Source organism: Cannabis sativa, chromosome 4 (assembly GCF_029168945.1).
Source record: "Cannabis sativa cultivar Pink pepper isolate KNU-18-1 chromosome 4, ASM2916894v1, whole genome shotgun sequence".
Lineage (NCBI taxonomy): Eukaryota > Viridiplantae > Streptophyta > Magnoliopsida > Rosales > Cannabaceae > Cannabis > Cannabis sativa.
The window spans coordinates 8,682,623-8,754,711 of record NC_083604.1 but is presented as its reverse complement, the minus strand read 5'-3'; the positions used below and the strand labels follow the sequence as shown (position 1 = coordinate 8,754,711).

At 32.6% G+C, this 72,089-nt stretch overlaps 2 protein-coding genes and 1 non-coding gene across 5 annotated transcripts; all 3 read left to right on the top strand.

Moving 5' to 3' along the window:
* The first annotated feature begins 17,760 nt into the window (after nt 1-17,760).
* Nucleotides 17,761-22,844, top strand: LOC133036645 (U-box domain-containing protein 6-like). 3 transcript variants are annotated; one of them, XM_061113239.1, is made up of 6 exons: nt 17,761-18,160; nt 19,191-19,255; nt 19,399-19,584; nt 19,779-19,886; nt 20,207-21,381; nt 21,834-22,844. In XM_061113239.1, exons 2-6 carry the CDS (start codon nt 19,205-19,207, stop codon nt 22,636-22,638), a joined length of 2,325 nt encoding a protein of 774 aa, XP_060969222.1. In that variant the 5' UTR covers nt 17,761-18,160; nt 19,191-19,204; the 3' UTR covers nt 22,639-22,844. The 3 variants fall into 3 exon arrangements, with proteins under 3 accessions (XP_060969222.1, XP_060969220.1, XP_060969221.1); XM_061113237.1 differs by having other exon boundaries at nt 17,763-18,160; nt 19,161-19,255; XM_061113238.1 differs by lacking the exon at nt 17,761-18,160 and adding an exon at nt 18,182-18,955 and having other exon boundaries at nt 19,161-19,255.
* A 22,695-nt stretch (nt 22,845-45,539) lies between these two features.
* TRNAK-CUU (transfer RNA lysine (anticodon CUU)) lies at nt 45,540-45,612 on the top strand. The gene has a single exon. It is a non-coding gene; the product is annotated as a tRNA-Lys (tRNA).
* A 12,656-nt stretch (nt 45,613-58,268) lies between these two features.
* Nucleotides 58,269-60,243, top strand: LOC133036643 (geraniol 8-hydroxylase-like). Its single transcript, XM_061113234.1, has 2 exons — nt 58,269-59,318; nt 59,394-60,243. The coding sequence occupies exons 1-2, from the start codon at nt 58,332-58,334 to the stop codon at nt 60,000-60,002; spliced, it is 1,596 nt and encodes a 531-aa protein (XP_060969217.1). The 5' UTR covers nt 58,269-58,331; the 3' UTR covers nt 60,003-60,243.
* Nucleotides 60,244-72,089: the final 11,846 nt, after the last annotated feature.

Sequence of the window (72,089 nt, the reverse complement as noted above, 5' to 3'; positions counted from 1 at the left end):
GTGAAATAACTATTAAGAAAGGTGGGTTAATAGTTGTGAAGAATAAAAAACAACGAAATTTGTACAAATTAGTCAAGAAGACTAATTTAGGTGGAGCTATGAAGGTGGAGTCAAGCCACAAAAGGCATTCAATTAGAGTGAAGGAATGCGCCAAGGTAGAGAAGACTCCAATTTAAGTTAAATGGTGTTTGAAGAAAGAAGGCATCAGTAAAAGATTGAAGAATGTGAAGACAAGTGCTCAAGTGAAGTTCAATGAGAGCATGAACTCGATGCATATATACTCTTATTGATGGTTTGAGTTGTGAGTTTAGAGAATTTGAGTTAAGATGGAGATTGTTAGATTTTGACTCAAATTAATTTATTTAACTATATTTGTTAAGTTACAATTTATTTTTGGCTAATTATTAATTGTATGAAAAGGAAAATCTTGGTGGCCAAGTTTTGAAAAGTTTTCTAAAGAAAGCTTTGGAGTGTTTTGGTCCCCAAATTATCTTGGTGCCCAAGATTATTTTTCCTATAAATATGTGTTTTGTATAAGAGAGAAAAGAAGACTGTGTGTGAGAAAAAGTGTGAGCTTTGAAAAGAAAAATGAGTGTGGGTTTTTAGTGTGTGGAAAGTGAGAAAGAAACAAATGGTGTATTGGATTTTGGGTGAAGAGATTCAAATAGAGAGTATATGTAATTTTTGGGTGATAAGTGAAATATATCTCTCTTTGTGGGTTTGTTAGTCTTACCAAACCGAGTAAAATTTGTTTGTTTTGTTTCTTTATTATTTTGTTGCCCTTGAAGTTTATTATTTTTCCCAACACACCATACATCAGCTTCTTTATATTTTTCTCTATACCATTTAAATAATATATTTATAATACGCAAAATAATAAAATATTATATATTACATAATATTCATTTATTTTTTACACTTACAAATAAACAAAAGACATTATAAAACCTATAAACCTACATTTAGCTAAGCACTATTAATGAGATAAACTTTGAGCTATTTTAGCTCGTCTATTGGATATGATTTTTTTATTATTATTATTTTTTTTACTCTTAGCTATAATTTTATATTTGTAGCTATTTTAGGAAAATTATACAATGCACCCTCTTGATAGGTATGCACCGATACATCCTTATCTATTTTGGTATCTAAAATAATTTTTTAATCAAATTTTTACATTAGCTATTGTATGTGCTCTTAGCTATAATTTTTTATTATTATTTTTATAATATTGCTTAGGAATTTTTCATAAATACGTGGCACTTTTGAAAGGTGACATATGATAACGAGCCCCTCAAAACAGGACGTGTTATATTAACCCACATCCGGACCGTGAATGTTTGGTAGGAGCTTCAGGAGATTACTCATCTCCGGATGGGCCCTCCAGAAGGATGGAAGTTTTGCTCTTCCTCTCTGCAGGTAAAACTCGACTCGAAAAGGGGATAAGGAGTATAGTGTACGGCCCGAGGCAAAGGTACTATGCATACAGTTAATACAGTATGGGGAAGAACATCCTACACATTACTCTAAAAAGACATGCTCAAGGGTTTGAACCCATATTTCCCTAATTTCACTAAACCCGATACATCATTTGACGGCTACATTATGATCTATCAAGTCAGCAGTAAAGGAAAAGTCTTGTCTCACTAAACACCTATGATAAACATAGACACACCCTTAATATATAAGGAATGATGCCCTATCCCCAAGATTCGGGGGATTTGTGTAAAGAATAATTCAGACATACTTCAACAATGGAGGTTGGTTCCCCTTTATTATGTGCCTATAAATACTCAAATGATGTATGGAAGAGGAATTCTTTTTTTTTTTTGGATCTCTGTAAGAAAATACTCACCAATAAAAGTGACTTATGGACTAAGGCTCATTAATGCCTCAACCACGTAAAAATTTTCTTCTTTAATTTCCACTAATTACTTCAAATGGATTTTATTAATAGTTGTCGAAAATCTTGATCAACATTTTGGTACTTTATTGAGAGCTGGGGGAAGCTTTCTCAAAGAGAAATATAATAATCAATACAATCATGGTTTTAACAAGAAATACTTCACGCCCACCATCCCAACCTGGCAACCAAAAGGGTCCAGTAGAAGAGGATATGGCTTCTCAAGTGGATGTTGAAGGAAAAGGAGATACAAATGACACCGAATATATGTGCGAAGAAAACTATATAGAGCTAGTGGCATTAAGACAATGTGCTACTGAACAAGAGGCTGAGTTAGCAGAGTAGAAAGAGCAACACAAAAGAATGCAAAAGGTATTGACTGCTATGAAAAAGGCGATGTAAATTGCAGGTATCCATGTACACCCAACTGCTATACCCTATGTGCATGAGAAAGTAGGAAAAGGACCTTTTCAACTTGTACGGAGCCAAAAATAGAAGGACAAGGAGCCTAGCCCCATCAGGTACCCTTTTGAGAGACCACCCCCAGAAAGAACCCTACGACAATACCTGAACAGAACAAAATAGCCAGTGATCCACAGAAGGTTTGTTTTGATCTTCCGAAAGGAAAGGATCTGCACGGGATAAATTTCCTAAAGAAAAAGCTAGCCCCCAAGACCGGGGAGATCAAAGAAGTGTTTTTGTGCATCAAAAACCAAGAGGAAAGAGAGGGTTTGCGAGGGAAGATCCTTTGGTCAACTTATGAGAAAAACTTAATGCAAAGCATGAAGACCGGCGGGCACGCCTTGATCAAAAGAAGAACACTCCATTATTAGAGAGCATCCTAAATGAGGGAATTCTAGCTAAACTCTCTATCCTCCGAAAGGACATAGCAGGGGTCTCCCGAAGGCCAAAATGAGACAACTTAGAGTATGATTGCGAGGATCGAGAGCCTTGTGCTAGAAACATACTTGAAGCAGAGCTCCCAAAAAATTTCAAGAAGTTTGAAATGACCTTATACATGGAGACACTGATCCAATCATTTATCGAGGTTCAACAAAGTCATGACAGTATTAAGGGTCAGTAATGATGCTAAGTGCATGTGCTTCCCGCTAACATTGGGGGATCCGTGGGGGAATGGTTCAAGAAGTTAGAACCAGGATACATGGATTGATGGAGCAAGTTACAAACAAACTTTAGGAGACAGTTCGTTGCAAACAAGAAGATCAACCTTGAAGTTAGTGCCATGATTAACATTAAACAATTATCCTTAGAGACCCTAAAAAAATTTATCAAGATGTTTAAAGAAGAAGCCTCCAAAATAAAAAAAGTGGGTGATGGCCAACAATTGGCCCTGTTACAAGCTGCTATCCAGATGGGAACTCCCTTTTGGAATGAGCTCCAATAAGAAGGTGCGGCCAACCTTTAAGATTTTCAAAAGAGAGCTCAGAAGTATACTAATTTAGAAGAAGCCCAAATAATGACTTTTGGAGGGTATTACCTTATCGAAGGCCCTAGGTATGCTTTTTGGATGCAAATTCCCAAAAGGGTACTTCCTGCCACCCCTCAAGCCAGTGGGATGCTCAGTGTGTAGTTACAAACACCGCCAAAATATTCTTAAAATCTCACCGTGGCACCAGCCCATTCTAATTATGGGTTGCAAATTAATGGCCCTGCTCCAAAAGCATGCTCACAGTTAGCCGCCTAGTTTGCTTCACTTGCAAAAACTGCAACTACAGCTCCCCAAACCTCCTAGAGTAAACGGTCATCTAAGGGAAGCACCCAAAGTGAGAACAAGAAAGCGAAAAGGGCATTCGAATGCAACCCTCAGTATACCCAGTACATTGAATTGGTGGATATTCAGGAACATGTGTACTTGGCTACAAGACAAAACGTTCACTACCGGAGGCCACCTCCTTTATTTTGAGATAGTTTCTGAAGAGATCCCAATAAAAGATGCGAGTATCATAATGATATTGGGCACACAACCAGTGAATGCAAAAATTTAAAGGATGAAATTAAGAGCCTAATATGGTTGGACCACTTGTACGAGTGCATAAGAAATCTCCTGCCACATATGAAAGAAGGATAAGTCAGGGTTCAAGCACCTCCTGGAGGAGTGGTTCAGGCTTTAGATGCTCAGGTACCTCTGGGAGCACTTCCACCCAATCAAGGGATACAATCTAGATAGCCACCCTGGCCAAATGGGAGGGTGACCATGATCTCTAGAGGGTGCCATATAGAGGGTTCAACCCACAATGAGATGAAATGCTACGCAAGAGCCCTTGATCATGATGAGGAAGTCTTGGAAGTAAACCAAATACCAGTGCAAAAGCCTCGCCTCATGGATCAACCTAGAACATTCACAGAAAGAGGATGCCCAGACAGTGAACTTCCCACATCATGACCCATTAGTGATTGAAACTCCTTTTGCCAACAAGATAGTTGCTCGAATCTTAGTAGACAATGAGAGTTTGGTGAATATTCTATTTAAAGAGGCCTTCCTCGCCATCGCCCTCACAAACCAAAATTTGTCTCAGAGCAGTTCCCAACTCACTAGATTCAACAAAAATTCTCTCACCCCCTTGGGAAAGATATGACTCTCGATGACTTTATGCCCGAACACCCCTAAGAAATTAGAATTTTCCTATGCAAAGCATCGGGTGCTAATTGCACCATAAATAAAAATAAATGGTACAAGAGGCGAAGCAAAAAAAATGGGGCCGAGGGAAGGGAAAATGGCACGGTTGGTAACCCCTAAGCAGGATGGGCATGGTTGAAAAAAAAGGATTGTCAACAAACTCTCAAAACGACAATCAACCAGTGTGGATATCTTATTTGAAAAAAAAATATCACCACCAAAATATAATATTATACATATGGTAAACGACTTACAAATGGGAGAAGCTTGATCGGTTGTAGATGTTGGTACCCAGCGATGGTAAAACTAAGCTTGACACCGTTAGAGAAAAAGCAACAGAAAATCTGGAATGCCTAAAATTTTTGCTGGTTTGGAGTTTTAAGAAGCATGGAAATGAAAATTTGAAAAAGGAAGAGATGAAAGACATATATAGACCCACCTGGGTGATTTGAGTCGTCGCTCATCCAACGGTCTCACTTCAAACTTGCATAAACCCCCATGATCCAATGGCTAGGGTGAGATTGTCAGAGGTATGATGGTAGACAAATAGTTACACTACTTAAGCCCCAATCTGACACCCTACAATAAGTGGGAGCATCAAAATCAAGTAAAAGGAAAATTGAATTGGTTTCACCAAAATTGAGAAAAATATTGAATAGCATTAAAAGACTGTCGTGCGTGTTGTCTACAGGAGCGTGTTGTCAGCACTTCGAGAGATAAGTTGCAAGCCCCATTTCACAAAAATGCAAATTTGGACTTAGGGAGTAAATGTTGCTTAGGATTTTTTTTTTCTAAATACGTGGAACTTCTGGAAGGTGACATATGGCAACAGGATGTGTTACATCAACCTACATCCGGAGCGTGAATATTTGGCAGGAGCTTCGAGAGATTAGTTATCTCTAGATGGGCCCTCCAGAAGGATGGCAATTTGTCTCTTCCTCTTTGCGAGTGAAACTCGACCCAGAGAGGGGATAAGGAGTATAGCGTACGGCCCGAGGCTAAGGTACTGTGCATACATTTAATACGATATGTGGAAGAACATCCTACATATTACTCTGAAAAGATGTGCTCGAGGGTTTGAACCCATAATTCTCTGATTTCACAAGACCCCATACATCATTTGATGACTACATTATGATTTATCAAGTCAGCAATAAAGGAAAAATCTTATCTCACAAAATACCTATGATAAACATAGACACACCCTCACCATATAAGGGATGATGCCCTATCCCCCAGATTCTGGAGATTTGTGTAAATAATAATTCAAATAGACTACAACAATGGAAGTTAATTTTCCCTCCATTATGAGCCTATAAATTACTCAAATGATGTATGCGAGAATTTTTTTTTTTTGACTCTTTGTAAGAAAATACTCACTAATAAAAATGACTCGTGTACTAAGGTTCATTAATACCCCAACCATACAAAAATTCTCTTCTTTAATTTCCACTAATTACTTCAAACAGTTTTAATTAATAGTTATCGAAAATTTTAGTCAACATATAATATATTTTGTTTATTTATAAGTGTAAAAATAAATAAGTAATATGTAATATTTTATTATTTTATGTATTATAAATATATTATTTAAATGATATAGACAAAATATAAATAAGTTGATGTTTGGTGTAATGTAAATGTGTGAGATAAACTTTTGTGAGGTATTTTAATGGATGAGGAGTGCTACCGTCAATTTTCTATTACATATTCTTAGTCAACTTCTGTGCTAGAAAATATATGGCAGTTTATTTTTTTTTTTATGAAAATATTCGTTATATTTACAACATCATTTTCCTAAATTTTGAAAATTTTCAAACGGTTTACATTGTCGAAAATATGTTTAAATTTTCTTGAATAATTATAATAAACTGAAATATCAAGAACTATTTTTTCAGTACTGTAATTTATTTTGAATTTTAAAAAATTTATAATAACAATAATTTAGCTCTAACACATATGTTATGAAAAAAAATATTCTAAAATATGATTTTGAATGTAAAATTCAATTAAAAAGATTGTAGGGTAAATTGCGGCATAAATACCTAATGTTTCCGATTTTACACACTTAAATACCTAATGTTTATTTTTGGTGGTAAAAATATCTAATGTTACAATTCTCTAACACCGTTACTACCACTTCCGTTAACTCATAAATATGGACACGTGAAGGGTTCAGATGCATTATTTTTATTTTATTTTAAAACTTAATATTCTTAACATAAAAAACTAAATGCTACTTATTTAAAAAAAATGTGTTCCCATCAATAGTTTTCACATGATATTGGCACTTCAATTCGATTATCATGTTTCATATACTGCACTAGTTCACTCAGCTATGATAATTTAGTATTGCATATCTCTTATTTTTTTTAAAAAAAAACAAGTAATAGTTAATTTTTTATATTAAGAATATCAAATTTTAAAATAAAATAAATAAATGTAATGCATTTGGGCCCTCCACGTGTCTATATTTATGAGTTAATAACGGAAGTGGTAGTAACGGTGTAAGAGAATTGTAACATTAAGTATTTTTGCTACCAAAAATAAGTATTAAGTATTTAAGTGTATAAAATCGAAAATATTAGATATTTATACAGCAATTTACTCAAGATTGTAATATGATGTTGTAATTAGTTCTCCTTAAATAAATAAGTGAGTGGTCTAAATGATAAAATAATTTAAACAAATTAACTCTTACAAAAATATCTTTCCACGCGGGAAGTTAGCGCGTGTATCTTCACGCTGTTACGTAAACGCCTTGTATAAATAAATAAATTAAAAAGTTGAAATGCGCGTGAGATAAGAGAAAGGTAATAGATATTTTGATGTCATGTATGATTGGGGAAAACTAGAGATGAATCCGTGAATTACGGATCCAGGTGGGGCCAGCTGGGAGTTTTTAATAGTAAGAGTTTTTGGGTCTGTTAAAATCGGTGGTGAAAAACACGCCCACGTGGCCGACTGTTCATCTCCCTATTTTTATTATATTATTTATTTTTCTCTAATTATTATTATTTTTTCCAAAAATAGTTATTAATATTATTAATATTCGGCTGGTTCCTCTTTTCGTACTCTTCCTCAGACATCCACTGTCAATAAAATCATCTTTTATTTTAACTGACCAATTTGCCCCCATCAATTCTCTATTTTATTATGATTCACATTAAAAATTAAATTCTCAATTATTATCATTATTTATTTTATTGAAAAAACATTAAAACAATAAAAATAATGTATCTAATAATAATAAAGAGTATATCAGGTTGCCCTCTACACACTACCCAATCTAAAATTCAAAAAATAAATAAAAATGACAAGAAGACTTGCCTTTGACAATAAGACTTTTTATTTTTGTTCTTCACATTTATGTCATAAATCTTATTTATATATATTTCAAGCCACTAAAAATATAAAAACTTTTTGCACAATTTTTTCCCTGCTCTGGAATGTTCTAGGGTCCTTTCTGGTTTTTCCAGTTTCACTCCCAGTCTCTCTTCCAGTTCACTTCCACTTCCCAACCGTCGTTTTTCCCTTTCTCTTTCTCTAATTAATGCATCCTCATCATACTCTGCATTTCATCATTGTTGCTTCTTAAATGCAGCCCCCGTTTTTCCTCTACCGAGGCTACCATTAATGAATACTCAGAAAATCTTTGGTTCTCCTTCTCTTCCCCATCCTTTCACGCATTCAATAACCGTCTGTTTCTTCAGATGGAGGCGAATCATTGCCCTATGGCTGGGCAGGCGAGGATCTAGACCTCCAGCAGTTCGAATGGCGCACACACCTCCTCATCTTCCAGGCTCTACTTTCCTCAGGTATATCTTTCTTCCTTTTTTCTATTTAAAGACCTGCTTTTTGTCTTCTGATCATCCTCCGTCTGTACTTTTTACCATTTTTGCTCTCTTAAATTTCTTGCTTTTGTACCTACCCATGGCTCACCTACCCACTTCCCAGTCCACTCAGCTAACCCCAGAAGAAGCCCTTGTCCACGACTTTGACCATGTCTCTCTTCATCCAGAACCCCAAACCCATTCCTATTGCTTGGTAGTTAAAATCTTATCCCCCAAAACCTTGAAAATCGATTGGATTCAGAAGGCTATGAATGAAGCCTGGGTTGCCCGATGCCCCTTTACGTTCTCTGAATACCATTCTGGGCTTTTCCTAGTCCAGTTTGGCTGTGAAGGTGATCGTCGAAGGGTCATGGAAGGCCAGCCATGGCACTTTGATCGATCTCTCATGATCTTCGCCATCCCCGATGGCTTTGACACCATCCTCCCCTCCCAACTGCGTTACATCCCGCTCTGGGTTCAGGTTCATTTCATCCCTTTTGGGTCCAGATCCTATGGTCTGGCTCAATTTGTTGCCGATGCCATTGGTGACCTCATTGAGGTCCATCTCATTTCTCTTTATGACTCTGTCACCCCCTTCATGCGAGTTCGTGTTCTTCTGGACACTACTAAGCCCCTCCACCGTGGAATGAATGTTCGTTTTAGGAAACTTTCCCTTACCAAATGGCTCAAATTCCTTTACGAGGGAATTCAGAACTATTGCTATCATTGTGGCAAACTTGACCACACTTTCAACAAGTGTGACAAGTTTCTTCATCACTGTGACCATAACCCTTTTCCCCCTAGTTTAAGCTACAAGGACGTCCTTAGAGCCCCTGCCAAATCCATCTATAAGAAGAGTATCTTTGAATTGTCCAACTCCATTCCCTTTGAGGAACAACCATCCCTAACCAACCTCGATCACCATAACTCCCAGGACCAAACTAATAGTTTTCTTGTGACCACCGTTCCCACCACCTCCCCTGCCACTGTTGCATCCTCTACTTTCATTCATCGCACTACTGATCCCTACCCCAACGTTACTCACCCCCACCAGCCTCAAACGGTCAATCCCACTCTCCACTGCACCCTTCCAACTCTGCCCATCATGACCACCACCACCCTTCCAACCACTTCCAAAGGCAAGGCACCTATGTACCCACAACCATCCCAGGTTTCTCTGAACAGCCCACCTCTCTCCAGTCTTAACATCAATGATCCCCCTACTGCCCCATCCTCCACCAGGAAACGATCTTTTGCTCGTCAGACCTGTCAAGTTGGCTCCTCGGTCCGCAGCATGCTGAAACGGGCCCGAGCCTCTCATGCCGACTTTGCTGTTGTCCCATCTATGTCCGATAACGAGGAAACGGCGGGTGTTGCTCAGCAACCCCGCCGAGAAAAATGAATTTCATCAGTTGGAATGCTCGTGGATTAGGGAGTTCCCGAGCATTCCAAAATTTCTCCCTCCTCGTGAAGCAGCACCAGCCACAGCTTCTTTTTGTCATGGAAACAAAGCTGCCAGATTCCTCCTCTTTTGTTGCAAGGGCTAATACTTTTTTTGATAATGTTTTCCAAGTTCCTAGATCGGGTTTAGGAGGGGGTTTGCTTTTGTTTTGGAAGGAGAATGTTTTTGTTAATATTTTGTCACATTCCCTCCATCATATTGACTGTATAATTACTATAAACAATACTACTTTTCATTTATCTTGCTATTATGGATCTCCCTATGTTGTTGATAAACATGTTTCCTGGACTTTGTTGCACCGTTTATTTGATATTGCCCCTCTTTTACCGTGGCTCATCATCGGGGATTTTAACGATTATCTTGGTTTTAATGATCGTAACACCCGCGGTTTACCACCCTCACATGCCATGCATTCTTTTCAAAATTTTGTTGGTAAATACTCACTTTTCCCGCTAGTTTTCTCTGGTAGCCGTTTTACTTGGAAGCACGGTACCACCCTGGAACGATTGGATTGGGCCATTATTAATCAGAAATGGGCTGATCTTTATCCTATGGCCTCTCTCCAACATCTTGGTTTTTTCGGTTCTGATCATAGAGCGCTTAAAGTAATGCTCGATGGCAACCCTGTTACGTTTGCCCGCAATTCCACTTTTCGTTTTGATAACCACTGGTTACTTGAACCGGACTTTCCTAAGCTCTTAAGAGAAAGTTGGTGTACGGACTTAAGTCCTTCTGCTACCAATAACCCCATCGTCACTTTTCTGTCCAAACAGAATAACTGTTCTGCTTCTTTGTCCTCTTGGGGTAAAAATAAAAATCAATTCTCAGATCGTATCAAAACAATCCAATCGGACATAGAGCGTCTCATGGTGGGTCCTACTGTTTCCCCTTATGACGCTAAAAATGCCAATGATCTTCAGAAAAGTCTTGATACCCTTTTAGTCAAAGAAGAAATCTTTTGGAAGCAACGCTCCAGAGTTAATTGGTTAAAAGCGGGGGACAAGAACACTAAATATTTCCATAACCGGGCCTCCGCGCGAAAACGTACCAACTTCATTAAATTTTTAACTCTGGATGACAATTCTCAAGTAACCTCCCTCAACGATATTACCACCACTTTTGTCCACTTCTATACCAAGCTCTTCACGTCCCAAGGTACTAATTTGGAGGCTATGACTCTTGCTACGCAAGGTCTCTCCAAACGCCTTACCCCCACTCAATCAACATTCCTCTCATCTCCTTACACCTTGGAGGAAGTCAAAACTGCCCTTTTCCAGCTGGCGGGTGACAAAGCCCCGGGTCCTGATGGTTTTAATCCTAGTTTTTTCCAAAAAAACTGGGACTCCTCTGGCAAGGACCTCTGCCATGCTGCTTTACATGCTCTTGCTACCAATGCTGACCTGAGACAGGTCAATGAAACTATTTTGGTCCTCATTCCCAAAATTAAAAATGCTTCTCGAGTTAAGGATTTCCGTCCCATCAGCCTCTGCTCCACTCTCTACAAGGTAGTTTCTAAAACCATTGCAAATCGCCTCAAAACTACTCTCTCCGACTTAATTTCCCATAACCAGGGTGCTTTTCTCTCTGATCGCATTATTTTTGATAACATCATTATTGCCAACGAAGTCATTCACGCGATCAATAATCGTAAGCATGGAAAAGTGGGATGGGCTGCTCTGAAGCTTGATATGGAAAAAGCTTTTGACAAAGTGGAATGGGCCTATATTGACCACATCCTTCACCATTTTGGCTTCCCCGACCCTTTCATCTCTCTCATTCTCAATTGCCTCTCCTCTGTTTCTTTCCGTCTCCGCATTAACAACTGTCTCTCTCACCAAATTCTTCCTTCTCGTGGAATTCGTCAGGGCGACCCTCTCTCTCCCTATCTCTTCCTCCTTGTTGCTGAAGGTCTTTCTGGGACCATAAACGCTAAAGCCCACTCCAACGCTTTCCACGGGATTTCCATCTCCCGCTCCGCTCCTACTATATCCCACCTCCTTTTTGCTGACGACAGTCTTCTTTTCACGAAGGTCACTCCTTCCACGGCCATGGATATCAAGGATATTCTTAACCTTTATAATCTTGCTACTGGCCAATCTGTCAACTTCCACAAATCCTCCATCCTTTTCTCTCCCAATACCTCCTCAGTCGACTGTCGTTCCTTCCGGGACACTCTTCACCTTGATGACAAACCTTTCATAGACAAATATTTGGGTGTCCCTCAATGTTTCTCTAGGTCTAAAACCTCCTCTTTCCTGTTCCTTCTCCAAAAAGCTAGTTCCAAGCTTTCAGTCTGGAACCAAACTCTCTTCTCCAGAGCGGGAAAAGAAGTCCTTTTAAAAGCAGTCATTCAAGCCATTCCTTCATATGCCATGTCCTGCTTCCGTCTTCCGGTGTCTCTTTGTAAGCATTACAGCCAGTTAATGTCTAAATTTTGGTGGGGGTCCCTGGGCCAAAACCATAAGATACATTGGAAAAAGTGGGACCATCTTTGCACCTCCAAATTTTACGGGGGTTTGGGTTTCAGAAATATTGTTCATCACAATCAAGCCATGCTGGCCAAGCAAGCATGGCGCATTCTCACCAACCCTGACTCCCTTGTTGCCCAGATCCTTAAGGCCAAATATTTTAAACGCAACGATTTTTTGCTCGCGGCTACTGGCCACACTCCTTCTTTCTGTTGGAGAAGTATCCTTTGGGGTCGGGATCTTCTGACCAAAGGCCTTATTTGGAAAATTGGGGATGGTAACCTAGTCAATACCTCTGAATCCAATTGGCTTCCCTCTCATGGCAAAGCTATACTAAAACCTGGCCTTTCACCTCCTTCCCAAAATGTTTCTTTTTTTATCACTGAAGACCGACATTGGGACCTTTCAAAGCTCAGACGTTTCTTTGATGAGGAGATGTGTAACGCCATTCTTGCTGTTCCCATTGATCCTCACAACAATGATAGCCTCATCTGGAACCATCACCCTTCGGGGGTTTTCACCGTTAATTCTGCCTACCACTTGGCCAACTCAAATCTTTCCTCTCCTGGTCCTTCAAACCCTGCTACATACAAGCGTTGGTGGACCACTGTCTGGTCCTCCAATATCCCACCCAAAATCAAACATTTTGTTTGGAAAGCCTTCCATCATATCCTTCCCTCTAATCTTAACCTTTTCAATCGTAAGTCCACTACCTCCCCCTTTTGCTCCCTTTGCCTTTCTCATCATGACTCCAACACTCACTCTCTTCTTGAATGTTCCAGGGCAGGTAAAATTTGGAAACACTCCTCTTTTTATCAATTTTATATCAAAAACAAACATTGTGATATTAAAGAGTTTATGTTAAGAGGTTTTGAAAGTTTTGATAAAGATCAACTTTGCTCATTTTTGGGTTTAATTTGGGCCATTTGGAATAACAGAAACAGAGCCATTTTTAATCCTAATCATGTCACTGATTTCTGTGTGGAGAGCTATGTCAGTAATTATTTGCAGGAATACAGGGATGCACAAGATCGGATATCCACATCAACTCACATCTCACATCATCCTTCACCGCGAGTTCAAGTTCCCGATGACACATATCGGCTTTCTGTGGATGCTGCCCTTTCTCAATCAACTAACCAACATGGGTACGGGGCGGTAGTAACTGACTCCAAAGGAACAGTCATTGCAACTTTCACGGCTCCTTCGCACACAGCTCTTGCCCCTATTTTTGCCGAAGCCGAAGCCCTCCATCGAGCTCTCCTTTGGTGTCAAGCAGTCCGCTTCCCAATTGCTGTCATCACTTCTGACTGCCAAACTTTAGTACATCGTATCCAGACATTTTCTCCAGATCGTTCAGCGCTCTCGGGTCTACTTGCCCTCATAGTCTCCTCTTTGTCGTCTTTTCCAGGTGCGGTCCTCCACCACATCCCCAGATCTACGAACGTCGCAGCTCATGACCTCGCCAGATCAGCCCTTGGAACAGACAAAGAGATAATTCGGAACCTTTTCAGTTCCCCTCCTTGAAGATCTTCGCCTTCTCCAGCTCTCGGTTTAGATCTTCTTTTTCAAAAAAAAAAAAAAAGCCACTAAAAATATAAAAATAATTATGCTTCATATATATTAAATGTTTAAAGAATGTTTGAGAAGCAAAATATTACCATATTATATTTTTAACTTAAGTATTGAAATTAATATGTCCATCTTGAGTCAATCCAATTATATAACCAAAATTTTAAAACATTTTTTACATTTATATTAAATAAAAACCACAACTCATCTAATTTTTTAATATAAATATTTTTCTTCTACTATTTATAAAAAAAAAATTAAAATGATTATAGTTTGCTTTGACAAATTGGCCAGTTATTAAATTTGATTTTTGATTAATTTGATTTGACAATCCATCCAATTTAATCTAAATTGATTATATATATTTGCTATGAATAAAAGATTAATAAGGTTGATTTAAATCCTATATTATGGCATTTACGTTTGATTTTAAAGAAATATTTACTTTTTTACTTTTTATAATAGTTCTAATGTGAATTATTGAAGAAACGTGTACCCTAATATTTGACTTTTTGAATAATGGTCTACCACATTAGAAGTAAAAAAAAAAGTCAAAACTGATGTCACAACTATCAATTTTCAAACTTAAAAAAGACATAAAGAGAATCCAATCTATATAATTGTTTTTCTAATTTCATTATTAAAAAAAAATAGAAAAGAAAAAGAAAGCATTATAGATCATTTTGTATCTAGTCGGCCAAGGAAAAAAACAAAACAAAAGCTAAGTAAGAAGGCAATGACATAATAAAGTAAACTCCATCATTTGAAAATCTAAAAGAATGATGTGATAGCTAATATACACATCTTACCTTACTTATAATTAAAGTGGCAACTAACAAAAATAAATTAAATACAATTGTTATTTTTATAGTAAAAAAATAAAATAAAATAGCTTTAAGATAATAATTTATTAGTAAATTGGTGGTAATCCTCTAAAGATTATCAATTTACCATTTGGGTTGGTCTCACAAAAAATAGAAATTAGACTACTATTGATGTTCAAACTCAAATATATATATATGTGTCATTTATTATGAAAAGAAAAACTCAAATATGGGATGGAATTCAATTTGATATATTTATAATGATTAGAAAAGGTGTACCAATTTTGTTTATGATACTTATATTTAGGTCAAATTTTCTCTTTTGATCCTAATATACTCAGATATTACGTGTCACTTTGTTAGTGAAAGAAAAAGATTTTTCTTTATATTGAAAAGCTAGCTCACCAACTTTTATTATACTATGTAATTACTTATATGTCTCTATTTAAGTGAGAGTTATTCATTATTAAAAAAAGGAATTATTTGTTAGTTAAAGGAATTATTTTTTTTTATATGTTTCTTTATTTTAGAAAGAAGACTAGAGTCTTCACTCTTCACACATAACTAATTAAACCATTATTAATTCTATAATTAATTGCTTAATGTGTTAGTGGCTATTGTTAATTGTTCAAAGTGGCTAATTTTATTGTAAAATAATATAAAATCTTTAGCTAAAGAATGTATGAGATGACACCCATTTATATTTTATTCCAATTTAACAATTTAAAATGGCTAATAAAATTATCGTTGAAGATCTTGTGTTTTTTGGTAGAGCTGTTGTAAAAGAATTTGAAACCAATTACATAATTCTTTGAATATATTTAATTGCATAGTGGATAACACATAATTAGTGTTTATGCCTAATGAGTCACACTCCTAGATGGATTAGAACAAGTTTCTAAATAGTTTTTATTTAATTAGAAGAAATTAACTTATAGTTAGTTGGCTTATCTTGTTGGGATCACATCAACGTAACACATATTCATATAATAACATATAATATAACATTATGTTATAATTTTTTTTATTTAAATATGATTTGATCTATAATAAATATATATTTATTCCATATCTATACCTAACCGCGTGATTGTGCTGTATAAATTAAAGTAATTTGCGGTCAAACTCCTTAAATTTTAAAGTTTGGCACGATTAATTCCTAAGCTGAAATAATTAGGGTTAAATTCCTAAACTTCGACTATCGTTTTGCTTTGTACTCCTTCCGTCCACTTTAGTATGTTAAGTGTCAAAGTAGACTGCCAATGTATATACAAGTGTAGACGTGCCGAAATTTTATTTTGGTTCACCTAATATTAATATTTAAATATTATAAAAATTATTTTAGAACTTAAATTCAAAATTAAAAAAAAAAAAGAAAAAAATTAAAATATTTTTTCCTCTTATTTTTTTCCTTCTTCTTCTTCTTTCTTTTTCCTTACCCAAAAACCTTCTTCTTCCCACCACCACCATCATAACACAACCACTGAAACCACCACCCACTATCACTTCAAATTTTCAACCTTCTTCTTCTTCTTCAATCTATCAACACCACCATCTACAACCACCGAAACCACCACCACCATTGCCGAAACATTTTCTCAGATCACAAACCCCAAAAAATTAAAAAAAAAATAAAAATCCACAAACCCTGGAAATTGATTTCAGATTTAAAATCACAAATATCACAAACAAAAATAGAAAATTGATCGAGAAAAAAATAAATAAACATCAGGCTTGGCGTTGGGATTCATGAGGGGGAATGTACCTTTGGGTTCTATGAGTTCTCAGGTTATGTTGCTTAAGGTGGCGGTGGTGGTGAAGCTGTGATAGCGAGAGCATCGAGAGGGAGAAAGGGAAGTTGGGTTCGAGATTTCGAGGTTTTAGGTTTAGAGAAAAGGGATTGAAGGTCCACCTGAGATTTTTGATTTTTTAAATTCTAAAATAATTTTTATAATATTTATATTATTAATATTAGGTTGATTAAAAAAAATTGGCTACATGTATACTTGTGTACATTGTGACAACTCACTTTAGTACTTAACAGACCAAATAAGATGGAATGAGTATAAAGAACGATTGTGAAGGTTAAATAGTTTAGTCCTAATTATATCAGTTTAGGAGGTTGATCGTGCCAAACTTTAAAATTTAGAGAGTTTGACTGCAAATTACCTTATAAATATTATAATTTTAACATTTTAAAATTTTATATATTTGTTTACAATTTTATATATTTAAAACAAAGACAAAATTAAAAATAAAAAAAATTATCTTTATAATTTTATATATATATATAAAAAAAATCAACGCCTTTGTAAAAATAAATAGCCAATTAAACTTTTTAATGAATTATAAGTTATAATTTTAGTTTTTAGAAATATATCTCAAATACTAAATATATTATAATTTTTTAATTTTATTTAGTGGAAGTGTGGTGGAGTGGACTAGTGGGAAGAATAAGTTCAAGAACAAAAGAAGCCATTTTTTTTTAAAAAATAATTATTATATAAATAATAAAGTTTGTTCATACATCTAATTTTTAAAATTTAAAACTAACTAAAAACTGTTAATTGAAAGCTAAAATTATAAGTTTGTTCCAATTTTATACTTTTTCAAAAATAAAACGAAGAATAAATAATAAAATAACAAAATTCATGTTGAAAATTTTATAAAAAATGAAGACATTTTAAAAATAAATAGCCAATCATGTTGATTTTATTTTTTAAAGATATACTTCAAATATAAAATCAATTATCATTGTTTAATTTTATTTTCTTATTATTATAGTGGAATGAAAGTGTGGTGGACTAGTGGGAAGTAGTTCAAGAACAAAAGAAGCCATAATTATTTTAAAAATAATAATTATTATAAGAATAAAAAAGTTTGTTCAAGTAAGGTTAATATTGTAATTTCAGAACCATTAATGACAGATCTGCTAACCGACAAGTTTGGGTCGGCAACTGTCGGCCGGTGAACCGGGGAGACATTAACGGCGAAAATTCCACCCCTGATTACAAAAAAAAACTTATTTATTTATTTTTAAATTTAAAATAAATACCTTTTTTTTAATACTATTTTTAAATAAATAAATAATTTTATATACATTATATTACAACCCAACTCTCACAGACAGACAGTTAATATTTTAATTTTTAATTTCCTTTTAGCCCCTCAAATAATCTCGATTTTTTCAACTATTTTCCTTTAACCTTTTACTATCTCATCGGAGAAAGAGTGAAAACCCCAACGAAGAAAAAAGCGAAGGAAAAATCGCCTTCTTCATTCTCTCTCTTCGTTTTCCGAGAAATTGGCTTATTCAGTTTGAGCTTTGAAGTTTGGTAACTGTAATGAAATTGGAATGTACAGATCATTGTAGAAGCGCTAGGTTTTCATTGTGTTCTTGGGGATCTGTTTTCTAAATGTTGATTTTATGAAGCCTCCTTGGATTTCTTCGTTTGTTCTGGTACGTTTTTTGTTTCAAACCCTAGTTCTCGTTCTCCCATTTCTTCTTCTTCTTCTTCGTGTGTGACTGTTTGTTCAGATGTGTCTATGCAACTGGACTGTGTTTGAGCTGAGTATTGTTTTTATGGGAAGAATGTTTGGTTTGTTTTGTTTTCGGTTTTTTTTCGAAATTTGTTTCCCGGTTAAGTTCGATTTGGCACCGTGTCCTAATCGTGTATGGGAAGAATTTGGCGCGTTTTTTTGGTTGGAAGTTGCCATTTTTAGGGTCATTTTATTCGTTTTTCTGTTTCAATATTTGGAGTTTTGAACTTCTAGAGGTGATAGTTATCTTTGAGATGGCCTTTTAGGAAATTTTTGGAACGCCCAAATCAGCTTCTGTTTTTCTTTTCCCTTCCCATTACCAGTTTAAATAAATGCTTAGTCTGATTATTATGATATTATAAATATTTTTCTCCGTCTTCTTAAACATTTTAATTTCAATTTCTTGAGGATTGTTTACCATCTGGAATCTGGATCAACTGTGCAGTGTCGTCTTTGAAGTTTTTATCCTTCTACGAGAATTATTTTCTTAAATATTCCAGCTTTTCATTTGATTGCTGGGAAAATGTTAAGAGAAATGACTTATTGTTTTCGGCTAAGTTTAATTTTAACAAAATTGCTCCGCCACTGAATTGAGCGTGAAGTAACTTGTTGATCCAGTGAAGCGCCCTTTGAATTTTTGATCCCTAAACTGTAATCATTGCAATTTGAAAATGGGTTCAACTCATCATTTTGCTATAAGTAACTAGTTAAGAGGGTATGCCCCTTCTATTCTTTCAGTTCTTTACATTATTAACAAGAGCGTTTTGTAAGGATTTGAACTTTGGATTGATCAGGTTGAATACCAATCTGGTTTATGCCATTTAAAATTCGTGTTACCTGTTGAACTTTTGACTTTAAGGAGCTTACGGGGCTCCTTTTTGTCTCCTGTCAATATAATTTTGTTTTGTCTTTTAATGCAGACGTTCTAAACTTGTACGACACTTTTTCAGTAGGAGCTCAAAAAATGGATATGAATGATGTTGATGAAAATATGTTTGCTGCTAGTGATGCTAAGGTATGAAAATTTGCACATATTCAAATCTTTTGTACGATTTGAAATATTGGCACAACAGTATTTCTTGCACTTCGCTTTTGGTTTGTTGACTGTGTTGTGTGCGTGTGAGAATATGTGTTAATGTATCTTTATGCTGCTTGTAGTTACATGCAGAAATGTGCAGGACCCTTTCCTCAATTTATTGCAAAATATTGCCAATTTTCCCTTCATTAGAAGCTTCTCGGCCTAGAAGCAAATCCGGGATTCAAGCTCTATGTTCATTACATGTAGCACTCGAGAAGGCCAAGAATGTTCTTCAACATTGTTCTGAGTGTAGTAAACTTTACTTGGTAGGCTTCCTTTTCTGTATTCTATACATGGTCTTTTGCTTGTACCTTTAGATGGTAAATCCTTGCATTCAGATAACAATTTAGTAACAATCTCTGGATGGTTAATCCTTACATTCAGAGTTAAAACTAGTTTCTGATGATTTTTCTATTTTTATTCTAGAATGCACAACAGCTGAATATCTCTTACCATGCAGGCTATAACAGGAGATTCTGTGCTTACAAAATTGGAGAAGGCAAGATGTGCTCTTGAAGATAGTCTTAGGCGTGTTGAAGACATTGTTCCACAATCTATTGGTTGTCAGGTCAGGTTTATTTTATTTAGGTGAATTGTCATATGAATGGTTGATTTTGTGCAATAGATGTTCTAGTAAACATTATGCATTTTTATCAAGTAGTATATGAAACATAGCTTGAAAGAATTTGAGATTCTACTGCAGAAATGTGCGTTGGATGCCCAAAATCTTTTGTTAATGATTCCACTTCTTCTTTCTCAATCCCTATTATTTTATTAACCAACCCTTGATGGAAGCTTTTCAATTATGTTTTCCTACTCTACCCTTCCCATCACCTATATATTCGAGGCTTTGACTTTCACTGACGCATTGATGCAATTTTGTTTCAGATTCAAGAAATTGTTGGTGAACTTGAGGGTACTACATTCTCGCTTGATCCCTTGGAGAAACAAGTAGGTGATGATATAATTGCATTGCTTCAGCAGGGGAGAAAATTTGACAACTGTAATGACAGTAATGAGTTGGAATCATTTCATCAGGCTGCTACTAAACTTGGCATTACCTCTTCCAGGGCAGCTCTTACAGAGAGAAGAGCTTTGAAAAAACTAATAGAAAGAGCTCGTGCCGAGGAAGATAAACGGAAAGAGTCTATTGTGGCTTTTCTTTTACATCTCATGAGAAAATACTCCAAGTTGTTTAGAAGTGAATTCTCAGATGACAATGATTCTCAGGGTTCTGCCCCATGTTCTCCCACGGTCCAGGGTTCTATGGATATTATGGGGCCTGGGGGAAATGGTCACGTCTTTGATCGACAGCTATCAAAACTTAGCTCTTTCAACTTCAAGCCAAACAATAGGAGATCGGGACAGATGCCTCTTCCACCGGAAGAATTGAGGTGTCCGATATCTTTGCAGCTTATGTATGATCCAGTAATCATTGCTTCTGGTCAAACATATGAAAGGATTTGCATTGAAAAATGGTTTAGTGATGGGCACAATACCTGCCCAAAGACTCAACAAAAGCTTTCTCATCTTTCTTTAACTCCCAATTACTGTGTCAAGGGTCTTGTTGCTAGTTGGTGTGATCATAATGGAGTGTGTGTTCCTGATGGTCCTCCAGAGTCTCTTGATCTTAACTATTGGAGGTTAGCACTGTCTGAGGCTGAGACCACTAATTCAAAGTCTATGGGTAGTGTCAACTCTTGCAAGTTTAAGGGGGTTAAGGTGGTTCCTTTGGAAGAAAGTGGTACTTTAGTTGAGGCTGATGGAAATGGAACTGAGAATGTTTGTCCACTGGAGGAAGAGTCTGAGCTCAATGTGCTTGAAAGTTATCAGGACTTTTTGACTGTCTTGAATGACGGAGAAGACATGAGGATAAAGTGCAAAGTGGTGGAGAAATTGAGGTTCTTGCTGAAGGATGATGAAGAAGCTAGGATATATATGGGAGCTAATGGGTTTGTTGAAGCACTCATGCAGTTTCTTAACATAGCTGTGCGGGTAGGAAATGATGTTGCTCAGGAAAGTGGAGCAATGGCACTTTTCAACCTCGCTGTCAACAATAACAGGTGAGTTATTTTCTAATGGTCCAGCCTCCTGGTTCCAAAGGCTCCAAATTGACTAAGTAGTGAAATATTGTCCTACAGGACTAATGAGTGATTCTCTTAGTTATTTTACACCCTTGCCAACTTTAAAACAAGAGGTACTAGGTTTGCAAACGCCTATCTAGTTCATGCCCCAGCCAATAATATTTGAAATTGAATATACTTGTGTTACAATTTGTATATAATTAAATAGGTGCCTATGAGTTTCAATACCTTGCCCGTATCTCCGCTTACACTTAGTTTTCAACCTTTTTTTATTATTATTATTATGTTAAATTCCTCATGTGGAAAAAGACTAGGAGACAAAAATATCTTTCATTTTTCAATGCCCGTATTGCATTTATTATTTATATGAACTACTGAGATATTCATTTCAATCACTCCATTAATTTTTATTTTTATTTTTCTTATGGCAGAAACAAGGAAATGATGCTAGGTGGTGGTATAATTCCATTACTGGAGGAAATGATCTCCTCTACCAATTCTCATGGTTTTGCCACAGCACTTTATTTGAATCTTTCATGCCTTGAAGAAGCCAAAGCTATCATTGGATCATCTCAGGCTGTTCCGTTTTTAACCCAACTTCTTCAAGCTAATACTGATGTTCAGTGCAAGCTTGATGCCCTCCATGCCCTGTACAACCTCTCTAGTATGCCCTCCAATATTCCAAATCTACTTTCATCTGGCATTATCAGTAATCTTGAATTCCTTGCAGCCTCTGGTGACAGCACATGGACAGAAAAGTGCTTGGCAGTTTTATTAAATTTGGCTTCAAGTCAATCAGGACAAGATGAAATGGTGTCGGCGCCAGGCCTTATCAGTGTACTTGCAACGATGTTGGATGCTGGTGAACCCAGTGAGCAAGAACAAGCTGTATGCTGTTTGTTACTTTTATGTAATGGGAATGATAAATGCTGTCAAATGGTCTTACAAGAAGGTGTGATACCAGGACTTGTTTCGATTTCAGTCAATGGGACCACGAGAGGGAAAGAGAAGGCACAAAAACTTCTCATGTTGTTTCGTGAACAACGACAGCGAGACCAAGTTCAATCATCTCCAGAGGAGGAGGAGGAGGATGATTTGCCTTCTGAATGTAGTGAGATGTCTATGCCGCCTGCTCCCGAATCCAAGCCTTATTGTAAATCCATTTCCAGAAGAAAGATGGGCAAAGCTTTCAGCTTTCTATGGAAGACCAAGAGCTACTCTGTCTCCCAGTGTTAAACCTCACGGTGCTGTAAATTGTAGTTGTATCAACTTCTTTCTTTTGTCCTCTTCTTATGGGCGTTACTATTTTTTGCTTTTCAAAGAGAAGAATGTACAGGCCCCTGTAATTTATGAGTTTTTGTTTCTTTATGTCATTTTCTTTTCAGGTAGGAATACATGTATTATTATGAATGTCATAATTAAAGCTTTAGATTACATGTGTATTTTGCTTTCCATTACTAGTAGCCATTAGATTGTAAAATATGTTTTTAACACTAAAATTACATTCTGTTCTGGGTACCAAATTATTCAAAAAAGGATACATCAAGTAATACACATCTCAAAGTAAAAGCTGTTTAAAAACACTTGCTAAACTGGTCCTAATTCATCTCAAAGTGGACCTTTTCTTCCTCTTACTGGTAGCCATGCTCATCTTCTTTTGTTTTCCTTTTACTTGTTCACCAAGCTTCATCATCTTCTTCTTCTGGAGAGTTTCAATGAGTCTAGGTAGAACTGTATTCGGGTCATTGCTTATCATAATCTCCTCTGCAACCTCAGCAGGGGTCACCTCAACCTCCTTGATCAACTCCTCAACTTTTCCAAATAAATGGTGATTTTTCATTCGAAGATAGTTAAAAGCAAGAGTCTTAAACTCAGATGGTGTGCAGTAAGACATGTTGATATATTCATGTCCATTCGGCCTGGTCTCAACAATGCAGGGTCAAGTTTGGCCTTGTAATTAGTTGTAAACACTATTATTCTCTCTCATCTCCACAGCTTGACCATAACCCATCAATGAAATTAAGCAGCCCAGATAGAGTCAGCTGTCAAATTTCAGATATGATTCAATTATTAAAAATCATTACCAAGTAGTCATATATGAATATGATACAGTGTAGAATGGAAGAAAGAGACAAGAATATAAGATCTCTTATCTCACCTGGCTGTCATTTTGACCATAACTACCTTGATTACATCCCCTGTTTTCCAACTGAACACTGCAATCAATATCTTCAATCACAAGTATAGATTTATTCTCAGTCGAAACCAACAATCTCCTAAGATCAGAGTTTCTATTCAAATGGGTCAGCTCCAAATCATAGATATTAAACTTGAGGTAATTAACCATGGCAGCTATCAAGCTAGATTTTCTAGGTTAAGTTGCCAGAATTAATGGCGGATTTCCACCTTGTTGGGTTTCATTTCGGTTGTCTTCCTTAGTTGATCGTTCGAAGCTTCCGAAGGTGTGTTTTCTGATTCGTGCGGCTGAAGCTTTAGAAGAAGAGGTATAATTATAATTTTGAGGAAATTATACTCTATAACCACTCTATTGCACCTGTTTTAATTTTTACCTTCCTTTTAATATTCTTTGATTTTCTGAGTTTTGTTCCCGTTATAGCCTTAGGTTAGTAAAAAGAAATAAAATTCAATCACATCTCTAAATAACACGATAACCTCTGTCACCTTCTTTCTTTTTTGAACAATTGACGATTCTGGCCCAGTCTTCCGTCTTTTGTGGGCGCACATTTTCACGTTCATCCCTCAGTCGGCGGCTCAACCCAATCCTCCATGTATGGTCGATAAGGTACCCGAAGAAGAGTTTCGCCATATTAGTTATAAAAGTAAAGCAAGGTACTTATTGGAAGGATGTGGTAATGGATAAGCATAAATGTAATGTGATGATGATTGGAATGACAAAGATAAGAAAATTCATTTGGATAGTAGGAATTATATTTTTCTTAATGCTTGAATTTGCTTGCTTTATTTTTTATTGTAGTTATGATTATAGCGATTGTGGTTGTAATCGGTGGTAGAGTAATTGGAGGAACGCTGGCAATGGTAGACTCGTGGTGGAGCTTGCGTGAGTTTAATTTCTATGGAGGAGTCGGAGTCGCCTGCAATTCCATTAATCAAAGTCGTGGGGTATATTAGACAGTTCAATTATAAAAAAGGGTATATTTTAATTAAATTTATTTTGCAGCTATTTTTAGTGAATGTAAAATAAAAATTGGTAATTATCAACTTATCCCTATAATTTTTTATTTGTAGACTGTATAAATATTTAATGTGCCGACTCACTGGATTTTGATAATATTTTTATCTTTATTATATATACATAAAAATGCCCTATATAAGCACATATAATATTTTCAAATTTTTAAGCTTGACAGTTTTACCATGTTATATATATATAACGTTTTATTTTCAAAAATTTTAAAAAAATAGTATACAATATACCGTATAAAAAAATAGTAAAAAAGTAATTTTTTCCTTACTACAGTAAAATTAAAATAAAATAGGACAAAACAGTATGGTGTGTAAGTTCCTCTGTTGTGCACTAAAGCACCAACAAGAACACAATGCAAGAATAAATTGGCTTAGAATGATAAGCCAGAAAATGTATCAAACCAGATTAATAAAAGACAGCAAGAAATAACGAGGTTCAGTCACAAGTTTTGGATAAAACTTGGACCTAATCCCAGGGTAGAAACAACTCTATAGGCTGTGATTACTTTATTGATTAATGACAAAGATTACAACTTACATCAATGGAGAATCAAGTGCACAAAACAGAACTAATGGTGATTCTGTTGGAATTTATTTTACCAGGATCTTGGATCTACTCACAAGTATGTTTATTAACATCCTAAATAAGAACTTTCTAAAACGATAAATTAAACACATATAAAGTTAAGAAACCTTACATTGGGTGCAGCGGAATATAATGACTCCTTCCGTTCAGATATCTAGCCCTTGATTCCTTTCTGTAGCAGAGCATTATCAATATCTGAACCTGGATCTCTTTCTCTGAATCTTTGATGCTGAAACTCCTTTTGCTGAATGTCTTTCTTCACGATCTTCCTCACTATGATTGAGGTATCACTTGCTGTGTGTGGGCACTACTCATACACTAAGAATTTCGAAATCTCAATGAGGAAGAGAAAGAGAGTGGATTCGGCCAAAGATAGGGAGAGAGAAGGCTCAGGTTTTTCTGAATCAGAAGTCAGAAGAAAAGTCTAGAAATTTTAGTGTAATTTTCCTGAAGCCTTCACTATCTATTTCTAGCATTCCACTAGGGTTAGGTTTGAATTATTTGGCATTAAAATAATGAAAATATCAGTTTAAATTTCCTACAAAAGTGGCAGGCCCTATACTAGTGGATTTGGGCCTCACTTTTTGCAATTTTGCAGTTTTATCTTTTCTGCATCTGATTTTCTCAAAAACGCCAATTTTCAAATTCAACCATTTAAATGCCAATTCTAACTATTTAATAACTATAAATAATTATTAAATAATATTGTCATTTATCATATTTATTAATTGAACCATACAAAGTATCATAATTAACAAATATGCTCCTAAAACTCTTTCTTTACAATTTTGCCCTTACTTAGTGAAAAATTCACAAATAGACATAGTCTAATTTGAGAATTATAATTGATTAATCAAAACCAATTATATGAGTCTTACAAGCAATATTATCTCAACTAGTGCGGGGACCATGGGTCTATATAACCGAGCTTCCAATAAGTAGATCAAGAATTTAGCACTAAAATTCACTAACTTATTAATTCTTCGTTGAATCCACGCATAGAACTTAGAATTGCACTCTCAGTATATAGAATGCTCTATATGTTCCACCATATAGACACATCATTAGTTATCCATTGTTATAATCCTAATGTGATCACTGATCCTCTATATGAATGATCTACACTGTAAAGGGATTAAATTACCGTTACACCCTACAATGTATTTATTCCTTAAAACACTTGACCTCGTATAAATGATATTTCAGCTTATGTGAAATGAGTACTCCACCATTTATGTTCGTTTGGTCAAGCTCGAAGGAGATCATCCTTTGCTTACTATTCGCCAGATAGAAGCTATAGATTCCATGTTTATGCTAGCGCTCCCACTCAATTGCACTACCGTGTTCCCAAAATGTACGTATCACCCTGACCTAAAAGTAGGCTTAACTAACAAATCAAAGAACACGAATAGCCTTTCAAGATTGAGCCTAATCATAACAGGATTAAGAACATTTGATCTAGGATCAACTAGGCGATATTGACTTGAATAGATATTACGGTAAGTTTAATAAATCTAAGTCAAAGTTCAATATCGGTCCCTTCCGATGCATACTCCATGCATCCAACCTGAGCTTCACTTTAACCAATATTCTAGAAAGAACATAGCATTTCTCCAAATGCAAGTAAACTCTGTTGTAGATTATCATATCAGTAAAACCCTATGTCTGATAAATCTAAGAAACTTTATTCACATAGTCATGTTTACTTTCCAATGTGTTGACGGCACAATAAACAGGATCAAGTATGTGAAAAGGGTTTCAGATGAATTTATACATTATGTACATATAATCATGAAATAAATCATGTGAACCATGCAACATTAAATGTTATTTCTGATCTATATTAATAAGTAAATCTGATTATATTGAAATGAGTTTTATTTAGGGCATAAAACCCAACAAACTCCCACTTGCACTAATATAAAACAAAAAGTGCGTTTCAAATAATCTCAACACCTCGATATACAAATCAAGTGTAGTAGTAGTAAACTCCTCGTAATAGGATCTGAAAGGTTGAATTAACCACAACCTTTTCTCCACCATTACTCTTCCTTTAATCACAAAATCATTGATAATGTGAAATTCCTCTCTATATGTCTACTCTCTTGGGATACTGGATTCTATATCTTTGGCAACTACTTTTGGTTAATCAGGAAATTAACACTAGTAGTTTAAGGCAATTTGGAATGATGCCAAAAATGTATAGAACTTTCCTTAGACTGAATAAGTACCTTTCCTGTAACTTTAACATTCAGTCCCTTCCTGGTAGATCTAGAGACTTCAGACAGGTTTTTACACTTCTCCAAAATCACTATTCCACCCCTAGAGTAACCACCATCTTATCAGAAAGATTTTCTAGCACTAAGGCAAATTTCAAAATCTGATATGGTGTAGTCTAAGAGTTTTAAACACACCCTTATAGACTAACATATAGTTCCTCTTCTTAATTTTAAGATTTACTTGATTGTCTTCCAATGTTCTTCTCCTGGATTAGTCTGATACCTACTCATTACTCCCACTCAACAGCAGGTGTCTGGTCTAAGGCATACAAAAGCATATCTAACATCTCTCACTGTTGATTTAAGAAATTCTTTCATGACTTTATCTTTTTTGGAATAGTTGACACTTTTCCTTAGATAAATAAAATCTATGTCTAAGAAGTTGTGAAGCTTCTATAGATTGCCATTAGAAAGAAAATGCTTTAGCATCTTACTAAAGTAAGTTGCTTGCATTAGAGTAAGTAATTACCAGGTATACCACAAGCCATAGGTTTAGATAAACTCAAACCTATAATACTAGGAACAGGAAGTTTTGTTAAGTCCATTGAATGGACTTATAAACGAAAATTTCCTTTTATGTCCTTGTAATAGAAAACTTTAGGTTATTCCATGTGAATGGATTAAACCATAGTTCCATTGGCTTTCTTCTTAGTTTCTTATCTTGACAATCCATTACTTGTTTAAACTCACAATGGATTTTAATCACTAGTGTCTCCCAAGTCATAAGAAGGTGAGTTCCTAGAAACTCTCCCACTACGACAAGGTAACGTGAATTATGTCGAAGAAAACTAAATGGTATAAACCTCTTTGGTTGTGACAAGACAACAGAGGCAGTGGGATCATCATATGTAAGATGATAGAACACTTTTGGAATCAAGAATTAAATATCTCCTTTATTTGCTACTTGTTTTTCAGACTTAGTCATTTTCTTAGAAAAGTAGTATTTTTTTGAACAAACACTTTCTCATCTATTGACAATGGGATCGTCCACCCCTAATCACTTAGAACAGCTAACAAACCATGGTTAACAGTTCTAGCTTTTCTTAAGATTTTGATTAGGTCATCCATGAATCTAGTAATGATTTACATAAGTATACAATCATTACATCATTCTGAAATTGTATTACCATAGAAGGAATTAGGCAACGACTAGTAACTAATCATCAACATGCAACTCGAAATTTCTGGGGAGGTAAGTTTGGATATAATTCAAAAATCAATTTAATGATCTTTGAACTGCATATCTACTAACTATTTCTCCACCCCTATCAGTTCGCAAGATCTTTAACCACTTACCTTAATGGTTTTAACCATTGCTAGAAATTTATGAAATTTTTCAAACATTTCAAATTTCTTTACATAAGGTATAATCTAGAGTGATCATTTTAAGAATACAACGAAAAACTCATATCCACCCATGAATGTACATCCATCTGCGAATGAGATGAACTACTTTTAGTGGATATAGGCATATTAAGTCTTTGCAGAGATTGATCTTGTCAAATCCACTATGAACAAGATACAAATGCCATAGATTAATGAAAAATGTGGTAGTGTCTATTGATGACATAGGTTTAGTTACATCAAAGAGTTCTTAGAATACTGCAAGTGGATCCTGGTCACAGAATACCTAACTCATATTCCATACAGTTTTAATCCATTAATAGAAGATGGATATTAAACACTTGAGAAAGTGTAACTGTATTGTATTCTGGAATTAGAAATATAAGAAAATTTCTATTTGGAATCTAAAATTAAAGTCAAAGACTTAAATTTATACAAAATATAATGAGTAATTCTATCTTGGACCACCATTACTAATACAAACTCTAAGTCAGATTTGCCCATACAAGTAGGAGATTTCTAAGATTGAGGATTTATATCAATTGGGAATAGAATTTCGGGATTATAATCATATGCATCATTTAATTTCTTAAGAGAAAATATAATGACATGAAATGATTTATAGACCATTCATCCAATGATATATTATTGAGCTAATTCGAAATGAATAAGCTAAGAGGAATTAGGATAATTTCGTTTATAAATAAGAATCCAACGATGCTTCGATTAGCTAATGACAAAGTAATCTTATTTATGTAATCTTCTTATTTCATATTGTAAAAATACTAGTCTAAGGTGTCATCAATTGATGAACAGCTAGATGTTGCATATACAATATTTATCTTTCGAGATCTTACATTATTATGTATGTCTAATGGTGAAAATCCATTAGGGATTTATCTCATTAGAAAAACAAACATGTTAGACCAACAATGAAGATTCGAAATTAAACTACAACTTAATAACAGAAAATAACATGGTTCAATATAAATTCATACACAATTCAGAAATTATAAGCATATAGCAAGTAGGAATGACAAGTGAAAATACTAAAACATACAATCCTAAATAATTTCCAAGGTTTTTCAACAAACTGATACAGTGTCCCGTTTAGGCGAGAGTCAAAGCATCATCCATTGAATAGAGTTGTTAGCTCATCTAAAATGATAAACATTCTAGCAACCTTTTATTCGATCAAGATTAGAATTCAGCGTTGTCCCGTTTAGGCGAGAGTCAAGGCAATTCTATCTTATGAGCTTCCACCATTGTTTCATAACTTGCAAGTCAAGTATGGTCGCCACCATTAGGGTGATCCATACCATACAAAACACTTACAAACTACTTATCATGCGAGGTTAAACGGTGCGAAATTGCTAATGAACGTTCCTCCATTAGGGAGGATTACTCACTAAAACAAACACGGTGTAAAACCCACAATGGAGATCGAATGTCTTTTGATTAAAAGCTCATTATTTAACGTGAGTTGTATTTTCTTTGATTCTCTTTATTTATTTTAAATATATATATTTATTTAATTAAAATTTCCAATTTAGAATGAAAAATTCTAAATATAAATTTTAATTTAATATTTATAAATTTTACTTAGATGGATATGAAAATAACATGAATTATTTCCATCTTAGTAATAATTTCCAATAAATATTTAGAAAAATATTCAATTTAAGTTGTTACAAAATTAATTTAAATTAATTTACAACTCAAATTTAATTTTCTATAAATATATATTGCATTTCGAAAAATTAAAGTATTTAAGAATAAATTTTCGAAAAAATGCATGTTAAAATAAATCCTGGAAAAATTATTCTAATTTAATGTTGGCCCAAAATTAATTAATAAAATTAATTTACAACAAAAAATATAATTTTCCTATTTAATTAAATATATAATAAAAAATTTCAAATATTTAAGTATGATGATGAAAATTAACTTAAATATTAATTTTCTATTTAATTAAATACATTAGAAAAATACTTCAAGCAAAAATATCATCTATCTAGATTTTCCTTTGACTAATTAATTCAATTTCTAATAATATACTTTAATTCAATTTATTTTAAATTAATCAATAAATGAAAAATTCATTGATTTAAGTTGATCCAAGAATTAATTAAAATAAATAATTAATTTACAACTTAATCTATTTTTCAAATAAAATTCGAAATTCCAGCATTTAAGAAATGCAATATCGAAATTTGATTAATAAAATAAAGAAAAAATATATTTTGAAAATTATTTAAATTTAGTTGAAAAAATAAATTTCAACTAAAAATAATTTTCTATTTAATTAAGTGTCATGAAAAAGAAATATTTAAGTATCATGGTGAAAATCAACTTAGATATTTAATTTTCAAATTAATTAAATGTATTAAATTCAAGAAATAAATAATTAAGTGTAGAGAATGCTTAATTATTAATCTCTAGTTTAATACTATGAAAAAATATACTTAAAATAAATTGTACCAAAATTAATTATTTAAATAATTAATTTCACAATGTATAATATTTTCCTATTTAATATTAGAAATAATAAGTAGTCTAGAAATAACTATCTAGAAAATATCTTATTTGACTAAGTATCTTTTCCACAAAATTCGAAAAAATATCTAATTTAAGTTATATTAGAAAAAATCTAGAACTTAAATATTTTTCAAATTTAAATTTAATTAAATCTCAAAAATTAAGTTATAACCACTTAATTTGAAAATATTCCATTTTAAGTTAATTTCGAAAAGATATTAACTTAAAAAATATCTAAAGAATCTTAATAACCAATGCCTAAAATTCCTCAACTTAATTTTGAAATTTGAAATTCAAAAGATATTCAGATTTAAGTTGGTTAGTTGTAGATAACTAAATATCAACTTAAATAGGAATATTTAATGAAAATTTAAATTAAGCTCCAGAAAGAATCTAGATGGTTATAATTCTATATTTAATTAAATACAAGAAAATACATATAGTTTAGCTTAGAATAAAAAATTCTTTAAACTATAATTTTCTTAAATTAATTTCAAAATAAATGAAATTAATTATGTTGCTAATCAATTTTATTAGGTTAAACTAGTTTAATTAACCTAGTACAGTTATTCAAATCAGGAAAATGGGCCTTCGCAATTGGGGTGGTTCATGTGAGGGGGTGCTGGGTTCAGTATGTCGTACCCACTACTATGGCTCCCAACTCTCACACAAGGCCCAAAAGAGAGGAATTTAACCTTAATAAGAACAACTGTTATTAATCGAATAGGCCCAAAAACTAAATGAGCCTAAATAAATTCTATCAAGAACTATGATAATTTATTTTAGCAACAACAACCTATATGCATCTATAATAAAATTAAACACATAGGCTCACACATGCACACTTTGATGGGTCCTATCATGTTGCTAGGTCATACATAGAAGAAAGAAGATCGTAAATATACCTGTTACAAATTATTTACTTGACCAAGGGAGCCATCAGATCATTAGATCTGGCAAAAAGTAACCATGGCTATTTGCAATCAAGTAATAATAGGTTTTGAAAACTTACAAACAAGCTAAAACACATACTCATGCAACAAGGTTAGCTGGATAGTTGGATGTAGGATTTATTTAATTTTAAATTAAATAATTAATTTCGAAATAATTAATTAAATAAATAAAATATTTATTTTTCGAAAAATTAAAATAAAATAAAATTAAAAATTTCAAAAATTTTAAAAAAATTTAAATTTAAAATTAAACCTACAATTTTGAAAAATTAGGTTTCAACCAACCTAAATATCATTTCAAAATTTGCTAACTACTTTTAAAATTTAAATGTTATTTTATAAATAAAAATTAAATAAAAAATTAGAAAAGATAAATGAATATCTTTTTCAGATATTAAATGTAATTTAAATAAATAAAATAACAAAATTTAAAAGTTAGCAAAATATCTTATATCTATTTAAAATTACATGATTATAGTTATCTTATTTTAAATTTAAATAAGGTCAATTTATTAAAAAAAAATTAATTTAAAATATTTTAAATCTGACCTTAAATTTAAAAATAAGATAAGATATAATCAAATTTTAAAATAAGATAGATTTTAAGCAAAAAGATAGATACTAACTATTTTCAAATTCAAATTACACTAATATCTTGAATTAAATTTAAAAAATATTAAATTAATTCAAAATGATAATTAGAATTGAATTAGAAATAGTAATAGTATAAATACAGAACTACACAAAAAATCGGAAGTTAATTCCACGAAAAAGCATGAAAAAACGAAGAAAAACGAAAAAATTGTGAGCTGTACGGACAGGTTTCGCGATCGCAGGAAAATTTCAGCACAGCTCCGATTTTTCCGAATCTTCAAAAAATCATAACTAATTCAAATTAAATCGAAATTGAGTTCTGTAAAAAAGTAACTTTCTTAATTTTTTCCATACTATCCAATAAAAATAATTCCAGAAACAGAATCGCAATTATTTTTCACGAAAATTCACAAACATCAATCAATCATCAAATAACACTCAATACAACATGATACCATCCAAAAACAAACAAACAATCGTTTTAAAGTCCAAATTTCTTGCAAGTAAATCAATTACCATGGATCTGATACCATTTGTTGGAATTTATTTTACCAGGATCATAGATCTACTCACAAGTATGTTTATTAACATCCTAAATAAGAACTTTCTAAAACGATAAATTAAACACATATAAAGTTAAGAAACCTTACATTGGGTGCAGCGAAATATAATGACTCCTTCCGTTCAGATATCTAGTCCTTGATTCCTTTCTGTAGCAGAGCATTATCAATATCTGAACCTGGATCTCTTTCTCTGAATCTTTGATGCTGAAACTCCTTCTGCTGAATGTCTTTCTTCACGATCTTCCTCACTATGATTGAGGTATCACTTGCTGTGTGTGGGCACTACTCATACACTAAGAATTTCGAAAACTCAATGAGGAAGAGAAAGAGAGTGGATTCGGCCAAAGATAGGGAGAGAGAAGGCTCAGGTTTTTCTGAATCAGAAGTCAGAAGAAAAGTCTAGAAATTTTAGTGTAATTTTCCTGAAGCCTTCACTATCTATTTATAGCATTCCACTAGGGTTAGGTTTGAATTATTTGGAATTAAAATAATGAAAATATCAGTTTAAATTTCCTACAAAAGTGGCAGGCCCTATACTAGTGGATTTGGGCCTCACTTTTTGCAATTTTGCAGTTTTATCTTTTCTGCATCTGATTTTCTCAAAAACGCCAATTTTCAAATTCAACCATTTAAATGCCAATTCTAACTATTTAATAACTATAAATAATTATTAAATAATATTGTCATTTATCATATTTATTAATTGAACCATACAAAGTATCATAATTAACAAATATGCTCCTAAAACTCTTTCTTTACAATTTCGCCCTTACTTAGTGAAAAATTCACAAATAGACATAGTCTAATTTGAGAATTATAATTGATTAATCAAAACCAATTATATGAGTCTTACAAGCAATATTATCTCAACTAGTGCGGGGACCATGGGTCTATATAACCGAGCTTCCAATAAGTAGATCAAGAATTTAGCACTAAAATTCACTAACTTATTAATTGTTCGTTGAATCCACGCATAGAACTTAGAATTGCACTCTCGGTATATAGAATGCTCTATATGTTCCACCATATAGACACATCATTAGTTATCCATTGTTATAATCCTAATGTGATCACTGATCCTCTATATGAATGATCTACACTGTAAAGGGATTAAATTACCGTTACACCCTACAATGTATTTATTCCTTAAAACACTTGACCCCGTATAAATGATATTTCAACTTATGTGAAATGAGTACTCCACCATTTATGTTCGTTTGGTCAAGCTCGAAGGAGATCATCCTTTGCTTACTATTCGCCAGATAGAAGCTATAGATTCCATGTTTATGCTAGCGCTCCCACTCAATTGCACTACCGTGTTCCCAAAATGTAAGTATCACCCTGACCTAAAAGTAGGCTTAACTAACAAATCAAAGAACACGAATAGCCTTTCAAGATTGAGCCTAATCATAACAGGATTAAGAACATTTGATCTAGGATCAACTAGGCGATATTGACTTGAATAGATATTACGGTAAGTTTAATAAATCTAAGTCAAAGTTCAATATCGGTCCCTTCCGATGCATACTCCATTCATCCAACCTGAGCTTCACTTTAACCAATATTCTGGAAAGAACATAGCATTTCTCCAAATGCAAGTAAACTCTGTTGTAGATTATCATATCAGTAAAACCCTATGTCTGATAAATCTAGGAAACTTTATTCACATAGTCATGTTTACTTTCCAATGTGTTGACGGCACAATAAACAGGATCAAGTATGTGAAAAGGGTTTCAGATGAATTTATACATTATGTACATATAATCATGAAATAAATCATGTGAACCATGCAACATTAAATGTTATTTCTGATCTATATTAATAAGTAAATCTGATTATATTGAAATGAGTTTTATTTAGGGCATAAAACCCAACAGATTCACACCAGTTACAAAATTAGCTTCAAAACTGTCGAATTCTTTGAACCAGAAATAGTCTTGCAATACCCTCAATCTTGAAGAGAATTCATCTCTGTTCAGCTCTCATGTTTCACTCTTGTGCAATCTCTTACTAACTCGATTTCTCTCTCTCTTACTCTGTTGTTGAATGCCTTTATATATAGCAGTAGGTCAATGTCTATTTAACTGAAATAACTGCCAACCGAAATAACTGCAAACTGTCAAGGCAGTTAAGTTGGTTGATTAAGTGTTCTAAACCTCACAATTTTCACCTGGTTTAGTACACTTAAACAACATAGTAATCAATGCCATAAAAGTAACCAATAGAACTGTATCTAAAATCCAATGAATGTGAATCTCAATGTGAGACTCTAGTTTGAGTTGATGTGAGCACGTCAAGACAAAGTCTAAACTTGTCTGTAGTCAAACTCTTTGTGAATTCATCAGCAGGGTTCTCATGAGTGTCAATCTTTCTTACTAAGACTATTTTAGATTGAATCACATCTCTAATAAAGTGCATTTTGATGTCAATGTGTTTAGTTCTCTCATGAAACATGGGATTTTTCATGAGATGTAATGCTCTTTGATTGTCACAGTGCATTGTTACATCTTCTGAATTGATGCCAAGCTCACTTGTCAATCCCTTGAGCCAAATTTCCTCTTTAATAGCCTCTGTTGCAGCCATATATTCTGCTTCTGTAGAAGATAGAGCAACAACCTTTTGTAGGTTTGATTTCCAACTAACACAACCCCCATAGACAGTAAAAACAAACCCTGTTAATGATTTTCTAGTATCTAAACAGCCTGCATAATCCGAATCCACATAACCAGTTACCAACTCCTTGTATCTGCTAGTGCCATCATAGGTTAACCCTGTGTTCAGTGTTCCTTTTATATATCTCATTACCCACTTCAAAGCAGTCCAGTGAGCATTCCCTGGATTGGCGACAAATCTGCTGGTCATGCTCATTGCATGAGCTAAATCCGGCCTTGTACACACCAATGAGTACATCAAGCTCCCTACACAACTAGCATAGGGAATTTTGATCATCTTCTCTTTTTCTGCACCTGTAACTGGTGACTGTGAGTTAGACAGCTTAAAGTGCTGAGCTAGAGGAGTTGAAACTATTTTGGAGCTGTCCATTCCAAACTTATCTAACACATTCTGTAGATAACTCTTTTGAGACAAAATTATAACATTTGATGAGGGTCTTTGAATGTCAATTCCAAGTATTTTCTTAGCATTTCCTAGATCCTTCATTTCAAATTCTTGACTGAGTTGCATCTTGAGCTTGTTTATGTCTGATTTTTCTTTACCAAAAATCAAAATATCATCAACATATAACAGTAGGTAAATCTGATTATTGTGATAGATGCATGGATCATAGTTACTTTTCACATACCCTATTTTCTTCATATATTCATCAAATCTTAAATTCCATTGCCCAGGTGCTTGTTTTAAACCATAGAGAGATTTCTTAAGTAGACAAACATGATTAGTACCCTTGCATTCATACCCTTCAGGAAGTTGCATGTATATTTCTTCATCAAGGTTTCCATGTAAGAAGGCAGTTCTTACATCCATTTGCTCAATGTGTAGTTCTTCTCTAGCAGCTTTAGCCATCATGACCCTTATAGAGGTTTGCTTAACAACTGGAGAAAAAATTTCATTTAAGTCCACTCCTTCTTGCTGAGTGAACCCTTTTGCAACTAGTCTTGCTTTGAACTTGACTGGTTCAACACTAGGGATACCTTCTTTCTCCTTAAAAATCTATTTGCAGCCTACCAGTTTCTTTCCTTCAGGTTTCTTAACCACTATCCATGTCTTGTTCTTCTTGAGTGAAGTCATCTATTCATCAATAGCTTTTAGCCATTTTACCATGTTTCTGCCTGTAGTAGCTTCAAGATAGGTAGTAGGTTCTGAAGATTCTAATTCCTCTGCAGTGAGCAATGCATATGCTATGAAATCAGCATAACCAAACTTGCTTGGTGGTCTGGTTTCTCTTCTCACCCTGTCTCTAGCAAGTTGATAGGTGCTCAAATCAGTAGTACCTTCATTTGTGTCAGTTTCTGCATTGATTTTAGGACTCTCTTCTGCATTTTGAGTGTTAGATTGGTCCACCTCAAGTTGCAGACCTTGAACTGGTATAGCAGGTTGCATTTCAGTTGGAGATTTGGTTTTCATTGCCATTTCATCCTCTTTGAAGACAACATCTCTACTTATGATGCACTTCCTGAAACCAGGTTCCATACACCAAAATCTGTAACCTTTGACTCCATCAGGATAACCAAGAAACATGCACTTCAGTGCTCTTGGTTGTAACTTATCCTGTTTTATGTGTGCATAGGCAGTACACCCAAATACTCTAAGGTGATCAAGTTTGGGAACATGCCCTATCCACATTTCTTGTGGAGTCTTGAACTTGTTTGCAACAGATGGACATATGTTAACCAAATAGCAGACCGTTTTGAGTGCCTCACCCCAAAATTTCCTTTCTAAACCAACACCAAGTAATAGGCATCTCACTCTTTCAAGTAGTGTCCTATTCATTCTCTCAGCCAAACCATTTTGTTGAGGGGTTTTGATCACTGTTTTGTGTCTCATTATTCCTTCTCTGGCACAGAAATCTTTGAACAGATTTGAGCAATACTCCAGGTCATTATCTGTTCTCAACACCTTTAATTTCTTGCCAGTTTGGTTCTCAAGCAATGTCCTCCATTTGACAAAGGTTTCAAATGCTTGATCTTTACTTTTGAGTAGATAGACCCACACCTTCCTACTATAATCATCTATGATGCTTATGAAGTAACTAGCCCCACCAATTGTCTCCACCTTAGCAGGTCCCCATAAATCTGAATGGACATAGGCTAGTTTCTCAATTGTGTGATGTTCTCCTTTTCCAAACTTAACCTTGCAACTCTTACCAAGAACACATTCTTCACAAAATTCAAGTTTGCTCTTCAAGCCACCCTTAAATACACCTTGTCTGCTGAGTTCATCCATGCCCCTTTGACTAACATGACCTAACCTCAAGTGCCATAGCTTTGTACTCATCTCTGAATTGTGACTCACTGCTGGTGTAGCATTACCAACAACTGATTTACCATCAAGGTAATAGAGTCCATTGTTCAAAAGACCTTTGATCACAATCTTTATGTAAATCATTAGTAGATTCATGGATGACCTAATCGAAATCTTAAGAAAAGCTAGAACTGCTAACCCTGGTTTGCATGTTTGTTAGCTATTCTAAGTGATTAGGGGTGGATCATCCCATAGTCATTAGATAAGAAAGTGTTTGTTTAAACAAATACTACTTTTCTAAGAAAATGACTAAGTCTGAAAATAAAGTAGCAAATAAAGGAGATATTTTTTTCTTGATTCCAAAAGTGTTCTATCATCTTATTTTACAAGATGATCCCACTGCCTCTGTTGTCTTAACACAACTGAAGAGGTCTATACCATTTAGTTTTCTTTGACATAGTTCACGGTACCTTGTTGTAGTGGGAGAGTTTCTAGGGACTCACCTTCTTATAACTTGGAAGACACTAGTGATTAAAATCCATTGTGAGTTTAAACAAGTAATGGATTGTCAAGATAAGAAACTAAGAAGAAAGCCAATAGAACTATGGTTTGATCCATTCACATGGAGTAACCTAAAGTTTTCTGTTACAAGGACATGAAAGGAAATTTTTGTTAATAAGTCTATTCAATGGACTTAACAAAACTTCCTGTTCCTAGTATTATAGGTTTGAGTTTATCTAAACCTATGGCTTGTGGTATACCTGGTAGTTACTTACTCTAATGCAAGCATGAGATGCTGAAGCATTTTCTTTCCAATGGCAATCTATAGAAGATTCACAGCTTCTAAGCATAGATTTTATTTATCTAAGGAAAAGTTTCAACTATTCCAGAGAAGATAAAGCCATGAAAGAATTTCTTAAATCAACAGTGAGAGGTCTCAGATATGCTTTAGTATGCCTTAGACCAGACACCTGCTGTTGAGTGGGAGTGATGAGTAAGTATCAGATTAATCCAGGAGAGGAACATTGGAGACAATCAAGTAAATTTTAAGATTAAGAAGAGGAACTATATGTTAGTCAATAAGGGTGGTTTTAAAACTCTTAGACTACACCACATCAGATTTCGAGACTTGCCTGTGTGCTAGAAAGTCTGCTGATGAGATGGTGATTACTTTGGGGGTGGAGTAGTGATTTTGGAGAAGTGTAAAAACCTATCTGAAATCTCTTGGTCTACCAGAAAGAGACTGAATGTTAAAGTTGCAGGAAAGATACTTATTCAGTCTAATGAAAGTTCTATACTTTTGTGGCACCGTTCCAACTTGCCTTAACTACTAGGGTTACTTCCTGAATAACCAAAGAGTAGTTGCCAAAAGTATACAATCCAGTATCCCAAGAGAGTAGACATATAGAGAGGAATTTTACATTATCAAGGATTTTGTGATTAAAGGAAGAGTAATGGGGGAGAAGAGGTTGTGTTTAATTCAACCTGTCAGATCCTATTACGAGGAGTTTACTACTATTACACTTGATTTGTATATCAAGGTGTTAATGATTATTTGAAATGCACTTTTTGTTTTATATTAGTGCAAGTGGGAGTTTGTTGGGTTTTATGCCCTAAATAAAACTCATTTCACTATAATCAGATTTACTTATTAATAAAGATCAGAAATAACATTTTATGTTGCATGGTTCACATGATTTATTTCATGATTATATGTATATAATGTATGAATTCTTTTTAAGTCCAGAACATATGATTTTGTTAAGATTATAGTGTTGTCAGCACAGTGGAATATAATCTTAATTATATGTTCAAAAGTTTATTCCCTGATTTGTCAAAACACTGGATTTAGACTGACATGGTATAATCAGCGATAGGTATTCTTACACCTTGGAAAAGTGTTATGTCCTTTCCAGGACATTAGCAAAGTTTACCAGTATCGGATTTATGGAGTATACATCGGAAGGGACCGATATTGAACTTTGATTAGATATATTAAAATTTACCGTAATATCTATTCAATTCAATATCACCTGTTGATCCTAGATCAAATGATCTTGATCCTGATATGGTTAGGTTCAATCTCAAGAGTGTTATCCGTATTCTTTGATTTGTTAGTTAAGCCTACTTTTGGGTCAGGGTGATACGTACATTTTGGGAACACGGTAATGCAATTGAGTGGGAGCCCTAACATAAATATGGAATCTATAGCTTCTATTTGGAAAATAGAAAGTAAAGGATGATTTCCTTCGAGCTTAACCAAACGAAGATAAATGGTGGAGATCTCATTTCACTTAGCTGAAATATCATTTATACAGGGTTAAGTGTTTTAAGGATAAAATACATTGAAGGTGTAGCGGTAACATTAGTGCCTTTTCAATGTAGATCATCTATATAGAGGATCATTGATCACATTAGGGTTATAACAATGGATAACTAATGACGTGTCTATATCGTGGAACATATAGAGCGTTCTATATGACTGAGAGTGCAATTCCAAGTTCTAAGTGTGGATTCAATGAGGAATTAATAAGTTAGGGAATTTACTTGGTAAATTCGGTTCGACTTATTGGAAGCTCGGTTATATAGACCCATGGTCCCCATACTAGTTGAGACCATACTGCTTGTAAGACTCAGTTAATTGATTTTAATTAATTAATTATAATTCTAAAAGTTAGACTATGTCTACTTTATGAATTCTCATAGTTTAAGGATGAAATCGTAAAGAAAAGGGTTTCTAGGTTTAATTATTAATTAAGAGACTTTGTATGTCTAATTAATAATTATTTTGAATGACAATATTATTTAATAATCTATTTTAGTTAATAAATAATTAGTTTTGGCATTTAAATGATTAGAATTGGAAAAATGGCATTTTTGGAGAAATAGAAATAAAATTGAGGAAACTGCAAAAATCCAAGTGAGGCCCATTTCACCCTATGGCCGCCCACCTCTTTGTGTGTTTCCCAATTATTATTTTCAATTTTAATTTCCATGTAATTGCTAATCAAAGCCTAGCAATAATAGGAAAGTGGTGGATCACTAAATAAGGCAGTTAATCAATTACACAGTAAAAGAGGAAACTGTTTATTTGGAAAGTTGTGCTCTCCCTTATCCCTATATAAAGCAACCCTTGTTCTCTTCTCTTGTAAGCTTAAGACCACGAAATTAAGAGAGAAAAAGAGAGAAAATTTCGAAATCCTTGTGAGATGAGTAGTGCCCACACACATCAAGTGGTACCTCAATCATAGTATGTAAGACTATGGACATTTTGCATCAAAGAAGGAGAAAAGAAGATCCAGGTTCAGATCTTGGTGATGCTCTGCTACAGAAAGGAATCAAGGGCTAGAGATCTGAACGAAAGGAGTCATAATATTCCGCTGCACCCACTGTAAGGTTTTCTAGCTTTATATGTGTTTATTTTCATTGTTTTAGAATTCATATTAGGTTGTTAATCCAACATACATGATAGTAAATAAATCCTGGTAAAATAATTTCCAACACATCATGCATTTGCATTTCTATTGAACCAATGCCCTTAACTTCACATGCTCTGTTATTACCAAGTAACACAGTTCCTTCATGTTCTTCTGAAAAAGAACTGAATAGTTCTTTGTTGGGTGTCATGTGGAAAGAGCATCCTAAATCCAAGATCCAGGCTCCATCTATTGTGTTACCAGACACAACTAGAACCTCAGTTGATTCATAGCCATCTGCTATGTCAGCTTCTCCATTCTTTCCATGATTCTTTTCTCTTTTTAGTTTAGCCTTAAGTGCCAAACATTCATCACGAAAATGACCTTCTTTCTTACAGTAATAGCATTGTTTTCCTGCTACAGCTTTAGGTTTAAACCTATCATTTTTGTCTTTTCTATTATTGTAAGAGTTCTTGTGTCCCTTGTAATCTTTCTTCTGAAATTTTCCTTTTGCAATGAACAATCCATCCCCACTGTTATCTGCTCGATCATCCTTCTACTGAATTTCTTTAGAACACAATGCAGCCTTGACTTCAGTCATTGTCAAGGTGTCCTTTCCATACAAGATGGTATCTACAAGGTGTTCATATATCTTTGGTAGTGAACTAAGTAGAATGATAGCTTGGTCCTCCTCTTCAATCTTTACTCCAAGATTATTCAGATCAAGAATAATCTTGTTGTAATCATCAAGATGTCTTCGAAGCTCCTTGGATTCATCCATTCTGAGAGTATACAACTTCTTCTTGAGATATAGTTTATTGGCCAGAGATCTTTTCATGTAGATAGAAGCCAATTTGTTCCATAATCCAAGAGCCTTTTCTTCACTAGACACTTCTCTCAAGACTTCATCTCCAAGGCTGAGAAGAATGGCACTGTGAGCTTTAGATTCAATCTCAAATTTCCTTTTCTTGTCATCTATCTCCTTCATAGCCTCAATATCCAAAGCCTCTGGAATTCCCTCATGAACAAGAAACACTTTCATTTTAATCCTCCACAAACTGAATTCATTTGTGCCTGTTAATTTGTCCACCTCGAATCTGGTTGAAGCCATAATGCATCAATCTTGATTTCTTGCACAAAGTTCTTGAAACTAATCCCTGATCTCCCTAGTGCTCTGATACCATTTGTTGTGCACTCCAGCACCAACAAGAACACAATGCAAGAATAAAATGGCTTAGAATGATAAACCAGAAAATGTATCAAACCAGATAAATAAAAGACAGCAAGAAATAACGAGGTTCAGTCACAAGTTTTGGATAAAACTTGGACCTAATCCCAGGGTAAAAACAACTCGATAGGCTGTGATTACTTTATTGATTAATGACAAAGATTACAACTTACATCAATGGAGAATCAAGTGCACAAAACAGAACTAATGGTGATTCACACTAGTTACAAAATGAGCTTCAAAACTGTCGAATTCTTTGAACCAGAAATAGTCTTGCAATACCCTCAATCTTGAAGAGAATTCATCTCTGTTCAGCTCTCATGTTTCACTCTTGTGCAATCTCTTACTAACTCGATTTCTCTCTCTCTTACTCTGTTGCTGAATGCTTTTATATATAGCGCAGTAGGTTAATGTCCATTTAACTGAAATAACTGCCAACTGTCAAGACAGTTTAGTTGGTTGATTAAATGTTCTAAACCTCACACTCTTATATTAAAAGAGCATTGTTATTGGGCACCAATGGTACCCAACACCTTCTACAGGTGGCGCTCCATGATTGGTTAGCGATATTCACTAAAAGTTATTTTTTTAAGTTATATGAGGCCCAATACTTAATTACACCAATAACAGTATGAGACCGAAAAAAATGTTAGGTACTAGTGGTACCTTTTAGCAATTCTCTATATTGATTTTTTTTTATAATAATTATTTTTATAATGTATATATAATAAATGTTGTTTTTGAATAAAAATAAAGTTAACCAGAATAGTCCACCATTACAATATTACGTAATTCAGGAATTAACTGATGATCCTGAAAAGTACGACCTGGGGAAAAACAAGAGCTGCGTGCCAAACAATAATCGGCTTTGTTCACAGATTGTTCAACAAACTGAATAACAACATGACTCAAAGAAGATAAAATAATCCGACAATCATTCACTAACAAACCAAACTCATATGGCATATGCAACTTACTCTGAATAGCCTAAATACAGACCAAGCTATCTGGTTTCAATAAAACATTTGGCCAATTATGTCACTGAATACAACTTAAAGCTTCCTTTATCCCGATGATTTCTACAATATCTCTGGTCTAACAATTCCCCTTTTGCTTTTAGTGAAAGCCTGAAGAACTTGACTTGCGTGATTACGGGCCAAACAACCCATCTCAAAACAGCTGACATCATTAAACAAAGCTCCGTCAATATTGACCTTGATCTGATCAGCGACTGGTGTAGCCAATGCACACGCGAAAGCTGTCCCACCGAACTGTTAGACAACGAAGCCGTCGTCCGTGATTGTGCAAAAAGAAATTGATTGTTGACAAAACAACTAATGCAGCAGTAGGAGATTTTTGTTGTCAAACAACCTCGTTACAGGCCTTCCAAATACCCCAAGCGACCATTGCTGCTTCCTCCAATGCTTGAAGATTGATCGTTGTCGAAAGAGATTGAAACCAGCAGCCAAAACTTGTATCTGACCAACTAGAAATACTAACCATAGATCTATTCTAAGAGGCTCTAGCAAAAGAACAACCCACTAGAGCATGAAAAATAGATTCCTCGTCCTCGTGACAAATGAGACAAATGGGACTAATAACCACATGACGCTTGAGAAGTTGCAAACAAGTTGGAAGAATACCTCTCCAAATAAAGTTGCTAACCTTTAGAGAAATCTTTAACTTCCAAATTTTCCTCTAAAAATTTGAGGTAGCATCTTCCAACTAATCTCTTTTGAAATTTTCCAAGAATCGGTACGCACTTTTTTACAGAAAATAAGCCGAAACTTTCAAGTTTTTAAGACTAGCAATCCATATGATAATTTGAACTCAGCTGAATAGATATTATAAGATCACAGTCACAGGCTGACAACAAGTCATTGATGATTTTCAAGTCCCACTCCTTAACGTCCAAACAAAAGAGACTGTAAACATTTTTGTCTTTCAAACCAAGATGGTTGGAATAGACATACGGGTCTAAAGGATAAAGTAACCAGGAATCGTGTAAAAAAACTCATTAATTATAAAATTTATGGTCCCAATACAAGATTCTAAGACTGATTGCTAATTCAAATATTTATTTGTTAATAAAATGTCAATTTTTTTTTTGGCCAAGACTCCCAAATCACTTAGTAAAGAAGGTGTTCTTATCACTGCCCCATTTGCCCCACCCCTACGGGCACGACACTGTATACACCACCGCAAATGACAAACAAGGAGAACCAGCACATCCACATATAGGACAATGTATAATTAGAGATGGAGGAACCATCAGCCTTAATTCAGATTTCTCTCACATCATATTCACATTATTATTATTTTTAAGGTTGAAAGAGTGAGCAAAAAGAAAGATGTGATTCCACCCAAAACAAAAAAGAAGAAAGAAATATGTGATTGATTTCACATTACGTGGAGCTCTTTTCATAAAATTATCTAACGGGATTATTATGTTTTTTGTTAAATATTTATTTTCTTATTATAAGTTATGTAAGCCCGTCTAGCTCAGTTGGTAGAGCGCAAGGCTCTTAACCTTGTGGTCGTGGGTTCGAGCCCCACGGTGGGCGCACTTTTACACATTTTATTTTGTTTTTCAAAAGATACAGAAATGTAAAAAGTAAAAGCTAAAAAACATACTAAACAAACACAGTCATGGTTATATATTAGAATTAAGGTGGTTTTTGTTGGAGGTAATGGAATGGAAATGAAATAATGTAAACAATTTTCTATTTATTTCTTTGTTTTGTTGCATATTAAAGTGTTGGAATGTCATTAGAATACAATTGTCTTTTCATCATTTTGGTGGAATCACTATTCTATTTTGAAATAGAAAGAAAGAGCATTCTAATGTATAATGAAAAAAAATTTAATAATTTTTTTATCAATTTTTTTTATGTATTTTAAATTTTATTCCATTCCATTCAATTCCATTCATATTCTTATTCCCATTACCATTCTTATATTTTCATTCATTCGAACCAAACGTGACCTAAAATCTTCGTTAAACCAATTTAATTGTTCACACATTAATTAATTTGAACATTAAGGATAATGCACATACTAATAACACATGCTAATATATTAATATGATTGAGACCACTACTGATTAATTGATGAAGAAAACGACAATGTACATTTTATATGAGAATTTTTTTTAACAATAATAGGGTAAATACTATTTTGAAATGTATTTTGTAAAAGTTATTAATTGGACCTTTTGTTTTATTAAATGATAAAATAGACTTTGTATTTTTTAAAATGCTAAAAATAAGACCTTTGAAAAATGAAACCAATTATGATTTGCACATATCATATTTAAGATGTGTGTCATATGGGTAAATACATTTAACACTTATTTTGTAAAAGTTATTAATTGGACCTTTTATTTTGTTAAATGATAAAATGGATTTTGTATTTCTAAAATAGTACAAATAAGACCCTGAATTGATTTTTTGTCAAAATAAAATTTAATAATAATCCGATCTAAATGTGTTATGACAAAACTGTTTACATTTTATTCCATTCCATTCATATTCTTATTTCCATTGCCATTAAATGTAAACAATTTTCTATTTATTTCTTTGTTTTGTTGCATATTAAAGTGTTGGAATGTCATTAGAATAGAATTGTCTTTCCATCATTTTGGTGGAATGACTATTCTATTTTGAAATAGAAAGAAAGACCATTCTAATGTATAATGAAAAAAAATTTAATAATTTTTTTATCAATTTTTTTTATGTATTTTAAATTTTATTCCATTTCATTCAATTCCATTCATATTCTTATTCCCATTACCATTCTTATATTTTCATTCATTCGAACCAAACGTGACCTAAAATCTTCGTTAAACCAATTTAATTGTTCACACATTAATTAATTTGAACATTAAGGATAATGCACATACTAATAACACATGCTAATATATTAATATGATTGAGACCACTACTGATTAATTGATGAAGAAAACGACAATGTACATTTTATATGAGAATTTTTTTTAACAATAATAGGGTAAATACTATTTTGAAATGTATTTTGTAAAAGTTATTAATTGGACCTTTTGTTTTATTAAATGACAAAATAGACTTTGTATTTTTTAAAATGCTAAAAATAAGACCTTTGAAAAATGAAACCAATTATGATTTGCACATATCATATTTAAGATGTGTGTCATATGGGTAAATACATTTAACACTTATTTTGTAAAAGTTATTAATTGGACCTTTTATTTTGTTAAATGATAAAATGGATTTTGTATTTCTAAAATAGTACAAATAAGACCCTGAATTGATTTTTTGTCAAAATAAAATTTAATAATAATCCGATCTAAATGTGTTATGACAAAACTGTTTACATTTTATTCCATTCCATTCATATTCTTATTTCCATTGCCATTCCTATGTTTTCATTCATTCGAACCAAACGCGACTTAAAATTTTCGTTAAACCAATTTAATTGTTCACACATTAATTAATTTGAACATTAAGGACAATGCACATACTAATAACACATGCTAATATATTAATATGAGAAGTTTTCTAACAATAATAGGGTAAATACTATTTTGGACTGTATTTTGTAAAAGTTATCGATTAGACATTCTGTTTTATTAAATGACGAAATAGACTTTATATTTTTTAAAATGCTAAAAATAAGATCTTGAACTTAATTTTTGATAATTTTTTTTTTTAATATAACTAACTTGAAGACAATTCTTATCACGAACAGATACAGAAAATGTAAACAGTTTTGTCATAACACATTTAGATCGGATTATTATTAAATTTTATTTTGACAAAAAATCAATTCATGGTCTTATTTGTACTATTTTAAAAAATACAAAGTCCATTTTATCATTTAACAAAATAAAAGGTCCAATTAATAACTTTTACAAAACAAGTATCAAATGTATTTACCCATATGACACACATCTTAAATATGATATGTGCAAATCATAATTGTTTTCATTTTTCAAATGATATGGTTTCATTTTTCTCTATTTTTTTTTTTTTTTTTGAAAGAAACATGTGTTACAACACACCTACAAGGAAGGTAAAGGACCATTCCAAATTAACTCATTATCTAATCCAAGACCCATCCTAGCTATCCTATGAGCTAAAAGATTAAAATCCCTACCAACATGAGAGATGGATAGGTCCGGACTGAACGATAACAAGTTCTTAATGCTACAAACTACATCATCAAATACACTATTATTCCAGTTACAAGTATTAAGTTTATCAACTATAGATTTACAATCTGTCATCAAAACGTCCACTGGAAACCGAAGCAATTGGGCCCATTGAATAGCATGATAAACCGCCTTAGCTTCAGCAACAGCAGGAGGGACAAGGTCGGAAAAAGGGGTAGAAAAACCTGCTTTTACTCTGTTACAACCATCCAAAAGAACCACACCAATACTATGTCTTTTTCTATGAGGATCCGTGGCTGCATCTGTAAAGAGTTTAAAACCGTTGGAACAAGATGGTTGAATCCCTGCATGAACTGAGTTACAATCTGAACCTGGCCTCGGTACCTGTTTTGACTGCGCATCTAAGTGCTGGCAGAAATATGTAAGACTCCAATCAAAAATATCTTTAGGAGGAATAGAAAATTGCTTATGTAAGACATTATTTCTTTGATTCCAAAGTGCCCACAAAAAACAATACAGAATACCAAGAGAATCTTTATCTTGATCAAAAACCAAACCCATAAAGAAATCATTTAGATCCATATGCTTATTACTATCATAATAAGAGACAAACCTGGAAGATCTCCATGCCTTTCTGGATCTGGAGCAATCTAGCATAGCATGTTTAACACTCTCCGGGGCTAGTTTACATATAGGACAAAGAGGGGAATCAAGAACTTTTCGAGAAAAAAGAGAAGTTGCAACAGGTAAAACATTGGATAACATTCTCCAAACAAACAGTTTGACCTTGGGAGGAATAGTAGGTGACCACACACGGGACCAAAACTTTTTAGAAGAAGTAAAGGAGGAAGAAGAAGGGAGGTCCAAGGAGGAGGAAGCCAGATGATAGGCAGACTTAACAGAAAAAACACCTGAGCTAGTTTTCTCCCAAATCAGAGAGTCCCTCCCAAAACACCCAGCAACAGGTACTTCTAGAATGTCATTAATAATAGAATCATCAAAATAAGCACTTAATCTATTGACATCCCAAGTCCCTGAGTCAGTAATAAAATAGGATAGAAACTGAGAAGGAGGATGAGCAGAAGGAGAGAAGACTTTATATTTATGATTAGGGAGCCAATGGTCAGATAAAGTATGAATATCATTCCCATTCCCAATTTTCCAGATGAGTCCAGAGGCCAACAAGTCCCGACCCCATAAAATGCTTCTCCAAGTGAAGGAAGGGTTATGACCAGGGCCAGCAGCAAGGATAGAGGAATTGGGAAAATAACGAGCTTGAAGAGTCCTACTAAGGAGAGAATGAGGATTATCCAGAATACGCCAAGCTTGTTTAGCTAACATAGCTTGGTTAAAATGAACAAGAGAGCGAAAACCCAACCCTCCACAGAATTTGGATGTACACATGGCTTTCCAAGATCTCCAATGAATTTTCCTAGACTCTCCATTAGAACCCCACCAGAATCTGGCCATTGCAGTCTCAATTCCCTTGCAAAGCTTAACAGGAAGTCTGAAACAAGCCATCGCATAAGCAGGGATAGCTTGTATTACAGCTTTCAAAAGAACCTCTTTACCAGCTCTTGAAAAACATTTAGAGGACCAAGATCTAAGAACGGAGGCCACTTTATCCTTAAGAAAAGAGAAAGAGTGAAACTTAGAACGAGACAAACATTGAGGAAGACCTAAATACTTAGAAACAAAAGGCTTATCTTCTAAATTAAGCGTGTGGAAAAACATAGCACGAATTTCCTGAGCAGTATTAGGAGAGAAAAGAATGGAGGATTTAGAAAAATTAATGGCTTGGCCCGAGGCCCTAGAATAGATATTAAAAATTTCGTGAAGTGCAGAGCAAGACTCTCTATCAGCAGAGCAAAAAAGAAGACTATCATCAGCAAAAAGTAAATGAGAAATCGAGGGCGCATGCCTAGAAATAGAAATACCTTTAAGAGATTGGGCATTCTGCCTAGCCCTGAGAAGAGCAGACAAACCCTCAGCACAGAGAATGAAAAGGTAAGGGGATAAGGGGTCCCCTTGTCTAAGACCACGAGAAGGTTTGAGGGAGCCTTTAACCTCCCCATTAACCAGGAAAGAAAGAGTGGTTGTAGTTATACATTTCATAATAAGGGTAACAAAGCCAACAGGAAAATTAAAATGGTACATAACACTTTCTAGAAAATGCCATTCTACTCTATCGAAAGCCTTAGCCATATCAAGCTTCAATGCAGCCCAGCCTCTTTTACCAACTTTACGAGCGTTAATGGCATGAATAAGTTCTTGGGCTATAAGAATATTGTCAAAAATAACACGCTCAGAAACAAAAGCACTCTGAAAAGGGGAAATAACTTTGTCTAGAACAACTTTTAACCGGTTAGCAACAGCCTTAGAAATGATTTTATAAAGCGTGGAACACAAACTAATTGGCCGAAAATCTTTCATAGCATTGGCATGTTGTTTTTTAGGAATCAAAACAATCAAAGTGCTATTAATCTCAGAGAAGTCAGTATGACCATTCAAACAATTCAACACCACCGAAGTCAGATCATTCCCAAAAATGGCCCAATTCTTTTGATAGAAGAAGGCATTAAGGCCATCCAGCCCAGGAGCCTTATCCCCAGAAATGCTAAAAACAGCCTTTTTAACCTCATGGGCAGTAAAGGGCTGAGCCAAAAACCCATAATCCAAATCATCAAGGGGAGGCCCCAAACAATCAAGAATATGGTTAGTTGCCTCAGCATCACAGCCATCAGAGGAAAAAAGACTAGAGAAAAAAGAAGAGATAATATCAAACATAGCCTCAGGATCACTAGTTGAATTACCAGCATCATCCTTAAGGTATCGAATGGTATTATTCTTCTTTCTGTGAGAAGCAAAACGATGAAAAAATTTTGTGTTTCGGTCTCCAGCCTTAAGCCAGGACACACGGGACCTCTGCTTCCAATAAACCTCTTCCTTGTAGAGAAGAGCATCAAGCTGAGATTGAAGATTTTTGAGATGAATCTTATGCTCACTAGAATCAGGGCCTAAGGATTGAATCCTAGTTATTTCCCTTTGAATATCCTGAATACGAGGCTGGAAATGAGGCAAAACAGATTTGTGCAAGAGGACAGAGCAGTGACACAGGAATTTTGCTTGGCTAAGAAGGTGCCAAGTCCATCAAGGCTATTAGAGAGGTGGGAGGAATTGTTCCAAGAGTCTCTAACAGTGGCATAAAAACTAGGGTTGTCTAACCAAATATTTTCAAATTGAAAACGCTTTTTAAGTCTACGAGGCTGGTTAAGATCAGGGTTAGAGTGTAGAACAATCTTGATAGCTCGATGATCTGAGCCATAAAAAGGCAAGTGGTGCAAAATAGCATTAGGGAAAAGCATCCTCCAAGATTCAGAGCCTACTGCCCAATCAAGACGTTCATACACAGTATTATTATGCCAAGTGTATTTATTGCCTACAAAATTAAGAGGAGAAAGACAAAACTTATGGATAAATTGAGCAAAATGATCCATATCAGAAACATTATAATAGTTACTACCAGTTTTATCATCAAAGTCCAAAAAACTATTAAAATCACCCATAATGAGCCATGGCAAATTAGGGGAAGAATAAAAGAGTTTATCTAACAATTCCCAAGTAACACAACGAGCAGAGGAAATAGGAGAACCATAATAACAGGTAAAATGAAACATAGCATTATCCTTGAAGTTTATATTACAATCAAAATGGTTACTAGAGAAGGATAAAATATTTACATAAATAGTTGCTTTCCACAAAAGGATAAGGCCCCCCCCAAAATACTTCCTAGGGACCTCAAGGCCATGATCAAAGCCCAAAGCAACACGAACTCGGTCAATAGCCTTAGCAGGAAGACGAGTTTCCATCAAAAAGACCACATCAGGCTGCTGCTCTTTCACCATCAGGGAGAGTCGTCTGAATGCGCGCGTACTCCCCAAACCGCGCGCATTCCAGCTTAGAAGGCTCATTTTTCTGGGCGGGTGTGCATAGCATCACCCGCCTGTTCATCTTGTGTAGAATCAACAGGAGCCTCATTCTCCCTTGCACCAGATCGAGCTCGTTTAAGTTGAGACCGCACAGAGCTTCCAACAACAGCAAAGTGAGGTTGGAAGGAGGGCCTCTTAACACCAGAAGCAGATGCTAGGCCTTTCCCACGGACATCAGGATCAGGGTGATCCCGATGAAGGTTGGGGTCCATATTAGCATTGTCAGCAGTGCCTTGAGGCATAGCAGTTACAGAGCTAACAGTACTAACAACCTCTGGGGAAGAAAGGCCAACAGATAGAGCAGCAGCAGGGGCAGGTTGGCTAGCAGCCACAATAACAGAGTCAGTAGAGTATGAAGTGAAAGCTGAAGGTCGCAAAGAGATATTAAAAGTGGAACTATTGCAAGGCTGAGCAAGATTGGAGAGGTTAGGATTTAAAGGTGTAGGCATCATGACAACCGCATTAGATGTTGGGGGGACATAGGGCCCAGAAAAGTTATCATTAAGGCTCAAGAAAGAGGGGAAGTTTATGCCTTGACCAGTAAAGTTTTGGGGGGGGGGGGGGTAAATTGAGATTAACAGGTTGGTAGTTCATCATAGTTATAGTAGGGGGATGAGGATATTGGAATGGCTGGGACTTATCAATGATTTTTTCCTTGCCACGAAGGAGAATAGAGTAAGGGCATAGGGGTTCAGTGTAAAGCTCATCACACTTCCGAAGAAAAGCCACACAGTATCTTTTGGTATGATCAAGTTTCCCACAGAAAAAACAAAAGTCAGGAAGTCTTTCAAACTTAAAGTCAAGCCACTTGACAAACTCCCTACCCATACGAATGAACTTAATATTCATTCCCCTCCTTAATGGCAGATTAACATCAAGGAGTATACGAATACGCATATATGGACCAGTACCCTCCTTAATGGTATCTTTGTCAATCTCAATAAGATCCCCCACTTCCATAGCTATAAACCTAGCCAGATCATGGGACTTACACATAAAGGGGATACCATAAACTTGCACCCAGAAGGGAACATAGTGAAGGTTATCTGGGGTAAGAGGGAAACTGCTATCAGTAGCAGCAAATATGGTGATGCTCTGGGCAAAGTGCCAAGGCTGACCATCTAGGACTCGACCTTTATCACCTTCACAGCCAAAGGTGACAAGAAACATACCATCAGCATGTTCAGAGACAACAACAGGGAATCGACACAACGATGACCACATACCAGACAAGGTTTTCATGAGAGAGGGACGATTATAGGGCCTAATGGTATGAAGCTTTAGGATGAGGCTTATAGGGGCAGAGGAGGAACTCGAAGAACCAACCTCATAGGTAAAAATAGTGGATTCATCAGGAGGGAGGGCTAAAGCATGAGAAACAGAACTTTAAAACTCATCCATACTAGCAGACAGATAGAATTCAAGAACACAGGCTAAAAAAAGAAAAATAAACTGAGAAGGATGATGAAAATGATACCTTGGCTTGGTTATATATAGGAAAAACCATAATCCTTTGAGAATTTTCCTCATTGCCGCCCTAGTCACTTCCCTAGTCCCATCCATTGAAGGAGCAATGATGAAAAGAAGCTGAGGAGCTTCGGAAGTCCAGTCGCCCGCCTCCTTCTTACGATCTTCAAGGGAGTTTTGCAGGGAGAGGATTTGGGAGATCTGTAATAAATGGGGAGAGGACAAAGAAAGATGATGAAAAAAGGAGAGAGAGGATGAAATTCGAAGGTTAGAACAATAACTGCTCTGAGGGATTTTTATGAGATGGGAAAGGAAGCAATAATATCCCCCAGAGCAATAAATGCTCAAAGGGGAGAGAGAAACAGAAAGGGATGATTCACGATTTGGGTGAAAACACCTGAAACCACCACAAGACACAGGAGTGTGGACTAATTTCCCCATGAGAGGGACCAGAATCTCAATTGAGGAGATGAACAGCATGCTAGAAGGCTCCAGAAGAAGAAAGACTTCACGTTATTTGGTCAAACATAATACTTTAATTTTAATGATAAGACCCAAGACTGTTTCATTTTTCTCTATTATGTAAGTTGAAAGTTGAAAATTTACCTTCTAAGCTTAGCACGTAATTGAATGAGTGGTCTAAAATTAACTGACAACCACTAGTGTACTGGTAATAATTCAATGCTATATATATATAAGCAGGGGCGGAGCCAGAACTAAAGTGCTGGGGGGGCCAATATCATAGAGTGCAATATACAATAAATTTAATTTTCGGTGACTTTAATACCTTTTAAGGATGTGTGTCAATTATAAAAAATACTACATTTTTAAATTTTATACAATAATTTTTTTTTTAAAAAAATGAATCAAATCATTAAAATAAAAATAAAATACGAGTGTTACGCTAAAATTTGACGTAAAAATACTCATATTGATTTTAAGAATAATATAATTAGTTAATTTTACTCTTATTTATTAAATAACTTACTAAATATAATTTTAAATTAAAACAAATTAGTTAAGTCTAATAAAATAGTAATATAATAATTTACTACATTAATATATAAAACAAAACTGTATATATTTTCTTAATAATAAAATTATATTTAAATAAGTAAATATTAATTTTTTAGTTCTTTCATACATGACAAAGTATGTATTAATATATTTTTATATATGATTATATATATACTAGGCGACAACTACGTGCAAAGCACGTTGTGTTTCATTATATATTTATATATTATATTATTTTACATATTCCATAAATTTGAAGTTTTTTTTTCACATAAGATGTTTAATTATTTTAAAATATTATGTTAGATTGTTATTCTAATTCATAAAATATTAGTTTTATGTTATTTATAATTTAAGATGAAGAATTAGCAATTTCTTTTTGTTTTGCTTCTTCAATAGAGTATACATTAAAATTTTTGTATCTTTGAGTCTTCATCTTCTCTTGATTAGCATAAATTTATAGTATCCAATAGTTAGTTGTCAATTCGTTTGAACCATTTTCAATATATTTATTCTTTTCCTGAGAAATAAATTATAAAAGTTGGTATTAGTCTTTATTTATTAATTTTTTACTTATACATAATTTGCTCATCTTCATCTTTAATGGAAGCAAGAAAATGCCCATAGCATTAGGGGTGTTCATCCGATCCAATCCGCACTTTTTTGGTCAAATAACATCCAATCCGCACTAAGTGCAGATTTCATATTTTGGATCCAATCCGATCCGCATAATAGTCACTACAAAAAATCTTACTTTTAGTCACAACAAAATTTGTGGCTAAAAGTAAAAAAGTTGTGACAAATTATAAATTATTATTCTTATGTTGTGACTAAAAGGTCTGTGGCTAAAGGTATGAGTCACAAAAATTACAATTTGTTGTGACTAAGTGACTAAAACTAAATTAGTGACAACTTGTGTCTAAATGCTATGTTTTAGTCACAAGTAATTTTTTGTTGTGACTAAAAGTCACATTTAGTCACAAAAAATTTATGTTGTCACTAAAAATTTGTCACTAAAAGTAGCAGTTTTTTGTAGTGAGTTTAAATCCAATCCAATCCGCAATAGTGCGGATTGGATCTGTTGTTTTTTTTTATGATAAATTATTTAATATTTCATAGAAAAAAAATTAAAAAAAGACTATTGTTTCTTAATCTCCAATAATAATCTAATCTCCATTTATATATAAATCAAATCAATATACATATATGTCAATATACATGTACTCATCTTTAAATTTACACTAAAATATATATGTATTCATTACTAAAATAAATAAGTTAGTCCATATATTCAAATTTATGTGTATGTGTCTATGTGAATAAGAATATTTTTTTTTGTTTTTTTATTGTAAAACAAATAAAATACACCAACTCAATATATTATTAAAAAAAATTAAAAATTAGAAGTTTGTATTTTCTTTGATATTAATAGAAAATTAATATATATTATATATTATAATTTTTTTTGAAAATATATATAATTAAGTGCGGATTGGATTAGATCGGTTACTTGTTGAGGTCAGACAACATCCAATTCGCATAAGTGCGGATTTTAGATTTTTCAATCCAATCCAATCCACGCAAGTGCGGATATCCGCATTTTGCAGATTGGATTGGATTGGATCGTGCGAATTAGATTGGATCGGATACTTAGTGAACACCCCTACATAGCATAGCGGGGAAGAGCTTGGACAATAGATTTCAATAAGACTTCGTTTTCTAATCTTGAAAACCACTTACCATCCCAACTTTCTACCCGTTTTTGCATCTTATCTTTAAGGAAACATAATGTAGCATTCTTGCCCCGTCCCATAGTATTAGGAAGGCCCAAGTATGAACTTTGATCATTAGCCACTTGCAATTTGAGAATCGCTTTCATTGTAGCACGATTGAACTCAGAAGTATTAGTGCTAAAAAAGATAGAAGATTTAGCAATATTTACCTATTAACCAGAAGCGCTTGTTCAAAAGTTGCCAAAAGCTCCATAATTGTAGCTGCTTCTTCTTCATTCGCACCAAATTCCACGTGTGATGTCGCAGCCCTCTATTAGCTTCCCCATAAATACCCGTCAACCTCTAATCCTCTAACCCCACCACTCGCACCACTAAATCATTGATGTCTAGAATATTCAATCACTTTCGCTTCATCCACCTTTACCCGTAATAGTTTTAATTTTATAATATTTTTTTTTATATAAATATCATACACTTTTTCTATTATTTTTAAATAATATTAAGAATATATTGTTTTAGTAATTGTAATAAGTAACGACATCACAATAGTAATTTATTAAAAAACATAAATACTTTTTCTTTTTTATTGTTTTAAAAGAAACAATAATAGAAATATATATAAACCACACATAATAATAATAATAATACATACGAATGTGAAATAAAAAATTCTTTATCCTTTTTTCTTTCTCTCCCCCTACTTAGACATCTTAAGAAAAATAAATTTAAATCTTTAATTCTTATCTTAAAAATTAAAAATAATAATATGGTGATACAGTTAAGTAAAATTATATTCTTTCTATTTGGTGTTCTGTATGGAATTATTTTTGAAAAGCTGTTTAGTAATAATTTTAGATAAGTGTCCCAAAAAAGTGAAAGGATTGAGAAAAAATGAGCAGAAATTATATATATTTTGGTCGAATAAATTTTGTTTTGTTACCATAAGACATGGATTTTCTGATTACAAGTATAAAAATAAAAAACATGGAACCCGTTATAATGTAAGTGAACTATAGAAATACAGATTTAAACAAATAAAATGAACATAATCATGGCCAAATTAATTTATGAAACACGATTTTTCTTCACACAAAAACCTTTAACCAAAAACTAAAAATACAGAATTAACATTATGTAGACAATTATAAACAGAGATGTCTTGATGTATCTTCCAATATGCTCATGTAGATGTCTTAGTTGGTTTAGTTATTTGATTTTAATTATTCTCATGAGATTCTCCATTAGCAATCATTAATCAACCTTTCTAACTCAACTTCCTTGCCAACGATATTTTGCTAACAGTACGTAATTCATTACTTGAACGTACTGAAGGAAGAGGACCTTTCTAATTTGCTTTTGAAGGGAGCAAATTACTTGTTTAGTGGCTACATGAATGAAATGAAGTCATTTTAAATAAAATTTGGGATCACAAATCAACATAACTAAATTTAATTAACAACTCTGAAGAGGACCTAAACTCACAAAACAAAACCAAACATAAACTGAAAAGAAGGGAAGGAGATGAAAAATAAATAAGAAGCAAGAACTAAAATATCAATTCCAATTGAGAACGTTAAAGATCGACGTTTCGAAGAGATACCAGATTTGTCTTGGTGTGTATATTTAATAAATTAATTTTCATATTATTAATTAATCAGTTATAAATTATAATTGTTTGCAATCTTTTGAAAAGGTATGACATCGGGAAGAGTCACCACTTAACTTTTAACGATTTAATTAATTAGTTCTGTTAAAACTAACAGTTTAACACAACAAAATCTGTTAAGTGCGCAACAAATTCTGTTAGATACACATTTTCTATAATAGGTAAGATATATATATTTAGTAGTGTAAAGTTTTTAAGCCTATACAAATATTATCCACACAAGGAACCAGAAAGACAGAGAGAGAGGTAAAGGATAGAGAGAATGGAGACCATTGATATTTATGATCTGTTGAGTTCTTTACTGTATCTCATTCTCATCATTTGGATATTGATTCAAGGCTTCAACTTATTAGCATTCTCATGGTCATGGAGCAAAAGTTGTCAAGTAAAATCTCATCATCAACTTCCACCAGGACCCAAACCATTCCCCATAATAGGCAACCTCTTGGAACTTGGCCACAACCCACATAAATCTCTAGCCAACCTTTCCCACATTCATGGCCCAATCATGAGTTTGAAGCTCGGCCAAATAACCACAATTGTAGTGTCTTCTCCTGAAATAGCCAAAGAAATTCTCCAAACTCATGACCAACTCTTCTCCAACAGAACCGTTCCTGACTCACTCCATGCCTTGAATCACCACCATTATGGCCTCCCATGGATTCCTGTCTCTCCTAGTTGGAGAAACTTCAGAAAAATATGCAGCTCTTATATGTTTTCTGTTAAGGCTCTGGAAACCAACAAGAATTTGAGGTACCAAAAAGTACAAGAGCTTTTAGGCTATGTTGGTAAAATGGCTAAAGCAGGTGAGGCCTTGGATATTGGTAGAGCTGGTTTTAACACATCACTGAGTTTGTTATCCACAACTTTTTTCTCCCTTGATTGGGCTAATAATTCTAGCTCTAATCATGATGGTGGTGATGATGCCATGGCCAAAGAGTTGAAGGACATTGTTTTGAATATCATGGAAGCTGCTGGTATACCCAATTTGGCAGACTACTTTCCATTTCTTAAGATAGTGGATCCCCAAGGCATTAGAAGAAACATGGCTTTTCAGTTCAAGAAAATGATGGGCTTGTTCGACCGTATCATCAACCAAAGACTGCAATTACTCACAGAATCTAGTACTGCTACTGGTCTTATGGATGAAAGTCATGATATTTTGGATAATCTTCTTAATTACATGATGAGTGAAGAGAATAAAGAACATAAGCTTCTAGACATTATTGCAATTGAACATTTCCTAGTGGTATGTATCTAACTTTTTCTTAACATATACAGATTTTGTTAATATGAAATTAATAAGATGTTGGTAGTGTTGCAGGCTCTATTTTCAGCAGGCACTGATACGAGTTCATTAATCTTAGAGTGGTCAATGACTGAACTGCTTAAAAAACCAGAAATTTTATGTAAAGCCCAAATGGAGTTAGACAAAGTAATTGGAAAGGGAAACCAAATGAAAGAATCAGACATAACAAGGCTTCCTTACTTACAAGCCATAATCAAAGAGATCTTTCGTTTGCACCCACCAGCTCCATTTTTAATTCCTCGCAAAGCTGAATCTGATGTGAAAATCTGTGGTTATTTGGTCCCAAAGAATGCTCAAGTGATTGTTAATATATGGGCTATTTCAAGAGACCCCAAAGTTTGGGACAATCCTAATGAGTTCATTCCAGAGAGGTTTTTAGAGTCAAATATTGATGTCAAAGGCAGACACTTTGAGCTCCTTCCATTCGGCAGTGGCCGCAGAATCTGCCCCGGCTTACCGTTGGCCATGCGAATGGTTGATTTGATGTTGGGTTCTTTGATTCACTCGTTTGATTGGAAGCTTGAAGATGGAATTGAACCAAATTCTATTGATATGGAAGAGAAGTTTGGCCTCACCTTGCAGAAAGCTGAGCCATTGCGAGCTATGGCTAAGCTTAGGATGTAGTTCTCTGTCTCTTGGGACCAGATTTGTTTGCTTAATATAAGTAATAATATTACATTAAACAATGCTAACACAATCTTGTATTGTGTATGCATTTTGCAATAGAACTGGTACCAAAATGGGACAACACCCTATCTGATCTGTTATCTTCTTGATTATAATATAGACTAGTAAACATAGCCGCGCTTGGCGCGGTTTTGTAATAAAATAAATATAATTTCAAGATGATTTTTATTTTGTAAAAGTTATCAGTGATATCATTTTTATTTTGTTAAATGTTAATTTTATTAGGTTCTTTGTTTTACAAAATAAATCATGATGACACTTTGAGATTGATTTTGGTCAAATATTTTTAATTATGGTCCTAAAACTTTCTTTCTTAGCCTCTCTAGCTAACTATTGTGACCCAAATTTTCATCTGAATATATTTATATTGTATACCATTTTATAAAATATATTGGATTAAGTTGTCATTCAATAGTGGTCATAGGCATAGAGGAATTCAAGTTTAAATCCTTCTCTCTCAATGTGAGAAAAATTAAATTTATCATTTCAGGCATCCACTTTTATTAGAATTTAAAAAGTGCATATTAATCATATGACATCAAAAGAAAATCTATAAGGTCCAAAAGTTAAAAAAAATAAAAATAAATAAAAGCATCACATTATTTTTAGCCAAGAAAAACAAATATAATGTAAAAGAATTAATAAATTTTTTAGTCTAATCTTCTAATGATTTGAAAGGTGAATTAGAATATAATTACAAAGACATAGTATTAGAAAATCCTACATTGTTAATATGTAGAAAGATAATAGAATATATATAAGATGAATGAGTTACTTTTCCATTACAAATTAATTTTGAGATAGAACCTCATTCACCTTAATCCCAAATTCAAACACTTAATAGTACAAAGACTTTAATATAAGCTTGTGCTTGGTATTTAAGATGAATGAATTGACCCTACATGAAAAATTAATTATTAATAAATTTCATATATATATTTTACAATTGCAACACAACTAAAGCTTGTAACATGAAATCCAAAAATAAATGAATAAAACTCATCCAACACCCTCAAAACATAACATGAAACTTATCTCAAAATCAATTTTGATCTTTGGCCATAAGGTTCACAGTAATCTCCATAAATTTTAAATCACTTATTTGAATGAAATTCTATGTGTTGATTCTAATTTATATTAACATACAAATCAATCCACCATGCTATAAAAAATAGAACAATACTATACATCATGATAAATTATCATGAATTACTATGACATGACATGTCATGTCATTCAAGATAAAAATTATTGATACATTTTCATTTTCATGATATACATCATTTTCCTTAAAAAATTAATCAAAATTTCTACGAATCAACGGAACAGTGATTATTGATTAAAATTTCCTACATCTTTTTAGTGTTAATGAACGAAAATTGAAGCGTTAAACATTATTGAAATAATATAAAAATATATAATAACTTGTTATTAACAATTACTTGGAACATTAATTAGAATTTAGTTGTTACATACATGAAATTTAAGCATACAATAATTAAAAGATTATGGATAGGTGGAAGGTTGAAAAATTGTTATCATCATGATTATATTTTTAATGAATATAAAATAAATAAAAATATGAAAGAGGTTATGAATAAGTAAAGGGTTATAATTATATTTTTATTATCATTAATTAATTATATATTTTTTTATGAATGCAAAATAAATAAAAATGAAAATTTTACAGAAAAGAAAAGGTTACAATAAATAATTTAATTTAATAAAGAAAATTTTTACAAAAACATTTTGAGAAAGCTTTTTTATTTAATGAAGATGATTATTGCTGAGAATTTTTTATAAAACATAACGTATGTTATCTATTCCATTATTATAATTAATTTACACACATTCAAAGAAACAATAAATTATTGAGTTCCATTTGACTAAATTATGATTAAATTAAAAAACTGTTAAAAATTAAATAAATGAGAAACATTGAGAAAATAAAAAAAATCATAGAGGCTGTCACCTCATCACTTTAATTTTCATTGCTGAAATTTCTCCAAAGCTACAACAATAAAAAGTTTTATCAAAAAAAAAAAAAAAATCAAACAAATTAACAAATATAATATACATGAATGTATATTAACAAACTCTTTTACACTTAAATATGTACCGTTATTCCAATTGTAGAATTGGTTGACAATCAATTTTATGTTGCCCAAGTTTCTCCAAGTCCAAGTCCCCCCAAAAAATCCTTGCAATAAAAGAGAAACTACAAGAAAAAAAAAGAAAGATATACATACAATGTATATTGACAAACTCTTACACTTAAATATGTACCATTATTCGAATTGTAGAGATGGTTGAGAATCAATTTTGTGTTGCCAAGTTTCTCAAAAGAAAAAAAAAACAAAACAAATTCAAATAAACTTGCAATAAAAACGAAACTATCTAAAAAAAAGGGTTAAATCAAAGAAATCAATGTATATATTATCTATATTTATATGTGTGATTCCACTTAAAATTATAGATAGGTGACCTTTTTCCTTTTAAAAAGGCACGTACACTTCAAACATATATAATACAAATTGTCTTTATTTAGTACACTAAAAAGAAATAGCAAAGCTAATCACCTTGCGAAAGAAAAATAAAATAAATAGCTAGGTGAAAGACTGATTATTATCGTGCCAAATTTTACATTCATTGCCACTATTTATAGGTGATAAGTGAAGCTATATAGACACAACCAAAACATATATGATAGAGAGAAAAAAAAATCAAAAATATGAATATAAAGGGTCAAAAATTAAATTGATAATATGAAAATGTTAAATAAATGGTATTAATATAATACGTTGTTATATTTATGCATTTATATCAATTTATATCAATGTAGATACATGTATGTGGTTGTTACATTATTTATTTTATTTAAATAAAAATTTAGAAAAAAATCACAAATTAGAAAAGTTAGAACATTAGAAGAAGAGCTTGCTATGTCATCTATCCTAACAATACAATTGTATAGATACTAGGTAACGTAACCGCGCGTTGCGCGGTCCTACAAAAAAAATATATAATTTTATTAATTTATAATTAATTTTATATAAGTTTAAGTAAAAAACTTATACCACAAATAGCAAGACAAAATATAAACTATAATATTCTATTATTTGACAATTCTTTTTAAATAAAGCTTTATTTTCATTTTTAAAAACATAATTTAAATTTTAAAGTTTTGACAAAATATTAAAAAATTCAAGAATCTTTCTTGCATTCATCAAAAAATATACAATAAAGTAAGCAATACTAAATTAATTATATTTTGCAGCATAAACTTCTAATTATTTAGATTGATGCTGATAGTCTAATAGATACCCTTTAATGAAAATTTGCGACTTAAGAAGCTATCAGTTTTTGAAATTATATTAGTATTGTTTCTAATTGATATGTTATTAATTCATTCTAAAAATTAATCCCATGTGATGATGTTTTAGTGTTCAAACCACGCTTTAGACTTTGATGATAGAATCCCACCTAATATCCAACAATAGGTCCCTCTGATTTCATCAGGTAATTATTGTAAAAGGCTCTCGTCATCGATGATGAAAACCAACCCCAGAACAGGGTTCACCAGCCTAAAAATCTTAAGAATCCCGAAACACAAAGACCTCCCACCAGCTTCTCAATGACAGACCTTGCTTTGCGTAACATATATATGATATTAATAAATTGAACCAACAATTAGGATAAGTACGAAATGGTCTCTCTACCATGTGTTCTACCTGTAGCTTCGGGGGGTATACACGTTTGGCATATGCCTGCTTTGACTGAGATCTTTGTAGATGATTCCGTACTACAATTTGGTGTTTAATAAAAATTAAGATGACAAAATATTATTTTACAATAAAAATTAATAGAAAAGTTATATACATGTCTGAAAATGAGATTGTAAAAATTACAGAAAGATACATATCATATTTTTTCAAAGTATTTATTAAATTGGTATCTGTAAACCCAATAATTTTAATACACTAAGGCACATTAATATTATATTAGTTTATTAATAATTAATTAATACATATGAATGTTACATACATGTTGAAATTTAACATCATGAATTTCATTTTCTGCAACTCATTAGTTATATAATTTTTTTTTAATTTTTAAATTAAATTTGTAATTCACTAAATAATAAACTTCTTAATGTATTTATATTTTAAATTAATCAATTAAAAAATAGTTACATACGTTACACAGTTAAAAATAAATCAATTTTAAAAATTAATTTTGTGTAACTTATACATCTCTTATACAATATTCATTTTTATAATTCACTTACTAAACAACTCAATATATTTGCTTTAAATTAATAATTATATTTAATAAAATACAACAAAAGTCAGCATAACATATTTACTTCAAAGTGGGAAAAATAATATTTTTTTTTTAAAAAAATGAAGCTTGAAGAAATAATAAAATACACATGTTCTTATAAATTATAATTAAGTGAGAAAAATAAATAAAAAGTTTAGTAATTAATCAAAAAAAATAAGAGGAGAAAGTTTAGGATAAAAAAGTTTGTATAATAATATTGCAACACATTACTACAATATGTATTTTACAGGAAAAATTTCTGGCAACTATCATACACAACACAAACTTAACAAATTAATATGCACAAATTTTAAAAATAAATAAAAATGAAGAAATTCTTTTGAACACTTGTAAACAAAATTAAGGAAAATATTAAGACTCACCTAAAAAGTAATTCTAGTAAGAATGATGATCATACTCAAATTAATGATTAGTTGTGTTTGTTGAAGTGAAAGATCTTTCCTAATGAAATTTAGCTTCTACCAAAAAAAAATCTATTAGAAATATATATATATATATATATATTTATATATATAAAAAAAAGATTCAAGTCATAATAATGATTTCATATGTCACAAAGTAAAATTTAGCCTCTGTATTTAATTTGTTTCTTTTTAAATGAGGATATCTATATATATATATAGATGAAATATGGGTGTAGATATCATGTAATAATGAAAAACGTATGGTATAATATAGTTATTTTGTTATTATGTTTTTTAATAAAATGAATGAATGTATATAAATGATAGAAGTGATGGTTTTGTTTTTAGAATGTCATAGGCATGTAATTTTTTAGTAAAGAAAGAAATAATAAAAAAAAAAGTTAATTTTTCTTAACTACTATGATTGATAATAAATAGCATTGAGAGGAGAATTGAAAAAAATATATGAATGGATAGGTCATTGCTGTAAAAGTTATTAGTATTAAGTACAGTATTAGTATGATATATATATGATTTTTGGTCTACATATAGAGGGTTACAAAATTAGTAAAAAAAATTTAAAAAATAAGTATTAGAGATAATAAGAATCATGCGACATCAACTCCTTAAAATCTTCATATATATATATATTGATTGATTAATTTGTATTTATGTTTTATGTACTGTTTTGTAAGATTTGTTTCTTTATGATAATAATTTTGTGTACTCTAATATAGCCTCTTTTCTTTTTTTAGCTTTCTAATATAAAATTTGAAGAATTTTTAATGGATAGCAATAAAATAAAATTAATATAACACAAATAGATTAATTAAAAAAAATTATTATTTTGAATTAATATTCTTAAAAGGAAGTAATTTTTTTTCTTGAATAATTATGTTAAAAATAAAAAAAAAAATGATATAAATTTATAAACAATGTTTTGTATCTAATTATTAATAATATATGAATTTTGTTAAAAATGATTGGAGCATAAAGAAATTTATATATTGTACTAAAATTATATATAACTTATGGCATAAAAATAATTATAAAAAAAATTGATGTATACATGTTTTTAAATAAAAGAGAAAAATAAAATAGAAGAGATCACATAAAATTAAAATTTTATTCGAATATAAAGGTCTAAATATACAGTAGCACAATATATATGGGAGTGCTTTTAAAAAAATTTAAACATAATAATACACAATGTTGGATGAGAATTGTTTATCGTCTCTAATAGGTAATATAAACTTCATTGTTGTTCTCGAGTATGATCCCATTTTTTATGATCTTAGAGTTCTTCAAATAGAGTTTCATCCCGCTTCTTTATGCTTTTGTCGTTCTTTCTTCATTTTTTTGTGAGCCAAAGCCTAATACACATTGATTTTACTCAATAATATAGTGATCACCTATTTTAAGGACATTAAACCTCACCATGAGACATATGTAAATAAAAGACCTTGACTCATAATTATGAGACACATATATATATATAGATAAAATATTAAGTAAAATAAAAGACTTTTACTCATAATTTTAGAAGTCTATTTTCAAAGTAATAGAAAAAAAAAACATACGAAATTTAAAAAAAGATGAAATGATAATGATCATGATGGATACCTTTAACGTTCAAACCACAAATATATTGCATGACATTTTTACTTTGTTCATCTCTTCAAACAAACCATTATAATCAAATAAAAAAATTTCTCTAGCTGCCAACTCACAAGCCAAATCATCTTATATAGTACTTAAAGATTAGGAATATATTATTTGTTATTTAATAATACAAATTAATATTTAATAATACAAATTAATCTTATTAGTTATGATCATCGAATATAAAAAATGTTACAACAATAATAGTGATAATATAAATAGAGTAATAATAAAATAGTATTAGGATATGAGTTATGAAAATGAAAAGACAATAATAATTTTTTAAATGATGAATAAATATTAATAAAGAATAAAAATATAACAAAAATGTGAAAAATTGAAAGAGCAACAAAAGTAAAAGAAAATTCATGTGAGAAGCCACCTCACATGCCAAAAGGATTATATAAATATACAAGATACATGATTAATTAATCAAATATGTCATATATTCTTCCTAAAAAAACAACCAATATAAAAGCACCAACGAACGCATGCACACACACATCTATTTATATATGTATAGTCCACATTTCATATTTTTGCATTACCTACAATACCATAAAAGATTTTCATCAAAAAAAAAAATACCATAAAAGATATTGTCTTTTATAGGTAAATTTAAACCATTTAAATGATTATTTGATCTCCAACAGCTAAACCCATACAATATATATACATATAATATATAAATTTACTTATATACTTACGAATTACACATAACTGGAAACACACATGTGGAGCTTCGATAAAGAGACTTGCTAGGCCTCGAAAGAGCTTTACCGCTATATAAAGGAGAAACTAACAGGTCTCCATAATTTTTTTTTTGTCTTAATTCTCTCTTTTAATAAGATATTAATGTTAATTAATGTATACTTTAAAAATGTTATGAATAATATACGTTTAAAAAATAAAGGGGAAGAGAAGAGACTCCATATAATAGTTGAGGAAGATCACATTAAAAAATAATAAATTCTGCCGTTAGCATTTAAGTAGTGAAAAAAAAGCTTCAAAAACTTAGATTTAAATGTTAAAAAGCTATTAAATGTTAAAAAGCTAACAAAAGTAAGATTATTATAAAATAATATAAAATAATATAAAGTAGATGAGAAGAAAGAAGAAGAAGATGAAGAGAGAAAGAGAAAGTGAATGAGAATTTCTGAGTTGTTTATTCCAATGGAGTGAACCCCTATTTATACAAATACAAGAGTGAGATATTAAGAAACTAAGAAAAAGGGAAACTAAGGAAAAGAGGAATGTTGATTACAATTCATGGTAATAAATAAAAGATTTGGACATCCACATAATTATTAATATTTATAACACTCCCCCTTGGATGTCCATAATAGCTGCCTTATTAAAAATCTTACTGAAAACTTGGTCAAAGGAAAAAGAGTATAGTGTAAACTAACTCCCTCCCCCTCATTTAGGCATTTGTGGAGATCTTCTAATCGACGAATTTCGATCTTGTCTGCCGTCTTCTCAAATGTTGATGTTGGTAATAACTTTGTGAATAAGTTTGTAAGATTGACACTTGATTGAATATGTTGAACACCAATATGTATTTTCTTGAAGCGTATAAAGAAGAATTTCGTGAAATGTGTTCTAACTCTATCTCCTTCAATGTACCATCCTTTTAGTTGAGCGATGCAAGCAGTATTATCCATAGAGAATTGCTTGGGCTGATACTTCTTTATTGAGTGCAATTCATATGTTTCCCAAATATGCTATGTCAATGATCTCACTCACACACATTCTCTACTTGCTTCATAAAATGCAAGTATGTTAACATGATTTATAGTTGCCTCGTTAAAAACCTTGCCAGAAAAACCCAGTGGGACAAAATCTGAGCTAAGGGAAAAAGAGTACAATATATATTTCATATTCATAACTATTTGCAAGTTGCCTCGTTAAAAACCTTGCCAGGAAAACCCAGTGGGACAAAACCTGAGCTAAGGGATAAAGAGTGCAACATGAATATGTCTCCCCCTCATGCACATATGATCCATAATTCTTTTGGTGATAATAGATCTCATAAGATTATTGTTATCACTTTTAAAATATCACCATATATGATCTTTGATCATATATTTTTTATAACTCTTCCAGAGTATGTATGGACATCTAAATTATAGATGAGGGGTTCGTGGAACATTAGTCTTTATCCAACTAATTGTATCATTCATGTGTGTACACAACTTTGTTCATACGAAAATTTAAAATTTCAAGTAGATATGAACATAACACATTAATGGTACTACAAATTTTCATTTGTGACAATGATGGTACTCCAAGACCATATATTTATTCCATCTTGTTTTATGATCTTAATTTCCATATCAAATGATCATATATCTATAATTCTTGATACATATGAAGTACTTCAGGACTTCAATACTAATGAACAAATTAACTTTATACATTAATATTTCTCGAAATACAAAAGAAATAAAAGTTTGTTCTTCAAATTAATCAAAAACTCTTAAAGAGTCTATCACAACGTATAATTTACGTATTTATATTGCATAGACAACCATAGGTATTTTTCAAATAATAATTTACTTACATGTCTTTATTTCATACAAAGATCTTTGTCATATAGTGCGCGCGACTTTGAATTTATATCACTTAAGACATGTATTAAATTCTTCTAGAATTTTTAGATAAGGCTTATTTCAAATTCTCACTATATTAGGAGCTCCAAATAAATAACCTTTTGTTGCAACATTTATGTGACGCTTATAAATCCTCATAAAATATATTCCAGGCTATAATCAAATCATGATTATATTTTCTCAATATTTAAGCCTTACTTCAATCAATCTCATGTCTATGCAAACTTTGTACAACAATTCATTATGTACAAATACATATATGCAAATTTCTCATTAGAAATATTTATTTGCACACCCTACAGGTCTTACTTCACTTTATGTGAGTAAATTTGCCTGGATTGCGTCATAATATTTTGGCCAAAAATCAAAATGTATGTCGATAATTCTCGACAAATCTAATACAATGATCCTTGCTATCTCATGTTAGTAATTTATTGCATATGCACACATTCAATATTTATTGTCGACAAAAATTTCAATAAATGATAATTTCCTCCCATATTGACATAACTTATAGAGATCTCTTTAAATTACATATTTTCAAATATGTTTATCATTTATAGGTACCTATAACGAATCACTTCAGGGATTCAATTATGATTAAATGTGTTATGTCTAACTTCTCTTGGGAGTCTCTTCGAGTACCGTTTTCATCACGGTTATCATTTTAATACTTTATAACATTAAGGTATCTCCATGAGTACCTCTAGATTTAACAACTTCAGGGCAAATCAAATGAACATTTACTAATAATTTCTATATTGTTCATTTACGCTTCAGGCGTTTTCAACTCATTCTATCTCAACTTTGAGTAATATTGATTTGCAGTTGGTATATATCATTTTGAACTATATCGTTCTTATAACTTTGTGCAAGGATCATTTTTCAAAAATTATCATCGATCCCAACTGCTTCTCTCCCCCTGATCGAGAGAATTTTAAGAAATTGTGATATCTAATAATATTAATACACTGTAGGGATTTCAATATATCACAATGAATCAATATCTATTTAAACTCATATATATTATATGACATTGAACTTCAGGTTCAATAACTTCAGTTTCAAGTTCAATACTTATGAACTTAATTCATTTCTAAGAATGAGTCATACGTGTATAATTAGAAATACATAAATTTACACATTTTGTAAATGCATGATCATATAATCTTATCACATCGATAAGAAACTATGCAATAAAAATCTAACAATGGCTCAAGATTGTTAAAGAAATATAATTTAAATATTTTCTATGTGCAAATATATGCACATTCTTCTTTTGAGCCTTATAAATTAACAATGAGAAGAATCTTTTGGTTCTTCAACAAAATTTAGTCAAATCCTTTGACAATTTATTGCATATGATTTATCATGTCAAAATAATTCAATTAATGAACTTCAGGTTCACTATAATTTGTATTTCAATGAAACTTTCAAAGGTAATGTAAATTTATTACAACATAATCATTATAAGTTTCATTTTTATATACACGAATAATATAATTATATTATTCTCCAAAACATACACTCTTCAAGAGTCACTATTATGTTTATCAAACTTTATATTTCTTCAGGAATCACTATCATCAATTCAATGATGTGTATAATGTAAAATGTACATGACAACTTCATCATGTTGTTATAATGGTCAAATAGATATAACCATAATATATCATTCATGTTTCCTGGTATCTTTTTAACAAGTCGTCTAATTTATTAATAGACTATTCATCAGTCTAATTATCATGACTTGATATATTATATATTTAAATGTACAACCAGTACATATAATAAGTTATTTCTTATCACTTTCATAACTAGATAAAAGTTATACATCTAGGTACATACAAAAATATTTTACTACTCAAAGTAGCAATTGTATGTAAGACTTCTTCAGGAAGCTTTTCAAATAATCATTTTGTGATTCTTTATCACTTTGATTATATTGGATCACTAACAAATATTAGTAAATTATATATCCACTTTTGGGAATATGCAAACTGAATTATATAGTAACTATATATATACATATCATGTACCAACAATAGTTTGAAACTATTGATTTCAAGAAATAATAAAATATGTATATATTAATTTGCTTCTGGCATTACCAATATATGTGAAATCTATATTCTTTGAAATAGAATTTCATGTCTATTCATTCTCTTTAGGTAATGATATTTAAATATTCTAAATGTACAATAAGTTTGTACAATTCACATTCTATTAAATAATCAAGTATACTTTTATCTTGATTATAAGTATGTCCGTACTACAGGTACGCGACCACTATTATTAAATTCCACACATGATATATAAATTTCATGCACTTTGATTATGTGTGGTATCTCATCTTTTAGTTGTTTCCACTTTTTCTGGAAATATTTGAGTAGTAAATAATGTCATTGATTATTTAAAATCATTACATTCACTTCGGGGAATGACGTTGAACAAGTAGAACATTATTATAAATTTCTTAAAAAATTTATTACTTGTTCATCCATAAAAAATATAAGAAATTATTCAACAATTTCTTTTACGATATTTCAAAGAATATATGAATGCAATTTTTGCATAGTCTCCAAGATGTATGCAAAATTTAATCTTTAACATATGTCAGATTCAATAATTTCCAACATTGCAAGTAATAACAATGTATAATAACATGACTAATACGAGGAATCTTTAAAAGTGATTGACTTCAATTCGTATCATTCTCTGCAGGGAATGATGAACAATAAATACTGCCTCATGTATTTAAATAACATTAGTCATGCTCATTGTTATTCTTATACTTTAATGTTTCAATGCAATTTTCTTAACATTCTTTTTGGGTATTCAAAACCCACTATAAAATTGCATCAATAATAATCATTTTTAATGATTCTTTAGTTGTATTCACATAAATACAATCATTTTTTTTCTTCGATAAATATAAAACATTTACTTCAGAAAATGTTTGTCAAAATCTATATCGATATTAGATTATTTTTCATTGTCCT

Bases quoted from the DNA above. Each gene is read 5' to 3' on its own strand.
- LOC133036645 (XM_061113239.1), top strand. From the start codon at position 19,205: ATGGATATGAATGATGTTGATGAAAATATGTTTGCTGCTAGTGATGCT. The intron at 19,256-19,398 runs GTATGAAAATTT...TGCTGCTTGTAG, and splicing joins TTGCTGCTAGTGATGCTAAG to TTACATGCAGAAATGTGCAG. The intron at 19,887-20,206 runs GTCAGGTTTATT...ATTTTGTTTCAG, and splicing joins CACAATCTATTGGTTGTCAG to ATTCAAGAAATTGTTGGTGA.
- LOC133036643 (XM_061113234.1), top strand. From the start codon at position 58,332: ATGGAGACCATTGATATTTATGATCTGTTGAGTTCTTTACTGTATCTC. The intron at 59,319-59,393 runs GTATGTATCTAA...GTAGTGTTGCAG, and splicing joins CAATTGAACATTTCCTAGTG to GCTCTATTTTCAGCAGGCAC.